General features: G+C 46.2%; 1 protein-coding gene across 2 annotated transcripts; it reads left to right on the forward strand.

The window, feature by feature from the left end:
- Positions 1 to 1,782: 1,782 nt before the first annotated feature.
- Col9a1 (collagen type IX alpha 1 chain) lies at positions 1,783 to 53,862 on the forward strand. Of its 2 annotated transcripts, XM_070010116.1 has the most exons (38): positions 1,783 to 1,796; positions 2,226 to 2,299; positions 3,326 to 3,403; positions 3,534 to 3,666; positions 6,741 to 7,137; positions 13,040 to 13,109; positions 14,613 to 14,647; positions 16,258 to 16,332; positions 16,699 to 16,734; positions 16,844 to 16,906; positions 20,144 to 20,197; positions 20,467 to 20,502; positions 22,646 to 22,669; positions 22,953 to 23,006; positions 24,590 to 24,643; positions 25,267 to 25,299; positions 26,242 to 26,298; positions 28,713 to 28,766; positions 30,261 to 30,314; positions 31,892 to 31,945; positions 33,504 to 33,557; positions 35,529 to 35,582; positions 35,677 to 35,730; positions 35,840 to 35,893; positions 36,404 to 36,457; positions 37,552 to 37,596; positions 38,899 to 38,952; positions 39,041 to 39,094; positions 40,719 to 40,772; positions 41,472 to 41,543; positions 42,153 to 42,188; positions 43,081 to 43,125; positions 44,356 to 44,388; positions 46,918 to 47,064; positions 47,239 to 47,293; positions 48,002 to 48,190; positions 50,692 to 50,769; positions 53,106 to 53,862. In XM_070010116.1, the coding sequence occupies exons 1-38, from the start codon at positions 1,783 to 1,785 to the stop codon at positions 53,285 to 53,287; spliced, it is 2,763 nt and encodes a 920-aa protein (XP_069866217.1). In that variant the 3' UTR covers positions 53,288 to 53,862. The 2 variants fall into 2 exon arrangements, with proteins under 2 accessions (XP_069866217.1, XP_069866219.1); XM_070010118.1 differs by lacking the exons at positions 1,783 to 1,796; positions 2,226 to 2,299; positions 3,326 to 3,403; ... (2 more) ...; positions 13,040 to 13,109; positions 14,613 to 14,647 and adding an exon at positions 13,690 to 13,785.
- The last annotated feature ends 543 nt before the right edge of the window (positions 53,863 to 54,405 follow it).

Here is a 54,405-nt window from a genome sequence, read left to right on the forward strand (position 1 = left end):
GTGTCTGTGGTAAGTGTATGTGCTGTGTGTGTGTGTGTGCGCGCTGGTACTAGGACTTGAATTAAGTGCACTGTCCCTTAGTTTTTTCCACTCAATGGCAGCAATCTAGCACTTGAGCTATAGCTCTATTTTAGACTTTTTGCTGGTTAACTGGAAGGAAGAGTCTTACAGACTTACTTGCTTGAGCTCCCCTAGAGCCTCAATCGTCAGAACTCAGACTCCAGAGTAGCTGCGATTACAGTCATGAGCCACCAAAATTATTATTTTTTAATTTTATTTTTATTTATTTTATTTTTATTTTTATTGTGAAAATACTGTACAGAGGGGTTACAATTACATGGGCAAGATAATGAGTACATTTCTTATCAAGCATTGTATCCTACTCCTTTGTTTCCTCTTCCCATCCCTTCCCATCCTCCCCCCCATCCCCCCACCCAATCCAAAATTATTGTTTTATGTCAGTACTTGCATCTCATTTATTTATTTTTTTAATTTTATTTTATTATAAAGAAGCTGTACAGAGGGGTTACAGCTACATGAGTAAGGTAATGAGTCCATTTCTTGTCAAACATTGTTACCCCCTCCTTTGTTTGTTTCCTACCATCCATTCCCTCCCCACCTCCCCACATCCCCTTATAGTTAGGGCAGTTGAGTAACAGTTTAGCTAACTTGTCTTAGGTCTATGGCTAGCAAAGTTGGAATAAATGGGGCTTTAGGCCTGGATGGAGGGCAGCGAAGCCCTTGTGGGTTCTTCCACTGCTGCCTTCTCTAGTAGCTCAGTGGGTGTCTCAGGCCTTTGAAAACAGCCACTGTCTTCCTATAGCAGATCTGAAGGCAGCCACTGTCTTCCTATAGCAGATCTGAAAACGTCCACTGTCTTCCTATAGCAGATCTGAAAGCAGCCACTGTCTTCCTATAGGAGATCTGAAAACGTCCACTGTCTTCCTATAGCAGATCTGAAGGCAGCCACTGTCTTCCCATAGCAGATCTGAAAGCAACCACAGTCTTCCTATAGCAGACCTGAAAGCAGCCACTGTCTTCCTATAGGAGATCTGAAAACGTCCACTGTCTTCCTATAGCAGATCTGAAGGCAGCCACTGTCTTCCCATAGCAGATCTGAAAGCAACCACAGTCTTCCTATAGCAGACCTGAAAGCAGCCACTGTCTTCCTATAGGAGATCTGAAAATGTCCACTGTCTCCTATAGCAGATCTGAAGGCAGCCACTGTCTTCCTATAGCAGATCTGAAAGCAACCACAGTTTTCCTATAGCAGATCTGAAGGCAGCCACTGTCTTCCTATAGCAGACCTGAAAGCAGCCACTGTCTTCCTATAGCAGATCTGAAGGCAACCACAGTCTTCCTATAGCAGACCTGAAAGCAGCCACTGTCTTCCTATAGCACATGTGAAAGCATCCACTGTTTTCCTATAGCAGCTTGCATGAATACTTCTAGTGAGTTTCCCCACATCCTGATTTTACTTTTTCTTTTTCAGCAAACCTCCCTGCTGTCAATCCCTCCCTGTGGCCTCCTCAGTTGGAGGCCCCGCCTGGGGCCAGGCCTGGGCACACCCGGCCTGTCCCACCCCTTCTCCACTCCACTGTGAGGTGTCTCTGAAGCCCCAGGTTTCTCCCTTTGCTTTTAGACCTCACAAGGAGGAGCAACGGAGGTCAGGGCCAGAACTCGGTGTCCAGAAGAGACGGCAAGAGGGACTTGGATGTGTACTGACTCCCCTCCAGCTCCTTCCTTGCAGGGACTGTGGGCCACCAAAGAAAACCCACGAAAATGAGGAGCTGCTGGTAAGACTGTGACTTGGGAGACTTGCTGGGGGGCTGAGTTAGGGTCTCTTAGAATCAAGGTCTGTTTCTGCAGAGCGGTTACAGTGAGAGGAGGAGAGAGGGAGAAATGAAGAAGGATGGGAGTAAGGCAGGAGAGCAAGCACGTTCCAGGTAGAAAATGAGAGTCAGAAAGGAGAGAGGAGAGGCCACCATGAGAGAGACAGAAAATCAAAGATAAAAGCCAACACAGAAACAGCCAGCGAGTGGGATACTGTAGCAACAGAGGCTACAGGAGCCACAGCCAGGTCTCATTCACCAATCTCTGAGTGCAAATGAAGAGCTCTGCCCTGGGCTCTCGTCACCGGCGTGAATGAGCTAACCAGGCACACACATGGGGAAGTGGTCCTCTCAAGGGATTTTGCTGCAATGATTTTTCTCCATCTTCTTCAGGAAAATTCCAGTTTTCTTCTTGGTATGCAGCTTCCTGGGACCTGGGGCCTCGGCAGCTTCCAAGCGCCGCCCAAGTAAGAGACACAGTTTCTGTGTTTTGAAAACTCACTTATCACCAGAAACAACTGGAGCTGTGGTGAAGCAGGGGTGCGGCGGGAAGGCTGCATGCCCCTGGTCCTTCCTACCTTTCCTCCACTCGCACTCATGCTTTGGGCTACAGAGACATGCTGGTGGCTGAGCGTGGAAAAGGAAGTCCTGACGGTGGTTACAGTTAGCAAGAAGGGCAACCAAGGCAGCACCTGGCCCAGCAGGGACTAGCAGGTGGAGGGGATGCATGCCTAGGTGGATGAGGAGGGGGAGGTAGACGGGTTGGGGAGAGTGGGGTGGGAAGAAGAGGTTTGGTGTACTCTGACTGCTAGGCCAAACTCTGCCTGGAAAGAGCATTTCTGGCGTCAGGTGGATCTCATTAAGGCTCCAGGTTGGATGTTACAAGCACTTTTTGATGTTGGTGAGAAAACAAAAATCTCTCTTACTCTGAAGCTCAAGACACAGAGCTGCCTTGCTGAGTTCTAGGCTTAGCCCACTCATGATTATTTCCTTCTTGCTACTGTTCTCACTTCCAGGGCATTAGCAATAATCCACTCGAAACAAATATACTGAATTAAATATACCTTGTGTATGATTATCCAACATCAGGACTCCACCACACCCTCAAGCTTCACTCGATTTGACATTTTCCAAAATCTCATTGAACTGGCCTGAAGCTAACAGCACTCTCGTTGAAATTCCAAACATGATATTTAAGGCATATTTTCCAACCCAAACCACCAGAAAATTTCCAAACAAGCCTGTGCTCCCAGGCCATTCAGGACATGGAGGCTGTGGCTCCAAAAGGAACAAATTTCCAACCCTGCCCCCAAAGGAACATCTCTCAGAACAGACTAATAAGCGACCTTGCTCTTGCATGCCCCAGTCCGCGTTGAAGATGGAGTTGTGATCTTGAGATGCAGAGTCAGAGCGCTTACAAGTAGCTGCTGTTGTTACTGTTCGCCTGCTCAACAGTAGTGGCTGAGAGAGGCTGATACACCATCTCTTTTCAGGATTCCCAATCAACTCAATCTCCAGCGGAGACAATGAACTCTGTCCCAAGATTAGGGTTGGCCAAGATGACTTGCCAGGCAAGTAGCAACCTATCTTTTTGGAAATGGGTTCCTTCCAGACTGGCTGTGTTCTTTGGTTTGGGAAAGTTGGGGCAAGGAATAAGGCCGGTATCGTTTCTGACTTTCGTTTTGTGTTCCCTTTCTGTAGGATTTGATCTGATTTCTCAGTTCCAGGTGGACAAAGCGGCTTCCAGAAGAGCTGTCCAGAGGGTGGTGGGGTCGACGGCCTTACAAGTGGCCTACAAGCTGGGAAATAATGTGGACTTTAGGGTCCCAACCAGGTATTATATAAAGGAATAGCTTGTCTAATTACCTTCCTCAAATGTGTTTTAAGTTTTGGGCAGTTAGGTAATGCTAGATTTACACTTCTTGGATCATGGCTCTGTGTAATGATGAAGGATTTTGCTCATTTATCAATGCGTAATGCTTGAATATTGCTCTTCATGTTCTCAGTGTAGACTTTTCATTCCAGGAAAAAAATAGCCCATCACCAAGACTGTTATTCATTGATTCAGGACATGTTCTTCTTTCCTTGCTTTCTGTTTCTTTTAAACATAATTTGTCTGGTTTGGGCTGAAAGGGCCCTGTGTGGAAAGTGCCACGTTGAGACGTGCTTTCCCCAGGAGCCACAGTGTGGTTAGGAAGCACACAAGGGCGCTGTTCAGTGCCCCAGTGCTGAAACAGAAGCGCGTGTCCAGGGCTCTGCTCCTGGCAGGCTCCAGACAAGAAGACTGAAATGATGTTAGTGTTAATACTAAGAGTGGGGGGGAATAAATCTTCCACTTCATTGGCATGCTTTTCTGAAACTAAGCTTCAAGCTCTTTAAATGATATTTAATTGAGGTCCATGAGTATCTGAGTAAATGTTGAATTGTACCATTGTTATAAAAGTATTTCAGTAATTTAATTTTCCTGTTATGAACATACTTTATTATACAGATGTGAATATTACAATTATACATTTAATTCATTTCAAAAAACGAATTAATCTTCCTTTAAAAGATGAATAAGGCTAGGCACCAGGGACTCAAGCCTGTAACCCTCGCTACCCAGTAAGTTGAGATCTGAAGATCAAGGTTCAAAGCCAGATGGGGTAGGAAAGTCTGTGAGACCCAGACAGTGAGTTCTAACCCCAGAACAGGCATAAAAAAGATAAATAAGAAAATTAGGTACTCTGTTAAAAATTGTAATATCATAGATAATTTATAGACTCAGCTCCTTTTAAATCATATATACTATTTGGCTTACTGGTAGATCTGAAGAACATATTTATAAGAATAGAATTGAAAAAGACAGTGGGTTAACATTTCTACAAATGAGATTTGTGAGACTTTTAAATAGTTTTAGGTCTATAGAAATGCACATCGATTTTATTAATATAAGCAAATAAAATGTATTTTCTTTTCTTACCATATTGATATTCTATACTAGTCTAGTTTGAAAGATGATTACCCTGATATATATATATATGTGTGTGTGTGTGTGTGTGTGTGTGTGTGTGTGTGTGTGTGTGTACTATTAACATCATATATATATATATAATTTTAATATGTGTGCAGCGGAAGATACACATAGATACCTTTAGTTTAACAATACATAATGAATTAACTAGTCCTTTAGAAACTCATTCCACTTTCCATTATTTTTAAGTTGGCATATACCAAGTCAAAGATAATTGGAAAGATGCCTTCCTTCCAACATCAACTCTTTGCTGGGAAGGAAAGCTTCAATGAACTTAACTTTAGGATGTCTTCGCTCAAGAGGCACTTGAGTATGTTACTATGATTTTCTGAGTCAAAACAAAAATATTGTTTTAATGAATGAATTTAATTCTAAAGCTTTTCTCACTATATCCATAGACAACTATGTAGGTAACATACATCAATGTTTTAAGACTATAAAATAATACTTGAGAAAGAGATGAAAAACGTTCATATTTATTTTTTATTTACAAAAACCTCATGCCTCAATAATAACTAACTTACTAGAGAGAGGGGGGGAGGGAGGGAGGGGGAGAGAGAGAGAGAGAGAGAGAGAGAGAGAGAGAGAGAGAGAGAGAGAGAGAGAGAGAGAGGGGAAGAGTGTGTAGTTGGATGCTATTGACTCATACCTGTGACCCTAGCTACTCAGGAGGCTGAGATCTGAAGATTGTGGCTTGAAGCCAGCCTGGGCAAGAAAGTCTAGAGACTCTTGTCTCCAATTAACCAGCAAGAAGTCAAAGTGGAGCTGTGGCTCATGTGGCAGTGCTCCAGGCTTGAACATGAAAGCTCAGGGACCACATCTATGCTTGAGTTCAAACCCCAAGACCAGCACCAATAATAAAATAAAATAAAAATCACCATTCACTGAGATAGTTATTCCTAGTTCTTCACAAGAAGGGAGCTATAGAAGAAGAGTTTGACTTGAAGGAAGGTTATTTGTAACGCTGAGTCCTAGCTCACTATTGTTTACAGATATGCTGAATTTTATTATCTAGCAAACAAAATTCATTGATACCTAGTTTACCAACCATATCTTCTTTGTTTAGGAATTTTTCTAAGCTTAGAGGAAGGAAGGTAAAAAGTTATCATTTCAGTCCTTGCATTTTTACATTTCTGAGTTTCACAGTTCAGTGTTCTTAAATAATAAATAAATAAATGTAATAAGCAGTCAAATTAAGGGAAGCAGCAATGACACAGTGTTGGTCAATGGCATAAAGTGTGCTGGAGCAGATAAGAACTTGCCATCTTCCACTTGTCAAATACCCGGTGACTAGTAGCCAGCGGCTAGGTAAAGCTCAGACTTCCCTGGGAAAGGTGAACATTCCCAGCCTTAAGAAGATTGTGAGTAAAGTCTGCACAGTTGTAAATGATAACTCAAATGCTTAGGTAGGATGAGAATATAATTGTGGGGGAGAATACCAGGTGAAAGGAAAATAATCTTAATATGTTATACACAATTAAAAACATTAAAAGCTACTTTAACTAAAAAGTTTCAACCAGTGGGGCTAATATGGACCCCAAGTGATTTCTTTGCTCATTGTGAAAGAAATACTGCCAAGAGCTTTGCAAGAATGTTGTTTTTGGCTGGGCGAAAATTGCTGAACAGTAGCTCTTTGGGTAGCATAAATAGTAATATTGTTTGGATTTTATGGCAGTTGGGAAAGAGAGTTTTAAAATGTGTATTTTAAGATAGAGCATTAAGGAACATTGAATGATTTAATTTCTGGGCAGGTCCTATGAACAGGCAAGCACAAATAATGCATAGTTTTCTATACTGTCCTTTCTCAGGTCTAGAATCTAAAAAAGCATAAAAGATGGTAAATATATATGAATACAGGACAAGACTCACATTGACTACTTTCACATTTTACGCAGGCATTTATATCCACATGGACTGCCTGAAGAATACTCCTTTTTAACAACATTCCGGATGAATGGGAGCACACTTGGAAAGAACTGGAATATCTGGCAGATCCAGGACCCTGAGGGGAGGGAGCAAGTTGGAGTGAAGATCAATGGTCAGACAAAATCTGTTGTGTTCTCATACAAGGGACTGGACGGAAGCCTCCAGACAGCAGGCTTTTCAGGCTTGCCTTCCTTGTTTGATGCCCAGTGGCACAAGGTCATGATTGGAGTGGAAAGGACCAGTGCCACTCTGTTTGTAGACTGTGTCAGGATCGAATCATTACCCATAAAACCAAGAGGCCAGGTGGATGTGGATGGCTTTGCTGTGCTGGGGAAACTCGCAGACCACCCCCAGGAATCTGTTCCAGTAAGTACAAGACCATGTGATGGTAGACAAATCCAGTGAGCACAGGTCCACATGATGGCAGACCAAATCCAGTGAGCACAGGTCCATGTGATGGTAGACAAATCCGGTGAGCACAGGTCCATGTGATGGTAGACAAATCCTGTGAGTACAAATCCATGTCATGGCAGACAAATCCAGTGAGTACAGATCCATGTGATGGTAGACAAATCCTGTGAGTACAGATTCATGTCATGGCAGACAAATCCAGTGAGTACAAATCCATGTGATGGTAGACAAATCCAGTGAGTAGAGATCCATGTCATGGCAGACAAATCCAGTGAGTACAGATCCATGTCATGGCAGACAAATCCAGTGAGTACAGATCCATGTCATGGCAGACAAATCCAGTGAGTACAGATCCATATGATGGCAGACAAATCCAGTGAGTACAGATCCATGTCATGGCAGACAAATCCAGTGAGTAGAGATCCATGTCATGGTAGACAAATCTAGTGAGCACAGGTCCATGTCATGGCAGACAAATCCAGTGAGTACAGATCCATGTCATGGTAGACAAATCCAGTGAGTACAGATCCATGTCATGGCAGACAAATCCAGTGAGCACAGGTCCATGTAATGACAGACCAAATCCAGTGAGTACAGATCCATATGATGGCAGACAAATCCAGTGAGTACAGATCCATGTGATGGCAGACAAATCCAGTGAGTCCAGATCCATGTGATGATAGATCAAATCCAGTGAGTACAGATCCATGTGATGACAGACCAAATCCAGTGAGTTCAGATCCATGTGATGAGAGACCAAATCCAGTGAGTACAGATCCATAAGATGGCAGACAAAATCCAGTGATTACAGATCCATGTGATGACAGACCAAATTTAGTGAGTACAAGTCCATGTGATGACAGATCAAATCCAGTGAGTACAGATCCATATGAGACAGATCAAATCCTGTGAGTACAGATCCATGTGATGTTAGACCAAATCCACTGAGTACAGATCCATGTGATGGTAGACATATCCAGTGAGTACAGGTCCATGTGATGGTAGACAAATCCAGTGAGTGCAGATCTATGTGATAGTAGACAAAATCCAGTGAGTACAAGTCCATGTGATAGTAGATCAAATCTAGTGAGTACAAGTGTACCTAAGGCCGAATCCAGTGAGTACAAGTCAATGCAGAACTAGTCATGTAAAAACAAAGTGTTGGTGATAAAGTTGTTTAAGTGTGCTGTCGGATGGGCACTACCCAGGTTGTTACTTCAGGAATTAAGTGTTGGTATCCTATAGGAAAGCTCAGATATGGACAGGCATCAGGTTTTTCATGCTTACTTGCTCAGTTTTCCTCCAGATATTGGAGAAACATCTTCGGTTGAGAAGGATGGATTTTGCTAGAATATATCATGCTTTTTTTAATAGTTTATAAAAGATTTTCTTTTTCCTATAATTGTTTACAAAGTTGTGAACTGATTGTGGAAGGGGAGTGTCTGATGTGTGTGTGTGTGTGTGTGTGTGTGTGTGTGTGTGTGTGTGTGTGTGTGTGTGTGTGTGTGTGTGTGTGTGTGTGCCAGTCTTGGGGCTTGAACTCAGGGCCGGGGTACTGTCCCTAGCCTTTTTGCTCAAGGCTAGCTCACTATTACGTGAGCCACAGCTCCACTTCCAGTAGTTAATTGGAGATAAGAGTCCCATGGTGTTTCTTACTTGGCATGGCTTTAAACCATGATCCTCAGATCTTAGCCTCCTAAGTAGCTAGGATTACAAGTGTGAGGCATCAGCACCCAGCAAGCAAGTATCTGTTTTCTGGAATGTTCCTTTAGTGCTTGGCTTGTATTGCAACTTCAGAAACATTGGCCAAATTAAATTATTTGTCACATTTTTTTGTCAGTGGTATTCAAGGAAAAAAAATGACTCCAGGGATGAAAATGAGAAATGCGTAAAGATTAGCATTTTAGCTGTGTAAGGAAAGGGACTTTAACCAAAGCACTCTGACACCCTTCCTTCAACATAATTAGCATGTAAATTGGAATTCATATTGCATGCCAAAAGGTCTTGTGCAATGGGTCATTAGCGCACCAGTGGTGTCTATGGGCCCAGGTGTGCTCCCGAGCCTTCGGTCTGGAGGTCTACCTGACTGCATCTCATTTCCCTTCATTTAGTGCCACAGGGGACATTTTATATATTTAAACAGGGGTGCCAATTTTTACAGAGAGGATCATATTTCTGGAAGAAAACAGCTTGATGAAGTACTTCACTTTTGCAAAATTAACTTCAGTAAACTATATCTAAATAAAAGATATGGTTTTCCGTGTAACTGTATAACTAATGCTTCTCAGAGCAATTCCGGTCTGAATCATTTTCAGAACGCTGAGCTCACCCACACACAATGCATGCCTGCTGAGAGATGTCAAGGACTTGGTGAATAAAACTGAGTGATTTTTTTTTACCTTGAGAGTAAATATGTCTCTCTCTTTTTAATGGTTATTTTTCCTTTTATTTTATTTTTGTTTATTTATTTTTCTGTTTATGTGGTGCTGAGGAATGGAACCCAGGGCCTCATGCATACTAGGCAAGCACTCTACCACTGAGCCACCTTCCCCTGAGCATCTCTACCTATCCTGACAAAATTCTATTCTAGTCATTGAGACAAGAGGAAAAAGAACTACAATTGTCTTTGCTATGTGTTACTTTTATATACTTGAATTATATACTTTTATATACTTGAATTTTTAGAGGAACACTAGTAACACTAGTAATTTTGCTTCTGGATATATTTCTACAACAAGCATAGAAAACAGGGGGAGATATGAAATCGTGCAGAAGTGTTTCAGTCTAGCTCTGAAGTTTTCTAGCAGGCAGTACAAACAAGCTTGCACATGTTAATTTCTATTTCTTGTTCTATATTCATATATATTTCATATTTTTATTGTACTAGATTTTGTACTCTGGGCCAATGATGCTTGCTAGGCTGGTGTTTTGATGTTGAGCCATGCTTCCAATGCAGATATTTTTGGTCAGCCATGGGGCTTAAACTCAGGGGGCCTGGGTGCTGTCCCAGAGCTTTTGTGCTCAAGGCTGGCACTCCATCACATTGAGCTAAAACCCCACTTCTAGTTTTCTGGTGGTTAGGTGGAGATAGGAGTCTCATGGCCTTTCCTGCCCGGGCTAGCTTCAAACTGCAATTCTCAGACCTCAGCCTCCTGAGTAGCTAGGATGACAGGCGTGAGCCACTGAAACCCGGCAGCTAGCACAGTTTCTTGCTGACTACTTTTAGGAAAATTTTTCTGCTTCCTGTTCAAGTATGTCTTTGGCATACCTGTCATTGCTGGGACCCTAGGCCCAGGCTCTTACATGCAACTATGGATTGAAAAGGGGCTTTTGAACTCTTCTGCTTAAACTGTGGCCCTCTCTGTCTCAGCCTCCCAAACAGGTAGGATTTACAGGCCTGATTCACTGATGCTAGGAGTTATTTTCTGTTCATCTTTCATCAAAGTACTCAATCACCAAATGCTTTGGTTGCCAGTTTGAAAGGAGGACTCACTGTGGAGACGTTGTGTATTCTTGGAGATCAGGCAGGGTTGTAGAAACATGTTCTGAGTTGTAGTGTCAGAAATTTTGGAAGCACAGCTCTACTATGAGATCTGTGGCCAGAGAGTTAATCTCTTGATCTCACTTTACCCATCTGTGAGCTTTGTCAGATGACATAGTTAATAGCCAGTAAGGAAAACATTATTCCATTCTATTTTTATCTTCCTTATAAATTGCTCTGCAATTTAAAACAAAATCTCAAATAAAATCCCCCTCAAGTAAACCAAATTACTCTCATAGAAAGTGTTTGGCTGAAGCCCCTTCCGGTTTTCTAGTGGTTTATTGGAGATAAGAGTCTCACGGACTTTCCTGCTTGGGCTGGCTTTGAACTGCGATCCTCAGATCTCAGGCTCTTGAGTAGCTAGGATTACAGGTGTGAGCCACTGGTTCCCAGCTTGGCGGAAGCTTCTTCTTATTGTAAGAAGCTGTGTAGTTTTTTTTTGTTTGTTTGTTTTTGGCCGTGAAGCTTGAACTCTGGGCCTGGGTACTGCCCCTCAGCTCTTCAGCTCAAGGCTAATGCTTTATTACTTGAGCCCCAGCACTACTTCTAAAAGCTTCTTCTTATTGTAAGAAGCTGTGCAGTTTTTTTTTGTTTGTTTTTGGCCGTGAAGCTTGAACTCTGGGCCTGGGTACTGCCCCTCAGCTCTTCAGCTCAAGGCCAATGCTTTATTACTTGAGCCCCAGCACTACTTCTGGTTTTCTGGTGGTTTATTGGTGATAAGAGTCTCATGGACTTTCCTGCTTGGGCTGGCTTTGAACTGTGATCCTCATATCTCAGCCTCCTGAGTAGCTAGGATTACAGGCATGAACTACTGATGCCCGGCAGCTGTGTAGCTTTTTGAGCAGCATATCTGAATCTCCTGACTCAGCCATCCCCACCATGGATGCCTGGAGCAGAGGATTTATAGATAAGTTCTATCTTAAAATTAGTGTCTCTTGACAGGCGCCAGTGGCTCATGCCTGTAGGTTCAGCTACCCTAGCTGTTCAAAGCACACAGATCCTCAGAACTCTCTCCAGTTAACCAAAGTGACAGGCTGGAGGTGTGACTCAAGCAGTAGAGCACTAGTCCTGAGCAAAAAAAACTGAGCCAAGGTTTGGTGGGGTTGGGAGAACCAAAGAATAATGGAGCAAGAGGAAAAGTCAAGGCCAGCCAGCACTGTGCAGGAAGGACTGGCAATGGAGGAGTGTGAGGGCACCGCCTCCTGTTCGCCTCATGGTGAAGAGAAACCTGTCCTGCCCTTACTGGTAGAACGGAAGACATCACCTTTGTTGTCTTCAATTGCAGTCATCCATCTTGTAGCTTAAACTGTGGATATTCTGTAGCAGTAGAAAAATTAATGAAAATCACTATTAGTTGAGAGAAGTCATGCTCCAATTGGAGATGGGATTTCCTAATCAGACATTTCATGATGACAGTAGATGTGCTGGCCAAGATCTGGGGGGCTGATGCGAATTGTCTTGGCAACAAAACTTCTCCACGAAGGGAGGCCACTGAGGCAGGGGTGCACCTCAGGGGAAGAGTCCTGAGTTCAAACCCCACACTGCTAAAAACAAACGCCTCATGTTTGTGTATGTCTCTAAGTTTTTTCCTTTTCTTCTTTCTCCTTGTCAATGAGGCTCTTACTTAGATGTAGACTCAGCAATTCTTCCCTTGCTCTGTTTCTTTCCTGTTGCACACGCACGCACGCACACACACACACACACACACACTGCTAAAACTGGAAGAAGGTATCAGGACACATTTAAAATGTGTGTCTAGCAATAATACAATCTGCAAAACCCAACCATTTTAACTCTTTCCTCCGCTGGGATGCCTCTTCCCTTTAGCCCCTTCAGGCCGCTTGGTAGACATGCTTGCTTGCTTGCTTGCTTTATTACATTTTTGGTGCCAATGTTGGGACTTAGGGCCTCCTGTGTGCATTTCCTTGGCTTTTTCTGCTCAAGCCTGGCACTCTGCCCGTTGAGCCACACTTCCCTTCTGGCTTTTTTCTGAATGGAGATCAGAGCTGGCTGCTTCAAACAGCCAGCCCAGACCCCAGCCTCTCCAGTAAGCTCGTTCACAGGTGGAGCCGCGGGGCTGGGGCGGAGCCGCGGGGTGGGCGGAGCCCCGGGGTGGGCGGAGCCGCGGGGTGGGCGGAGCCGCGGGGGTGGGCGGAGCCGCTGGGTGGGCGGAGCCTCACTTTGATGGCATTGCCCGCGGAACTCGGTCTATTCGCCCCGGTTTTCCGTCGGGGGAGCCCCACCTGATGTCTCCCTAGACGTCTTCAGTGGCCGCCGCCTTCTCACGGGGCCTAACAGACCGCTCCCTTCTTCCAGTTCGAGCTACAGTGGATGCTGATACACTGCGACCCCCGGCGCCCCCAGAGGGAGACCTGCCACGAGCTGCAGGACAGAACCGCGGTGAGTGCCTGGGTTGGAGAGTCCGCCCGGCCCCGCCCTGCCCCGCCCCGCCCTGCCCCGCCCCGCCCCGCCCCGCCCCGCCCCGCCCTGCCCCTCCGCTCCCCTGCCCTCCCCTCCCCTCCCTTGCCCTCCTCTCCGCTCCCCTCTGCAACCCCGCCTTTTCCTCCGCTCCCCTGCCCTCCCCTCCCCTCGGTTCTCCTCCCCTCGGCTCCCCTCCGCTTCCCACCCTCCCCTCCGTTTCCCTCCACTCCCCGCCTCCCCCTGCCCGTCCGGGCTCTCCGAAGCCCTTGCTCGGTTCGGATCCACACCCTGGCAGGTGGAGCACGGGTTGTGTCGGTGCTTGGTGGGGTCCCCATCCCCGCCCCCAGTCTCTCAGCGGGGTCGGGGTGGGTGGAGAGCCCGCCCGGGCGGGGAAGGGCTAAGGCGCCGTCCCTCCTTCCCCGTCCCCCGCCCCCCCCCCCCCCCCCCGCCCCTCCAATCCCAGGTCCTTCTTAGCCGGCGCCCGAGCCGGCGCTCAGACCCGGGCCAGCCTGCACAGACCGAGCCAGGCAGGGGGTTCAGGAGGGGTCCGGGCGGGCAGCGGGGGCGGCATGGCCCGGCCCGCGGGGGCGCGCGGGGCGCTGGGGCTGCTGCTGTCCGCGCTCTGCCTGTGTGGGGCGCAAGTAAGTTGGGTCCCCCTGTTCCCTGTCCCTCTGTCTCGTCCCCCTGTCCCCCTGTCCCTCTGTCCCCATCCCCCTGTCCCCCACCCCCTGTCTCTCTATCCCCCTGTCCCTCTGTCTCCCATCCCCCTGTCCTTCTGTCCCCCATCCCCTCTGTTTCTCTGTCCTCCTGTCCTCCTGTCCCCCTGTCCCCCTGTCCTTCTGTCCCCCTGTCCTTCTCCCCCATCCTCCTGTCCCTCTGTCCCTTCTGTCCCTCTGTCCCCTGTCCCCCGTTCTTCTGTGCCCCTCTCCCCCTGTCCTTGTGTCCCCTTGTCCTGTCCAACTGTCCGCTGTCCCCCTGTCACCTCTGTCCCCCTGTCATCTCTGTCCCCCATTCCCCTGTCCCCTTTGTCTCCTGTCCCTCTGTCCCTGTTCCTCTGTCCCCCCTGTCCCCCATCTCTCTGTCCCCCTGTCCCTCTGCCCCTTTTCCCCCTGTTCCTCTGTCCCTTTGTCCTCTGTCCCCCTGTCGCTCTGTCCCCATCCCTCTGTTCCCCTGTCTCTCTGTCCCTCTGTCCCCCATCCCCCTGTCCCCTGTCCCTCTGTCCCTTTGTCCCCTGTTCCTCTGTCCCTCTGTCCTCTGTTCCTCTGTCCCCCTGTCACTCTGTCCCCCATCCCTCTGTCACCTTGTTGCCCTGTCCCTCTGCCCCCATCCCTCTATCCCCCATCCCTCTGTCCCTTTATCCCCCTGTTCCTCTGTCCCTCTATCCTCTGTCCCTCTGTCCTCTGTCCCTCTGTCCCCCATCCATCTGTCACCCTGTGGCTCTTTCCCCCATCCCTCTGTACCCCTGTCTCCCGGTCCCTCTGTCCGAGTCAGACTACGAACAAGGTGAGCAGGATGAAGGTGTACAGATGCCTCTGCAGAGAGCAGGCAGCACCGGGGCATGGACCAGCCATGCCCTCGCCCTCTTCTGGCCTTCGGGCCCGGGCACTGAGGTGACTCTTCACCTGCCCCTGGTCAGTGCGGTTGGGCTGGAGTTCGGTGCCTCTCTTCCTGAGCCCTGCAGCCCCATCCCAACCATCCCTTTGGAATCCCAGCAGCTTCCCTAAGGGCGAGGGGGTAGGCAGGGGGGAGGACAGGAGTGGGGAGCAGGCAGGGGAGTAGGCAGGGGTGGGGGGACAGGCTGGCAGGTGGGCTGGGTGGGCAGAGGTAGCAGGGGGTGGGCAGGGGGTGGGTGAGGTGGGGAGCAGGTGGGTGGGATGGGGAGCAGGTAGAGGTGGGCAGAAGTGGGTGGGGGTGGGCAGGGGTTAGGGGCAGGTAGGGGTTGGGCAGGGGGGTGGGCGGGGGTGGGGAGCAGGCAGCCAGGGGTGGGCAGAGGTGTCGGGTGGGGAGCAGGCAGGGGAGTGGCAGGAGTGGGGGCCCTGCAGGGGGGTGGGCAGAGAGTGGGCAGGGGGTGGGTGAGGTGAGGAATAGGCAGGGGGTGGGGGGCAGGTAGGGGGTAGGCAGGGGTGGGGACAGGCGGGCAGGTAGACAGGAGTGGCAGGAGGGTGGGGTGGGGAGCAGGTAGGGGTTGGGCAGGGGGTTGGGCAGGGGTGGGGGGCAGGCCAGGGGAGTGGGCAGGAGGGTGGGCAGGCAGGGGCTAGGCAGGGGTGGGGGGGCAGGCAGGGGCTAGGCAGGGGTGGGGGGGCAGGCAGGGGCTGGGCAGGGGTGGGGGGCAGGTGAGGGTGTTGGGCAGACCCAGCAGAGAGGACTCCAGCTCCCTTACAAAGATCCCATTGTAATCGGCCTGGCCTTGGGAGTTTAGAAAAACAAAGTTTTCCTCATGAAAGAAGCTTTCTTTTTCTTTCCCCCTCCGTTCACTCAAATTCAGAAGCAGAAAAAACCCTGCTCATTCCCTAAGCAGGGCTGCTTTTCAGACGCCAGGCCAGGCTCGGGTGCCTTCAAAGGCAGGGCCTGCCTGGGCTGGGGCCAGGCGCCTGAAGCTGGTGCAGTCTGCACCCCCCTTCCCTCCCCCCACCCATGGCTCCCTGGCAGGTAGACCTGAAGAGAGGCTGGCCCTGGGCCAGGAGCCCCTGCCCCCACCCCTTCCAGCCTTTGCCTGGAGAGTCACCGACCCCATTCTACAGGACCAAAGATTTACGTTCAGCTCCTGTCAAGTCCTGCCAAATCTCTGCCCTGCAGTTTCTAATTAAAATCAAGGTGCTGGTGCTGCCCACTCCCTTCTGGGGACACCAGGCATCAGACCCTCCCTTCCTCACCCCTCCTTCTTCTCCCTGGGCCCTGAGGAGGTAAGGCCGGTGAGGCCTCCTCCACCCTCCTGGGTGTCCCGGGCAGTGCTGACCCACCCCATTCAGAATGTGGCAGCGCCCAACCCCTGTGACCCTGAAAGTGCATGTGTTGGGCTGGCTTTCAAACATCCAGGGTGCCCAGAGCGTGGGGCCTGGGCCCTGCTCGGGGCCTCGCTGACTCTGTGTGCTGTTTTGTTTTGTTTTTGCAAGAGAGGTCCTCCCGGAGAGCAAGGCCCCCCTGGGCCCCCGGGGCCACCTGGAGTGCCTGGCATCGATGGCGTGGATGTAAGTTTCCTTGTCCAGGTTCTGTGTGTTTCCCCTGGGCGCCCCAGTCCTCTGCTGTCCTGCTCTTATTTCACTTGTTTGGGTTGGATGGGCTTTTAGAGGGAGCCAGGTGTCCCCTTCCTAACTCCCCACTAGGATAGGGGTGGAAGGGGCTGGAAGGTTCATGGTTGGATCCTGTAGCCTGTGGATTTGCAGGGGGAAGACGGACCCTCACCCCTGTCCTGCCATCCCAAGGTCATGTCCCTCCGTCTTCTGCCCCACACCCAATCCTGGTCTCGTCTCTGAAGTGAGGTAGCAAGGTGAGTTAGCAAAACGTCTGGCCTGTCACACTCACAAATGTCCTTGCTTTTCCCCTTCTGCCTCCAGGGTGACCGAGGGCCAAAGGGCCCCCCCGGCCTTCCGGTGAGTTGATGGCACACAGCGACCCATCGCCTTCGCATAGATGTGTTTGCAGACACACAGGACCAGTCTCAACTGTGCCTCGTTTTCTGTCCCTGCTCTCCTTGTGCAGGGTCCTGCTGGAGAACCTGGGAAGCCAGGAGCACCGGGCAAGCCTGGCACGCCAGGGGCAGATGTGAGTAGGAGTATTGACGAGCAGCTCGCCTAGCCAGAGTGTGTGTGTGTGTGTGTGTGTGAGAGAGAGAGAGAGAGAGAGAGAGAGAGAGAGAGAGAGAGAGAGAGAGAGAGAGAGAGAGAGAGAGAGAGAGAGAGAGAGAGAGAGAGAGAGAGAGAGAGAGAGTCAGACACAGGCAGACAGACAGAGACAGCTATGAGCGTGGACGAGTCACAGCTGACAATACCCCAGCAAACACTGACCTGACTGAGCGCCTGCACCTGCGCCCCCACCCCTCGCCTAGCTCACCTGGGTGCAGCTCACCTGTGCGCCCTGCCCAGCTCACCTGCGCAGAGCCCAGCCCCTTGTTCAGCTCACCTGTGTGCCCTGCACAGCTCACCTGCATGCCCCGCTCCTCCTAGCCTTGCCCAGGGTGGTGGAGTGGAGTCGGGGGTGGACGGAGGTTACAGGGGCTTCAATCAAATCAGACCACACCAACTGAGAATATCAATGAGAGTGCGGTCAGGCTTTGTGGAATGAAATTACTTGAAGCTGTCAGAGGATGATCAAATTGTCTGATAAATACAGGTCACCGAGAAAGCTAATAGCTTAACGCCAGTTGAATTTATTTTACTTCTGTTTTGAAACTTCAACTTTGGTGTCGGGTGAGAATATAAGTTCCGATCACCTTAAAAACTGTTCAGGAGTGGAAGCACAAACCAGGGTTTCTGCTTAGATTCAGTGTAATTTCAGATAGAGTGTTAGACTTACCTGTCCACCAGTTAGTGAGTTCCTGTTTGTGTGTGCGTGTGTGTATGTAATTTATGAGGAGTCTTTCTGTGTAGTTGGGGCTGTCTGGAACATTCTTCCTGAACCCTCGAGCGTGCTTCGATGGCAGGGCTGTGCGGGCCAGGTCCTCAGGCTCACAGTGCCTGGTTAGCTTGCTGCTTCAGAGCTTGCTTCACACATGCTTGGCCTTGCTCATCTCAGAACATCAAAAGGCTGGCCCTGATTTTGCGTTATACTGCTTCACTTCCACAGAAATTTTGGACACACAAAAGTGCTTTTAAATTTATAAAAGTACAATTTAAAAGCAATGATAAATATTTTTCCTTGTCTATATTTATAGCTCCACAAGGCAAAGCAAACCACATTTCAAATATTAAAAGTTGTGAAGAGTATGGTTTCTCAGATCAGTGGTCTGACATTGATTGGTTCTCTGGGAGAAACAGGGCAGGGCAGTGACACAGTCTCTGGGTACAGAGGAGGGAGGAAAAAGCAAAGAAAGGAGGGAGGAGGGAGATAAAAGGAGAAAATCCAGACAGGTCCTAGGGTGTCAGCCAAGCCATACATCTAAGAGAGAAATTAACTGTTGGAAGTGGTTTAGTGATTTTTTTGTAAGTCTTTTTACAATATTATTTCCTTTAGACTTAAATAACCTGCAAAGGCTATTGGTCTAATGTTGTTTCCCACACATAAGGAAACTGAATAATAATATAGAACAGTGGTTTACTCAGGAAAATAAGCAAAATAAGACCTATTCTGTAATTTTTTTTTGTTCAGTCTCTTCAGGTCTGCCTCATGCAGATAAAGTTGAGGTTCTTAATAGGTGAACAATTGGAGAAAACAGGAAGGACAGTGATGACAATGATTTTTACATTAATAATGATATTGATAATTCAGTGTCTATTAATCTTTTATAAATGATTTTATTTTATCATTGTAATTATTAGTATGTTTTATAGACGGCAACCTTTGGGTTGAAACAACTCAGGACTTCTGGAACTTACACTTTTCTTCTTCTACTCTTTGGTTGATTTAACATTTAAAACTTTTTTTTAACTGTAATTAAGAATGGACATTTTGAGAATAATGAAATAGAAACTAGACCATAGGTTCTTGGGTTTATGTCTGGCTATAAGGAAACCAAGCAAGCTGACAAGATTCCAAATTGCTTCCTTAGTGGTGAACTCAAAGACCTTAAACCTCCACTTTGTCTTCTGTTATTTGGCTGATTGTGAAGCTTGTGCTTTGGTAATGTTATGGAGGACAGTGCTGAGGTTTCATGTGCGAATGGGAACGCTCAAGCTCAGGGTCACACATCCTGCCCAGAGCTGCACAGCCGCCCCATAGCAGTCAGGATCTGAGCCTAAAATACAGGTGCTGAGGAAGGACAGAGTGACACCCTGACTTCTCGAACACCTCAAAGACCAGCTATGCTCATTCTATTCAGTGTCTGGTTTTGCGCGTGCTGTGTGCTGGCTAGACCGGATGCAGACATGGAGTCTACCGTGTCCCGAGGGGCTACCTTTCCCATGGGGTTGGTGCCACTGTGCTGCCAATACCACAGTCCATCCTCAGCTTAATTCAAAGAAGTTCCAGTGACAGGCTTAACTCACCACACCCTACGGATGATTTATTGCTGGAGGTGGTCTCTGGGTGGTCCAGCCATTATTGGAGTAGCTATTGCCCGTTATCATTATTGGTCAACCCAGTCACCGTGGAAGAAGATGAGCTACTTGCATGCAGAACATGGGCAGGGATGGGCGCTGGAGGGAAAGCAGGTGGAGTTAGAGGGCCGAGGGTTCTGATTTTTGGGCCCTGCACAAGGGGTGAGGCGTGCTCCCATTGTGCGTTCTCTTTGCGGAAACGTGGAGATGACCTTCACCTCCCCAGAGCTCAACACCTGTGTCCGGGCTTGTGCCCAGATTTCAGAGCTGTAGTTAGGCAAAAGACAAAATCAAAGACAGTTTGTTGAAATTTCCTTTGCATGCGGTTTAATAATTTTTGTCTTCAGCAAATTTCCAGCACCTATCATTTAAAAATACTTTTCTGATTTCTTTGATCCACTCTGTGGAGTCGTCAGAAAAATTGATGTAGAGAAATGCAAAACTGATGGACCATAAATAATAGATTTAGGGGTTAGAACATCATAATTATAGAATTAGGGATTAGGACAATGTAATTGCTTTGTCTCCAAACAGACACAGAAGGCAATATGGGATTATTGAACCTCCTGACAAAGGACAGTTACCAGAAATTTAGGAATATGTTATAATTTTTAAATAGAAAATAAGTAGCATGCAGATCTCATGGTAAATGTTACTTTTGAGTAAGAGCATGGGGAAGTATTACTTTATAAATATTTGCATTATACATAATGCAACCATCCTGTAGATAACCAACAAAATGAAGCTCTGCCTGGCAGTCTGTCTACGAGTGCGATGGTGGTTCTAACATCAGATCTTGCTTTGTCAGGGACTAACAGGACCTGATGGATCTCCTGGCTCTGTTGGACCTAGAGGCCAAAAAGTAAGTGAGCCACAGTCTAATTGTGAGTTGGGATGAAATGCTGAAGTATCCTCTTACTGTAGTGTTTTCAAATAAGCTAAAATATTTTAAAATAAACAATACAAGTCAGCTAAACTACTACAAGTCAGATAAAACACTTTTTCCAGCAAACTTTGGGTCTAAAAATACCAAGATAGAGAGTTTTAATGGTTTCAATATCTGTGCAGTTTGCCTGTTGATATATTTGTGTTATGAAAGCCAAGTGCAACGAATCTCCCTTTATTTTTTAGGGAGAGCCTGGAATTCCTGGATCTCGAGGATTTCCTGTAAGTAGCTACAAAACCACACAAAAGTGGAAGCCTCCTATTCTTAGGTAAAATTCTGACATATGCTGTCAGCAACAGTTAATGCAGAGTTCTACTTAAAACATAAGGAAGTGGTCAATGTTCCTATTATGAGTGGAAAAATCTTAGAGATATTTGAATGTATGGTATGAAGTGCATATTTCTATTTGCTGGTAGTATTTCTCTGTAAACGACATCCTCTCTACCTCATTTCTAGAAAACATTCCTTGCATAAAATCAGCAGGCCTAACTACGAATGGTCAGACCATGCTTCACAGCAGTCTTCACAAGTGGGTTTATCACGAGTGTAATTTCAACCAGTGAGAGACTGTCACTGCTCTAATTCATAGGCTAGTCTTCCACCACCACCCAGTCCTACATTGTGCATGTCAGTGGGACTTTTCCTTTCTGCTTTTCCTCTTTATTTCTCTTTTGCTCTTGTCATCCATCTGTATGTTTTTGCTCCTTTTCCCCAATGTGTACTATTTCATTGCACCTGTGAGTTTCTGCACTGGCTGCCTGTTTTCCAGCAGCAAAATATTCTGTTTAATTCAGATATCAACATTATAGAAAGATCTGTCCAACATCCAACTCTAGTAATGAAATACATGATTAATTGTTATATTCAGTCATAACACTTGCTTCTCAAACTGATCTATGTTTACACATGAGGAATGTTTCAAAGAATACTTTGAGAAGCCTAGCATACTATGAAGAACTCCTGCTTGGGTGACTTCTTGTTTTGGTTGTCTCAATAACTAGAAAGAACAGTGTCACTACCACAGGCCCTGTGTGGATTCTGGGTGATTCTTTACTATGGAGATTGCAGGAAAGCAAGACTGGAATGAAAGCTAGCAGGAAGATGATATCAAATAGCTGTGAATAAATGCTATTGTAGCCAATGTGGGCAGGAGAAAGAATAACAAGAAATCCCAAAGGGGAATTAAAACTAGAACTCGAAAGTAGAAAACCCAGCGAGGGTTCACATTCTCAGAGTGGGTAACAGACTAGCTCTGTGTTTGGAAATGAACAGAATGTGGCTTCAGTCCCTGATTGCCGGTAGCCTGGTGTTGATAAGGGTTAGGAAATGTAAAGGAGAGGGGGAAGAATGACTAACTTTAAAATCAAATTTAACTTGGGGCAGATTGAGAGTGGAGAACGTGGACAGGGTAACATTGATCAAGGTGCAATGATTGCACTCAAAAACTGACATGTGGAATTGAAACCTCTTGGTACAACTACTTAAAGATAACAAAAAATAACAAAACAAAACAAAAACAGGCTGGGTGCTGGCCACTCACACCTGGAATCCTAGCTACTCAGGAGGCCTAGATCTGAGTTTGTGGTTCAAAACTATCTCAGGCAGAAAAGTCTGTGAGACTCTTCAGTTAATCAGCAAGAAGCCAAATGTAGAGCTGTGGCTCAGGTGGTAGAGTGCCAGCCTTGAGTGAAAAAGCTAAAGGATGGCATCTGGTCCCTGAGTTCAAGCCCCAGTACTGGCACTAAATAAATAAAAAAAATATATTTAACATAGTCAAATTAGGATCTCATTGTAGGTAACTTCAGGATTGCAGCACTTTATTTTTTAATGTCTACTAGATTTTTTAAATAATATTTCTAGATTTTGTGTCTAGAAATATAGCTCCACCTGTCAAATAGAAATGTATTTTTTAAATCTTTTTTTTGTTTTTCTATGACGATAGCATGTTTAGGGAGATTTCTAAACCTCCTTTATTACAACCTGTAAAACTACATTGTCTCAGGTGTAGTTAATAATATAATCAATAAAACACTGTAAACTAACAAAGATTTAAATGGTCTGGTTGTGATCTGCCTAGAATGGCATAAACCCTCTGATGATCAGCACCAAAGCCTCCTTCACTTTGATTCTCTTTGCAAGCATGAAGTCTTTAGCATAGCTTAGGAGCAAGGCAAGTTGCTCCTTTTCATTTCTTAGGATGAGTATGGCATGTTTAGTGTTAGGGCCCTCTGGTTTTCCATGACTCACATCCGTGTGCATCCGTACTTGGGTCTGATATGCTCGCCATGAACGTTTTATGTAACTGTGTGCATCTGTACTTGGGTCTGATATACTCGCCATGAACATTTTATCTTACTCTTTCAGGGCCGTGGCATTCCTGGACCCCCTGTACGTATCACATCATCGTTCTGGAAATACCATGTGTTAAAAAAAATGATCTACTTCTTAAATCTGGTCTGGCTTTGCTATTTCCACTCCCACCAGTGAAGTGTATAGGGTTTTCTAAGTGACCTTAGGTAGCTGCTCACAATCATCCCCTATTCTTCTGCTAAAGAAAATATTTACAAATGTAGGAGATTTCTGCTCTATGTTAGTGCTTCATTGGGAGCCAGCTCTGGCACAGATTCTCAGTTCTGCCAGTGCTAGGAGTCACCTGTTGCTTTGCCCATAGGGCCCTCCTGGGACATCGGGCCTCCCCGGAGAACTCGGCCGTGCCGGACCCAGTGTGAGTACCTGCTGCCCTGTGCTAGGTCTTTGCTGACTTGCTAACAATATTACCACAGAGGGTCAATCATCCTCACTCCACGCTTCTGCCTGAAGCTCCAAAGATGACAGGTGAATTTTATTCCAGCTCAGCATATTGATAGGATGAAAATGCTACCAAGTGAATTTAATGTGTGGTTTGTTTTTTGTTTCTTTTGTTTGTGCAAGTTTTCAGATAGACTATTTTCCCCAAGTAAGGGGTGAACCCTTTTACTAGACTCTCAGCTAGGATTGGGGTCCAGAGGCTTTATGTGAGATTTCCCACATGATATAAAAAGTAGCCTATTCATTTTCATGTGTAGATTATTAAAGTTTAACTTAAACACTTAAACACGAATGAGGTAAACTTCACAGAGCTCTTTCTGGCAAAAGGGCTTCATGGAGATATTCTGCACACACATCCTAAAAGTTGAAGTACTGATGTTATGAGAAGATAGATCATTGAAAATTCATTTAGGGAAAGAGTGCCATATTATATACCCTATTTTTGTTGTTGTTTTGACCACATTGGGATTGAACTCAGGGCATTGTACTTGTTAGGTAGGTGCTCTACCACTTGAACCACCCACTGAACCCAGCACCTTTCTTGTTTTTCTACATGAGCTTTTTATTTGCAAATTCACTTACAGGAGCAAAAAATATGAAATGATTGTATATTTAAAGTACTTATAAGATTTTTCTTGCTTTTTATTGGCATAACATCAAGAAAGAAAACATGTAGACAAGAGTAATATTACTAATGAGCATGAACATTAAATGTTTAGAGTAAACCCACTTCTTTTTTTGTACCAGTACTAAGGCCTGAACTCAAGGCCTGGATGCTGTGTTTTAGCTTTTTTATTCAGGGCTGGTGCTTGGCCATTTGAACCACAGCTCCATTCCTACCTTTTTGGGGCTTTCACAGGCTTCTGTGGCCAGACTGGCTTTGAATCATGATCCTCAGATCTCAGCCTCCTGAGTAGCTGGGGTTACAGTTGAGAGTCTGCCAAACTGGCTTGGCATCCATTGTTATCTGAACAGCTTATTTGAATTTAGCCTTCTTTGCATTTATTTCCATGGCAAGAATCCAGTGACAGATGAAGTGAGGGACTAGATGGGCACCAGCTACAAGACTCAGAGCAAGACTCAGGCCCTGCTGAGGCCTGCAGCCCCACCCCTGTCCCAGCTTCAGCCTGGCTGAGCACTCCTCTCTGCTCCAGTCATCTGATGGCATTAGCAGTATGGACTGCTCTAGTTCCTTGTCAGTCAACTAGGGAAACACAAAGGAATTCCAGTTTGTTTTCAGAGCAGATTAATCGTCATATAGAAAACAAAAGTGGTTTTACTTTTTTCCCTGAATCTCCCATAGTTTTATTTTATGCTTTGATGATCTTAGGCCTCTATTATTTGGTTTTATGGAACTAAATTGGACCTTGGTGGCAGGTTTTATGCATGACTGAGCTCTGTAGGGGTTTTGAGTAATACATTTTCACATGCCTCTGTGGTTTACTGTTTTGTGTTTGATCTTTGTGAAACCACTGTATCTCAATCTTCTGATGATTTTAGGGTGACCCTGGGAAGAGAGGACCCCCGGGGCCCCCCGGCCCTCCAGGGCCCAGCGTAAGTTATTGCAGCTTGATTTTCTCTTTGCTCCGAGTGTGGGGATTGAAGAACTATAAGAACCAAAAATGGAAGTGCATATTCACTGGGCCATTGTTCCACACTTCTGAAATGGCTACCAAGTTTTTCATGCCATCAGAGCACAGTTCTTCCTCTTAGGGGCAGAAAAGCAGAGGGAACACAATCAAGGGAAAAGTGATTTTCACAGAGCAAGTCTTACTCACTACCTTTGAAGTCTTTGACCCATGAGATTTCCCAAATGCTCATATAAAAGAAGAAGTTTTGAAAGAACTAGTTTTTACTAAGACTTCATACTAACAAATTTAAAATATAGGAATTAAAATATGGAGATAATCTGTGTTTTAATTTGGACCTGAGCGATCTCTCTGTTTTTCTGCTCTGCCTCTCATCTTATCTCCCTGAAGAAATCATTACTGTAGTTTAGGAGTTTGCAGTAGGGATCCTGAGTCCAGTCCTCAGCATATAGGCATATTGTATGCTGCTAGTTCTCCCTTGCATTTTATGAAACAGATATATTTATTACAGTATTACTTAGGGGATTTATAGTAATAGGATTGAGTTAATTATTTATAGTCCTAACTTTCCTATTTTATTTGCTTTAGGGAACAATTGGATTTCATGATGGAGATCCACTGGTAAGATATTTTTCTTTAAAGAAAATATAGTGTTAATTCAGAGGCCATTAGTTGTCAGATGAACTGTCATTGAAATGTTTTGTGCTTCTGCATTTTACTTTTCCTGAAATGTCAGAACAGTAAACAAGAGGATACTGTGGCTTATTCCCAGTCAGGCTATAGCAGATTTTCATTATTGCAGTGTTTTGTTCTTCTGTAGACTTCATGCCTAAGATGTGATTATCATTAAAGCACCCAGTTTTAGGCATTGATTTATATACAGACCACTTGTGCAATGATGATGGCTGCCGTAATATGTGCCATTTTGGCCATTTGGTAAGGGGAGTGGAGGGAGATGGACTAGGCCCATGGTATTATGGCTGTGGCACACTCATGTGTGTGTGTGTGTGTGTGTGTGTGTGTGTGTTAGTACTGGGGTTTGAACGCAGGGCCTTGGGGCCTTAGGGCCTTAGTGCTGTCCCATAGCTTTTTGTGTTAAAGGCTGGTCCTCAACCACCGGAGCCACAGCTTTGCTTCTGGGATTTTGATGGTTAATTGGAAATAAGAGTATCATGGACTTTCCTGCCTGGGCTGGCTTTGAACCTCGATGTCTCAGATCTCAGCCTCCTGAGTAACTGTGATTACAGGAGAGAGATACCTGAATCCAGCTAACATTTCATATCCTTAATCATTGGATTTAAGAACAATGTGGCAAAATGTTAATAGTTATTAAATATAGATGGTTGACATGGAATGTGTTTGCTGTGTTGTCAACATTTTTCCTGTAACTATAATATTTGAGCATAAAAGTAAAATTTTATAAAGGAAAAGGACATTTTCAGTTATTCAATGTCAATAGTACTTGTGGTTCAATATGTTGAATCTTTTAGAAAAATCCACCTTGTTGTTAAGTATGAATCTAGATTATCCCCTCCCCCTTCTCTTTCTCTCTCTCTGCGGCAGTGTCCCAATTCCTGCCCACCAGCTCGCTCCGGATATCCAGGCCTACCAGGCATGAGGGTAAGAGAACATTCTCATTATTTTATTTTCCAAAGTGTGGAAACAGAGCCTTTACTTCAAACACTGGCCTACTTGTTGTACAGACCCCCACCAGGGTAAAGTCCGAGTTTACTTAGTCTGTAGTGGGGATTCAACATGGAAATGCAGGCTGCTCTTCCTGACAGGTGCTCTAGAGACCCAGGTGCTTAATTATAGTTGTGTCTTTAGATCAGGGAAGAGATGCCAAAAATAGACTGGATTTGCTGGTACTGGTGGTTCAGGTCTGTAATCCTAGCTACTCAGGAGGCTGCGATGTGAGGATCATAGTTCAGAGCCAGTCCTGGCAGGAAAGTCTGAGACTCTTACCTACAATTAACCGTAAAAAAAATCTAGAAGTAGGGCTGTAGTTCAAGCGGTAGAGTACCAGTCTTGAGCGAAAAATCTGAGACACGGTGCCCAACCTTGAGTTTAATCCCAGTGTTGGTATTTGTGCACATGTATGTACATGAGTGTGCAAGCAAACACACACAACGATTGAGACTCAATACAAAATCAAGGGTCAGAAGTGGACCTCATAGGGAGGAAGAGCCATGGGAGTAGGGAACAATTTGTATATCATCTATTTGAGACTCATTAAGATTTAAAAAGTAGAAAAACTATATAATATAAGCAGAAAGATTTGACTTTCCTATATTTTTCTCTCACTCTGCCATCGTAATTACTTCAAAATATTTCATAAAGTCAAAAGAATAAATGCTAAACCTTGGAGATCAATGTTTTTCATTCTGTTATCTCTGATGGAACCCACCCTTAAAATAGTGGTGCTTAGGCCAAACAACTACTTTGATAGGAAAGATGAACCCCTAAGTTCAACATTGGGCACAAAAAGAGGCCTAAAGCTGTGCATCTGAGAGTCCCACTTAGACCCCAGCTTTTCCTTCACCTTCAGAAAGGAGCAGGATAAGGAGGAGGGTTCAGAGCAGCTCCAGAGAGTAGGAGCCAGTGAGATCGGGACTGTGGCTTCCAGAAAGCTCTGGGTGCAGAAGATTCTGTGCTCTTAGCCAGCTTTGGAGGGAGCTAGATGGGGAAAGAGGGATCTCAGGAGGAGGAGGCAGACCTACAGATCATGCTGCTGAAGTGGTTGATGGAGTGAGAGCAGTCTAGAACAGGGTTTTCAAATAACTAAAGCTGGTATCTATTATATACAACATCTGTGTAATACACATGATGCTCATAAGGACATTTAAGGCAGCAGAGTGGCATACTGTTTGCGCATGCGCACGTGCACACGCTGACAGTCTGTCATTTGAGCCATGGCTCTATTTCTGGCCTTTTTTTGTTTGTTTGTTTGTTTCTGGTCTTGGGGCTTGAACTCAAGGCCTGGGCACTATCCCTGAGCTTCTTTTACTCAAGGCAAGCGCTCTATGACTTGAGCCACAGCTCCACTTCCAGCTTTTTCTGAGTAGTTTATTGGAGTTAAGAGTCTCACGACCTTTAAACCGCTGCCCTTAAATCTTTGCCTCCTGAGGAACTAGGACTACAGGCATGAGCCACCAGTGTCCAGCTGGCTTATTTTTTTCTTTTTTAAATATTTAATAATCTCTATTATGGGATGATTAGAGGGGTTACAGTTTCATAAGTCAAGCAAGTACTACATTTCTTTTTGGACAATGCCACCCTTTCCCTCACTCTCTCCCCGTTTTTCCCTCCCACCCCACCCACAAGTTGTATAGTCATTTTTCCACATAGTGTCTAGTGAGTGCTTCAGGTACATCTGTTTACCCTTTATCCTCCATTTCTGTGCCCTCCTTACCCTCCCAAAGACAGAGAAATGAACAAACGACCAAAAGAAAAGAAAAACAAGAAAGAAAAAAATTCTTCTTGTTTCCATTTCCTGGAGTTCATTTCAATACATATTATTATATATGACCAGATGGTCACAGGCATTGCGCCTTTGTGTTCCTCCCCTAAGAGCATCCTCCTTTGGTCTCACTTTGTGTCAATGGCTAGAGTCCTGAATAATTTACACGTCTGGGTGTATTTTAGATCTAGCCTCCACATGAGAGAAAACAGTCATTTGTGTCTCTGAGCTTGGCTTACCTCAGTAACATGATTTTTTTCCAGGTTCATCCATTTCCCTGCAAATGATGTAATGTTATTCTTTATATAGTGGTCCTGTAAAATTCCATTGTGTATAGGCACCACATTTTTGGGGGGATCCACTCATCTATTGTGGGGCATCCGGGCTGCACTTCTGGATTTTTTTGCTGGTTAATTGTGGATAAGAGTCTTGGATTTGAGTGCCCGGGCTGGCTCTAAACCAAGATCCTCAGATCTGAGCCTCCTGAGTAGGTAGGATGACAGGCTATGAACCTTCTGACTACTTTGGGTGCCAAGCCTCATATGATTTTACCTATTGATTTTTGCATTTTCAGGGTCATAAAGGGGCCAAAGGGGAAATTGGAGAACCGGGAAGACAAGGACACAAGGTAAGGAAAGTAACTGTTAAATTGTGATTGGGAAGTGGTAGTCACTGGAATTATAACTATAAGGAATTATTATAGGGAGTAATGAAGTATGATCTTTTATATTTTATTCTTCTCTTTCAAGAAATGCTTGCTGTGAGGTCTTTTTCTTGAGAAGTGAAGAGTTGGTTAGGCAGTTCATGAATGTCATCAATCATTAGTATCCTTTTAACTCCTTGCTTAAAATTAATCTGTTGAATAACATAATCAGGATAAATAGTCCAATTTTCTGTACAGTATTACAGTTTGGACATTATTTTTTTAAGTCTTTTGTTACTTAGTCTGTGAATAATTGAAGCGTTTTACTTATCTAGAAGGCAACACTGGGTTTCTGATGTTAAATTGGAGTAAGACAGGAAAAATACTGTGTACTTTGGAAATGTCTCCACCTATTCCCCAATTGAATCTTAAAATTTGTAATTTTGAAGATACGACAAATATTTTACTAGGTTTATGTGTGCCATGGTTTATGCGAAGTGCTGGGAACACAGGTGTGAAGAATGCATGTCCAACCCCAGGGGACTGGGCACATTAAATATGACATATATAAATATATATTATATATTATATATAAAGATAAGCATGGAATGAACCTAAGTTACATGTGCTGGTGAGGAGCTCTGCAGAGCCAGCCCAGCTCACAGTGGTCTTCGGTCCTTTCCTGGCCTCGGCATCTGTTTTGCTTCTTTTGGGCACCAAGCACGCTCCGTCCTGCCCTGAACCTGCGCATTCCCTGACAGTACAAGCAGTCATCTGTCGTCCAAAACCGGGATTGTCTTCAGTGGGGAACTGATTTTGAAAGTGTTGTGAAATGGCCATATTTTTTTTCATCTAATGTAACAATCTGACATTCCTTCAGATTGTCTCACAGTTTGTGCCATTTCAAGCTTTAAATGGTATCTTTGAGAAGGGAGGGAAGAGGATGGCCGGAGCAGGTCATTGAGGAATGAGCGGGGCAGCTCACAGGTGGACTGACCCCAAGCTGGAGGCCGATGATGGAGCAAAGCCTGGAGGTGGGAAGGTTGCATTCAGTCTCTAATTTTGCCCTGAATTTATTCTGTAAATCGATTAGGAACATTTTAAACTTGCTTATGGATGGAGAAATAGACACTGAAACTTTGATAAATAAGATACAGGGCTGGCAACATTATAGACCAGCATTTATTCATTCAAACAGCTGTTGCTAAAAATGATCATGAATTGCTCCTTCCATGTCTATTGTTTTAAAGTTACGATTATTGAGCAGTTTTGTGCTTTTCACCTATGGGAGAATGGTGGGATTTGAGTGGCTTTTAATTGTTAGTATTCTCAGGGTATCTGAGATTCTGTGATGAATATGGATTACCCACAAAACTGATGTAAGAGAATGTAGTAGAATAATCCTGGGATGTCAAGTGGATGTACATGGTTAGTAGAGAGACCAGGCCTCTTTCTGTACTCACTGGTGGTGTTTTTCAGGGTGAAGAAGGCGACCAGGGAGAACTGGGAGAAGTTGGCGCTCAAGGCCCTCCAGTAATGTGCTTTTAAAACTACTATTCCACAATATACAAATGTGCCAGAAACGACGCCGAGTAACTTCAAGATAGCATTTGAAATAATAGTCTGAATGTGATATTCTCTGTTTTCTCACCAACATGTCTTTGGGAGATAATTGGTTTTTTTGAAATAAGAAAAAGGTCCCCATTATACATAAAAGCATCTTTTTAGCAAAAGAAAAACCTTCTCCATATAGCTGATATAGAGCCAGGCGAGTAGAAAGCAAATGGTGAGCACAGGAGGGTGTATTTATTCAATACCATAGTGCTGTTACATGGGATGATGGAAGCGGAGTGCACCGTGCCTGGCGTGGGCGTATGAGCACTGGGTTAATGCAACTTGGTCCAGTGTGTGAACATTACACCTACCACAGTATCACTTGATCCTAACCATGTCTTCTTGTGTTTGTGTGTGTCAGTCCTGAGGCTTGAACTCAGAGCTTTTCTCTCTTGCCTAGCTTTTTGCTCAGGGCTGGTGCTCTACCACTTTGAACCAGGCCTCTACATCCAGCTTTTTGCTGGTTAATTAGAGATAAGTCTCATGAACCTCTGCCCAGGCTGGCTTCAAACTGCAGTCCTTAGATCTCAGCGTCTTGAGTAGCTAGGATTACAGCGTGAGCTCTGGTCCCAACGAGCCATGTCTTCCCATGAAGAGTGGGTCTCTTAGGCTGCAGTGTGGTGCTGCTTACACTGCACATCCTCAGTGGACAAGCTTTTAACAGGGTTCAGAGAGGTGTGCAGATTGGCACTTTGCTAAGAGTTGGATGCTTATTTCACACATGGGAGAGAGGGGTGGCTAATGTAAAAGATGCATGATTTTTTAAGGGGATTGCAGTGTGAACTCAGGGTGTGAAGTTTGCTTGCGTGGCTGGTGCTCTCCCACTTGAGCCATACCTCCAGCCCAGCTTTTTGCTGGCTAGTCTGTGAATGGAGTCTCACAGACTTTTCAACCCTGGTTGGCTTCAAACCACAGTCCTCCAGGTCTCAGCCTCCTGAGTTGCTAGGATCACAGATATGAACCACCAGTGTCTAGCTCTGAACCATCTTTTTTTTAATTTTATAGGCTCTGACATTGGTAATTGTGCCAAGTCAATTGGCATAAGGTTTGGGTAAGCCTACCAAATTTTATAAAAGTATAATTCACCACTAGAATTCTTGGATTTTTTTCTTTACTAACCAGAAAAAATTGGCTAAAGAATGACTATTTCTTAGTGTTATCATTTTCTAATTTTTATTTTTTGCTGGTATTTGTGGTTGGAACTCAGGATCCCATGCTAAAACACTAGCTCCTAACTCACACCCCAGCCATTCTAGCTTCAGTTTGCTTTTCAAACAGTTGTGCTTTTTGCCTGGAGCAAGCTCCCGAGGCAGGCAGGCTTCCAGCGCTGCCTGCTGAGTAGCTGGGAGGGCAGACATGAGCCACCAGGCCCAGTCATAGTCTTACTCTTGGTGATTAAAAATCAAAACGAATGCCCAGATTAGCTTCTGTGATAGAATGTAAACTTTCAGAAGTGGACACTAAATGAAATAACAGACTCTTCATTTACATTTCAGGGAATGCAAGGCTTGAGAGGCATCACTGGCATTGTTGGTGACAAAGGAGAAAAGGTAAGATGGTGATGATAATGCTGTCATAGCACGAGGTATTAAGAATTTTAAGATTAAGATTAGGCCACTTGAAATAACCAACCTTCTTTCCTTCCTTCCTTCCTTCCTTCCTTCCTTCCTTCCTTCCTTCCTTCCCTTCCTTCCCTTCCTTCCCTCCCTCCCTTCCTTCCTCCCTCCCTCTCTTCCTTCCTTCCTTCCTTCCTTCCTTCCTTCCTTCCTTCCTTCCTTCCTTCCTTCCTTTCTTCCTTCCTTCCCTTCCTTCCCTTCCTTCCCTCCCTCCCTTCCTTCCTCCCTCCCTCTCTTCCTTCCTTCCTTCCTTCCTTTCTCTTTCTCTCTTTTTTCTGTTTTTCTCCCTCCCTCTGTCCCTCCCTCCCTCCTTTCCTTCCTTCCCTCCCTCCCTCCCTCCCGCTCGACCGCCCCCTTGTCCGCCCGCCTTTTGTTCATTCACTCCTTCACTGTGTGCTGAGATGGCAGGCGGGCAGAGGTGGCTGTCTGAGACCATTAAAGCCATTTCCATCATGCACAAGTTGGGCTCACTCCTCTAATTCAAGGCGAATGACGAATGCAAGTTCTTTGTTGGATCTTACAACCCTCTCCTCTGGTGACTGGAATGCCTGCTCAGCTCTAATGCTCAGGGCTGAACACTTCCAAGGCTCTGTGGTCCTTTTGCTCCTCTCATGATTCGCCTGTAGTTCTGTCTGAACTTGCTATCCAGAGCTTTCTGTGTTTTAATTCTTGTGACAGACGGCGTTCTCCCAGGTCTCCCACGGGATGGTGATCGAATGCGCCGACTGCTTCACAGTTCCCAGCCTCGCTCTCTCCCATTGTCATATGTGATTCACTCACTTTGCTGATATTTTATTCACTTTCAAGATGAGGTTACATTTTGTCAAAGAACATTTTGAGAAAATACTCAACACAGTGTTTTGCTTTGAAATCACATTTGATTGTTATAGTGAAAATAAGATAGACCGACAGAGGCCATTTTCATGTCAGCAGCTGATTGAAGCTCAGGAGAAGTCTTGTCATCACTGCACATGCACACACGTAGCCTGAGCCAGGAGGAGGAGAGGGGGCTCCTAAGAGTTTGCTTTTCTGGATTACACGGGTTAACTTTTCACGGAGATCTGGATAGGCCCCGAGTCCTGGGATTCCCTCCCACGGCACTGTCTGGGCACCCGTGGGGTAGGATGAGGCTTCACCACTGGTGAAGCCCCACAGCCATCTGAAGACCCAGAAGGTGACTGTCAGGCCCCAGTAAGCACCAGCTTACTTAGATCTTGTGGTTGAGATGCAGTGTTAACTTAAAATACCCAGCATGGTGTGAGAGAAGTCATTGAGGTACTGTGGGTGAGATGAGCAGGTGTCAACTAGGTTTCACACCTGATTAGATAGTCAAGGGGCTCACTGATGCACTCTGTATTAAAACACACACTCTCTTGTTATCTGGCTGTCTCATTTCTTTAAGAAAATGGTTCTGTTATTTAGCATATGTGACATATCTCATTAAACAAACGTGACCAATGTCAGTTTGACTTCTTTGTCTTGTTTTCTGCAGGGTGCTCGGGGCTTGGATGGGGAGCCTGGGCCACAGGGTATCCCTGGGGCACCGGTAAGTGGGGGTCTGTATTCACATGCTTACAGCAATAGTAGATGATTGTAATACATATATTTGTGTGTATGCACAAATAGCATGTACATGTGAATAACTAAGAATGGGAACACAGTCAAAAGTTATTGTATTTATTTAAAACTTATGATCTTCCTTTGAGCACAGAGATATAGTCCTCCAATGTGATTTTGTAAGTGTGTGTGCCTGTCTTGGGGCGAACTCGGGGCACTATCCCTGAGCTGTGTTTGCTGGTGCTTTACCTCTTGAGCCATGGCTCCACTTGCAACTTTTCAGTGGTTAGTTAGAGATAAGAGCCTCATGGATTTTCCTGCCCAGGCTGGCTTGGGACTGCAGTCTTCAGCTCTCAACCTCCAAAGTAACTGGGATTACTGGAGTGAGCTACTGGTGCCAGTGTCAATTTGATATTTTTATAGAGTAAGCATCATTTAAATCTTCATCTTAGGTATTTAGGTATTTCACTGAAATATTTCTGTTTCCTATGCTGTCCTTTTTGCTCGGACATCAGGCAGCCTGATTCATAGTCTGGGTTGTTCTAACTTTCTGCTATTAGGGTTTTTGAGCTAATTCTCCCATACTTTGATGATCATATGTATGGATGCCTCAAACCTCTTTCAGAAGTAAATAGATAAGACCCTGATCCATTAGTAATCACACAGAAAACAGTAGGAAAGATATAAACAGAATTTCTCACTATCAAGGTCCTGTAGCCCAGTGTAAATGATAAACTACAAAAATCTAGTACTTAGATCTGGACACTGGTGGCTCATGCCTATAATCCTGGCCACTCAGGAGCTTGAGAGCTGAAGATGATAATTCAGAGCCAGCTGCAGCAGATGAACACTCAACTCGTAGCTCCAACTAACCCACAAAAAACTGGAACGGGAGGCATGGCTCAAGTATTAGAGTGCTAACTATGAGTGGGAAATATAAAGCAATAGCATGAAGCCCAGAGGTCAGAATCAGCGTGCGTGCGCGCGCGCGCACGCGCGCACACACACACACACACACACACAAAATCAATCAATCAAGGGCTAGAGCATATGAACCACCTGTCCATGCAAGAGGACTTAAGAGAAGGTTGGTTTGGAGAGCCATTCTGGGTTGGAAGGCAGGAGGGGATGGACTGAACACGCTTCATAAAGTATCATACACATGCCACTGCTTCCTAGAGCCAGGGACTTCCTAGAGCTGAGACTGAGGAGACAGGGAGAACCATGTTCTAGAGAAGAATGTGCAATGCCAAGCTGAGCACTTTGATCTGAATCAGCCAAGGATAGGGGTGGTCAGGCCATTCAGAAAAGCTGTGTCACAGGTACTCCTCTGTGAGGCTGCTTGAATCAGATGTAACAGGAACCGGGTAGCTGGGACAGAAATCATTATTACTGATGGGAATTAAATAACTGGTGACAAATTAGAACCTAGGTCACAGTCACAGTGCACAGGATTAGCTTGTATGCAGATGCGTACTGATTGCTTATATGCAGGGTACTAATTGCTGGCTGTAGTGTGGAACTTCCTTCATCCATTGTGCATTTCAAATGAAAACACAGTCCTGATGGCAATACCAACTCTTTTGTGTTTTGGTCCTGGGCTTGAACTCAGGGCCTGGCGCTGTCCCTGAGTGTTTTCACTGAAGGCTGGCGCTCTACCTCTGGAGCCACAGCTCCACTTCCAGCTTTTTGGTGGTTAATTGGAGGTAAGTGATTCATGGTCTTTCTTGTCTAGAACAACTGTGATCCCAGATGTCAGCCTCCTGAGGAGCTAGGATTACAGGCGTGAGCCACTGGCCCTTGGCTGGCAATGTCAGTTTTCAAGGCTTTATTATAAACAGTGTTCTTGAACTTAGGCATCTACAGTAGATTGAAGTCAACAACAGAGCAATAACATGAGTGATGTTTTCTAATTTTGAAAAGACAAGAGTAAATAACGTTTGCCCATGTTTTCACACAGGGAGACCAAGGACAGCGAGGACCTCTGGGTGAAGCCGGACCCAAGGGAGACAGGGTGAGCTCAGTTGACCCAAGCAGGGTGCTGGCATTCTCCTCCCAGGACATGGCCTGCACTGCACAGTCTTGTCTGTTCTCTCCTCTGCTCACAGGGAGGACAAGGCCCTCGGGGACTGCACGGACTCCCGGGACCCAAAGGGGATGCGGTAGGTCCTGACCGGGTGATTGGCTCAGAATAAACCTTTAGCCTATGCAGTAGGGAAGAAGAGTAAGGCTTGTATTTCTAAGACCGTGTACCTCTTCGTGTGTCTTTAGGGCTTGCCGGGTGTGGATGGCCGAGATGGGATCCCTGGAATGCCAGGAACAAAGGTGGGTGTCCATATCACTTTGGGTGTCTGTCTGACTTTGGGTGTCCGAGTCACTTCGAGTAGCTGTGTGACTTCGGGTGACTGTGTCTCTTTGGGTATCCGTGTGACTATGGGGAGGAATGGGTCTATCTGTGTCCCGGCCAGCTGAACACAGCATTTCCATTACAGCATTCCAGAAGGTTTGTCTAAGCCCTTTAATTTTCAAATCAAGTGTCAGACATGGATTTTTCATCTGGTTGCTTTTAGGAACTCAGTGAAGTGGCCCATTGACTAAAGTGGGCGGAGGGAGATGGTGTGTTTGGCTAAATTGATGCCCTGTGTCCTAGCCCACGCACCCCTTAAATTAAGTAACACTTTACAAGCACATATAAGGTCAGCTGTTGGAAAAATCTTTTTACTTAGAAGTGTTGTACTCCTAAAAGGAAGGCAGAGGTTTATGTAGGTTCACTGCTGTGATGAAGACTGTTTCTCAGAAGCGTACATGAGCTGAGGCTATGATGCTGTCTCCTAGGGTGAGCCCGGGAAGCCTGGGCCTCCGGGGGACGTGGGTCTCCAGGGACTACCGGTGAGTGCCTGCCTGTGTATCTGCTCACCGCAGTGTCACGCTGAATTCAGAGGGAGACACGTGACCGTGTGTGGTGACTTTTGAGACAGCGTGATGCTTTACTTTTAGTTTAGTGTATACTTTTGTATTATTATTTCTCCAAAGAGTTTTCAATTTCTCTAACCATTCTAAACAAAAGCATTATTTGTATTTGGGGTCTCCTAATACTGTTTGGCCTTTCATGAGAGAATATGGGTTCTCTGAAGTATAGCACACTCAAAGTGATGTTTTTAGCATGCATGTGACTAAAACCTCAAATGGGTTTCACGGCATGTATTCTTGACTCTTTGGAGGCAAAAGTGTCCAATTAACAAGTTTGGTAATAACAAGGACTGGCCCTTGCTTGACACATGCACTTACTTTTGGGGGTTGGGGCACTGGGACCTGAACTCAGGGTCTCACACTCTTGGTCCACTTTTTGCTCATGGTTGGCACTCTACCAGTTGAGCCTCCCGTGCTGGCTTTTTGCTAGTTAGTGGAAGATAAGAGTCTTGAGGCTTTGTCTGCATGTGCTGGCTTCCAACTAAGATCTTCAGATCTCAGCCTCTAGGAGACAGGATTACAGGCATGAGCCACTGGCGCCTGGCTGGCACCTGTACTTCTTATGGCATCAGAGGCAGTGTGGAGTGCTATGCCAGATCCGGAGCCTGGCATCCTTCTGCCATTCTCTCTTCCACTTCAAAGCCCACCACATTCATCGCTCCTCCTTTTGTACTCTGTTTCCAAGCCATGTGCTGTCTGTATAATGTTCTTCTGCCTGAGAAGGCCACTGCTGACCCGAGTGGTGATAGACCATAGCATGGAAGCGCATCTTTCACAGGTGACTTTAGCTCACACGTAGGATTCTCTTCAGGGTTTGTTATCTGACCAAGCCAGATAACAGATGCGCAATGCCCTGTGTGCGGTGGGCACAGGACACCCGACTGAGCTGAGGAATGAGGGCTGCTCCCTGACGTGAGCATTTGAGCGTGCCGCTGCTGTCTGAGCTCTGGAGGCAGTGGGCTGCGCATCTCGGGGAGGTGACTGAGAGCAGATTCTGTGTGCACTTTTTTCAGGGTGTACCTGGAATTCCTGGTGCAAAGGGTGTTGCTGGTGAAAAGGTAAATTTAACTAATATGTTTCCTTTGAGAACACAGTTGATGCTTTTTAATATCTCCATTCTACCTTTTACTTTATATTTAACCCCCAGGAGAAATACCGAAAGTAAACAACTTCAAATGCTAATCCTTTCCTACTTGAAAATTAGAGTTCCTATGTGAGAATGTTATCTGTTGCCAGAATAAAACATAGTCTTACTATTTCTTACTATTTAAAGTGAGGGAGATATGATGCCATTGAGTCTTATGACGTTATTCAGATAATTTAGCTTTAGCTGAAGAGATGGCATTTTGTCTATATCAGCCACTACTTTATTTTACATACATCAAAAGGTAAGCTAGTAAAAACAACAGATGAAAAAAATGAAAGAAAAAGCAACTTTGCTTTAGAATAGAATAGGTAACATATACTTGTGCAAAGCTAGCACTAGTGGTGTGTGTGGACTGGCCCACGGGTACACGCCTGAGCACGCTGGGCCCCACTAAGGCCTGTGAGGTGGACGGCATCGGCTTCTCCCAGAGCACGCTGTTTCTGAAGCAGGGTGGTGAGGTGTTCTCCATAGCAATCCCTTTGTTTCCTCGTGTCCACTCCATTTTTTAAAAAATTAACAGTATCAATAAGAGTAAAAGGGCTCCAAGGAAGTATGCTGGAAATGGTAAACATCCATATAACCAATACTGTGAAGAAAGAAAAATCTTCAAGTTAAAAGGGATTCCTGTGTGTGTGCATGCGTGAGTGTGTGTGTGTGTGTGTGTGTGTGTGTGTGTGTGTGTGTGTGTGTGTGTGTGTGTGTGTTTCAACTTAGGACCTCGGTGCTATCTCTGAGCTTTTGTTGCTCAAGTCTATCATTCTACCCTTGAGCCACAGCTCTACTTTCGGCATTTTGGTGGTTAATTTGGTGGATAATTGGACTTTCTTGCCTGGGCTGGCTTTGAACTGTGATCCTCAGATCTCAGCCTCCTGAGAAGCTAGGATTACAGGTATGAGCCACCTCTGCCCAGCTAGGGATCCTTTTAAATAAAGAAATTTTAACCTAACACCTTTAATATACTTCTTAGACAATACCTACAGGATGTGGAGGCATTCATTAAAAAATTCTACCAAAAAAAAAAAAAAGAGAAAGACAAATAAAAAAAATGAAAAGAAAGAAAGCACACACTCACACACAAAACAGAAGGAAGAGAGTTACATTCTCCCAGCTTGCCATGGGGTAGATGATTAAGGCTACTCAAATATACCAGGCATCAGTGGTGTGGGCCAGGCCGGGTGGCTAGGGCTGCTCTGAGTGCTCGCTTCACCCGCAGGGAAGCCCCGGAGCTCCAGGGAAGGCCGGCCTGTTGGGGAATTCTGGAAAACCGGTAAGCTGCCCTCATCCCTTCTCATCAGGGGATGTCACCAAGTGACGCTGGCTGACTGACGCTCCCTCTGTTCTTGTTCTTGGACCAGGGCCAGCAGGGGCCTGCAGGAGAGGAGGGGCCCAGAGGACCCCGGGGGCTTCCTGTGAGTATTTCGTTCCCCAAACTCTGCTCACTGCCCATCCTCCCCTGTGGTCCTCCCCAAGCCTGTGCATGCCACCCATCCATCATGGATGGTGAAGACCTGCTGGTGTTGGTGCTGATCAACACCATGCAGGACTGCTATTTAGGTATATAGAATTCCTCTTTACAGTGAAAGGAGACAGAATCAAGGTGTTTAAGAGGCACAATGACTTTCTGCTCTTATTTCCGGTTGAAAAAAGTACTTTCATGTGATTACAGTTTGTTTGTGCCAGTACTAGGGCTTGATCCAGCCTTACATTCTCACTTGGCTTTTATGCTCAGGGTTGGAACTCTACCACTGGAATCACAAACTTTTTACTGGTTAATTGGAGATAAGAGTCTCATGGATTCTTTTCCCTGCTCAAGTTGGCTTTGAACTCCTATCCTCAGATCTCAGCCTCCTGAGTAGCTAGGATTACAGGCTTGAGGCACCCGGCTGATCTTATGGGTTTGATAGCAGATGTTTGTCTTTACTCTGGCTCCTTTTGATTCTATTGCTGTCAATCAGAAAGGGATTTGCAGATATCAATCACTGTGAAGAATTATCTTTCTGTCCCAGTTGAGGGTAAGTTTAGCATCACAGCTGCTGGACTGTGCAAGTTGATCAGTCACTTAACAAGTTTGCTGTGGCCGCTGCCATTGAGATATTCCCAGGAAATGTGACTATTAGCTAATAATCTCAGTGTTCAGTTGAGCTGAACATGTTGGAAATAAAATGAGTATTTATCAGACTGCATAAGACTCTATGCAATTCTCAAAAGCCAAAGCTGATGAATGCATGTGTCTTTCTCAAAAAATTTTTTTTAATTTAATTTTATTTTATTTGAGAACATACTGTACAGAGGGGCTACAATTACATGGGCAGGATAATGCATACATTTCTTACCAAGCATTGCAGCCTCCTCCTTTGTTTACCCTTCACCTCCCTTCCCAGCCTCCCCCTCCCCCCACCCAATTATACCCCCCTCCCCCCCACACTCAAAATTTTTTTTAAAACCAGTTTAGGATGTCAAACACTTTCAAACTCAGATCTCAAGTAAAAAAGTAAAATAAATGTTGCTCTTGATGTGTCTTCATAATGAGTTGCATGTCTCATTCCAACTTAATTCTTTAAGACCTATTTAGAGTGAGAATGAGTGAAAGGAAGTCTAATTTCTTCATCAGTTTCTAAGATCTGTGTCTTTTTGGAGTTGCAGAAGTGGCTCTCAGGCAAACATCTCTGTCTGTGCTTCTTTCTTGCTCTTCTGGGGTAGAAGGTCATTTGCCAGGCATTGCTTTAGCATGTTCTGCAGGGCTGAAAGTTGAGTCTGTGCTCCAGACCCCGCACACAATCTGAATCCTGTCTCGACACTGCAGGAATGCAGAGTCCAGCGTGGAGCTGCATTCTGTACATAAGACACCAGAAGGGTCAGGAAGTGACTCCCTGCCGTGTCAGACGCCTCTGCCCTCAGTTGAAGGGAGAATATCTTGATGACTTTTATATCTAAGTAAATAAAAATACAGGTTGAATGTTATTTATTCACATAGTGCTTAAGCATTTGATTTGGGCAGCTAGCTAATAGACAGTAATGTGTGTGGCTTCACAGGGCAGCAGAGGAGAGACAGGACCGGCGGGGTCCCCAGGCCTGCCTGGCAAACTGGTAAGTAAGGCTCCAATCTGCTTTCAGGAAGACATTTTTTAACAGTTTTTTAAGAGTACCTTTTTAAGAACAAGTATGAACCAGGTACCAGTGCTTGATACCTATAATCCCTGCTATTCAGGAGGCTGAGATATGAGGACCGAGATGCAAAGCCAGCTTGGGCAGAGAAATCTGTGAGATTCTTATCTCCAATTACTACCAAAGAGCTAGAAGCAGCGCTGTGGCTCAAGTGGTAGAGTGCCAGCCTTGAGTAAAAAAGCTCAGGGACAGCACCCAGGCCCAGAGTTCAAGCCCCAATACTAGCACTAAATAAATAAACAAAGAAAAGCACGAGAGAAAACTAATTAACAAAAGGCTGTTTAGTCAGTGGCCTTTTATTTTGGTCGCTTGATCCATGTGTGAAAATGTAAATGTGGAATTTCAAAACTGTATCTTGGGTACCATGGAGGATGTGTTAACCATGTGACTCATGGTACATGTGTGAAGTTCAGCTGTGCGGTGCACGTGTGAAAGTCGTGTGATACATGGTGCACATGTGACAGCCACGTGATATGTGGTGTACCCCCAAAGTTGTGCAATGCTAACCATGGATGTGCAGTGTGCATGTGGAGGTGAGTCGTGTGACATGCAGTACACATGTTTGGCTGTGGTCTCTCTGTGTTGTGGAGACTCTGACTTGGGGCTCTGTTTGTTTTCCAGGGCCCCCAGGGCCGCCCGGGCCTCCCCGGTTTGCCTGGGCCCCCAGGCCTCCCGGGAATGAAAGGTGACCGGGTAAGCTACCAGCACCTATAGGCCTTATTGACGAGAGGGTTGGTGCCTGTCCAGACCCAGCTTGCTCTGGGCCCAGTGAAGATGCTTTCTAGGGTGTGTCAGAGAGAAGTCCACCCTGAAAGGTTTGTGCAAGCTCCGAGGCTTGGTCAAGAAGCCGGTGGCTCACCCCTATGATCCCCATTACTCCCCAGGCTCAGATCTGAGGATCTCAGTCTGAAGCCAGCCTGGGCAGACACATTCAAGACCCTCATCTCTAACCACCAAAAAGCTAGAAGTAGAGCTGTGGCCCAGTGTAGAGTACCAGCCTTGAGCAGGAAATGCCAGGGACAGCACCCAGGCCCTGAGTTTGAGCCCCAGAACTGGCACACAAAAAAGAAGTAACATCTGTTGACTTAGCAGAAGAACAGAAGTCTACGTAAGAATTGCAGCTGCAGAGTACTTAGTTCTAAATTGTGCCAGGGGCCCCTGTGGCGTCAGGGACCCCGTTCTTGTGAGACATGGGGAGGGGCGTTTCTCATGCCATGCCTGCCAGCCCAGTGAGGGGGGCTGGGTAGACAGCAAGCACCTCAGAATACCAAAGCCGTGTTGTTTCTGTTCTGTCCACAACAGGGTGTGACCGGCGAGCCCGGCCCAAAGGGAGAACAGGTGAGCGCAGAGCGTGACGGGAGCCGAACAGCAGCTACCCGCCAGCTTAGGGGTGTGAAATGATGTCCTTCCTTCCTTCCTTCCTTCCTTCCTTCCTTCCTTCCTTCCTTCCTTCCTTCCTTCCTTCCTTCCTTCCTTCCCACCTCTCCTCCCCTCCTTCCCTTCTGCCTCCCCCCTTCCTTCCCTCTTCCCCTCTTTCCCTCCCTCCTCCCCAGCTGCCATCCCTCTCTCCCTCCCAGCCTCCCTCCCTCTTTCTCTCTCTTTCCTTCTCTATTATCTTTTAAGTAGCTGTACAAAGAGGTTGTTGCCATTCAAAACCCCAGCTTGTGAGTGCAGTGCATTTGGATCAATGTCACCTCTCCTCTTGTTCTCGCCCCCTGTCCCCCAGCCCCACCCCCCCTCAACTTATCAGCTCCATTTTGTCATACATACACTGGATACCACGGCTGCATCCTCCCTCCCTTCTCTCCTGCCCCTCCCCTGCGCCCCCCCTCCCCCACGATCTGCTCTCCCTGGTGCTCATTTTGTTATTGCTGTGAGTGAAACTCACACTTGCCTTCCACAGAAGCCATGGCAGCATACTGCTCTTTTTTTTTTTTTTTATTTCTGGGCTCCCTTTCCTGCGGTCAGAGGCCTCTTTCAGGCTTGCCAGGTTACAAGATTGCGGGCTGCGCTCATTACTGTAAACACCTGGGTTCAGCACCACTTTGGTAAGAGCTGTCAGCCTCACCTGTGGCCCCTTCTGGCCTCTGCCCTTGGTTTGGCCTGGCCTCCAGCACTGAGACGTCACCAAGGGCATTTTCTTTCTATACACCTTTGGGGCTAGTGACTGGGTAAAGTTGACCCGGGGGACAAAGACGGAAAAGTGTGACCTTTTGCCGTGATTTTTCAGGGAGCCTCTGGTGAGGAGGGGGAAGCGGGACAAAGAGGCGACCTGGTGAGTTTATTTGTTTGTTTTTTCTTTCTTATAACTGCTTATCAATTTTGAATTCTGTTAGAAACACACTCACATATGAACATGTGCGTGCATATTTTATCATACGGTCATACTCACTTCATCACCTTCTTTAAAGTCCACCCTTGAAGACTCCCAAGATGACAGGCAAGATACAGGAAAGTGGAGAGGAGTCCTATCCCCAGGCCTTGGCTGGAGGGTCCCCCATCCCTAGCTCTCTTGACACTTGGGTGACGGAGACACCTCTGGCCTCGACCTGGGCACCTTGGCGACTGTGCTGTCAGCCTCTGCAGGAAAAGCCAGGCAGAGCTCCAGGGGCAGTGAGTCAGCTCTAAGGCTTTGGTTTGCCTCAAACCCACCCAAGAGGTCCCCTCCATCTGCACAGGACGACACTGTCAAGAGTTCCAGCTATGGAGGGGGAACGCATATTCTTGTCCACCGCGTGTCTGGGTCTGCGGGCACATGCAAGGGTTCACATACAACCTAGCATGGCCTCACTTGGAAACCCAGATCTTGCTCCTGGGGGCTCAGGGTGAGCAGCTGTTCATGAAATCGCTTTGGGAATCTTAGTGCTGTACAAAATTCTGGTAATGTGTAATTCAGGCATTCAAGATTTAGAATACAAGTAGATAGAACATCTGAACTGGGCAGATGATTACTTTAAGAATGAAGAAAATTAACGAAGATTATTATTCATTGTTTGAGCTCAGAAAATGTTTGAAATCATTGTGTTTTATATTAGAGATTACCTGATATATCAGCACTTGAGCTAAATTCATTTAGAATGAATGATGGGAAGATTTTGATTTTTTTTTCAAAGCTTAAGAGCATGTACATTTTGTTTAGGCTTTGGGGGAATGAATTTAAAATTATTAGTGTTGAAAGCTAAGTTTTCATAATAGGTTCAGATGCCTGTTACATGTTGAGACAGGATGTTACTTACCATCTTTCACCTGAATGTTTCGAGTCCTAGACAGATCTGTGGGCAGGTCTGACCCAGCCCTGCCTGTGTCGCTGGAGGCCGGGCCAGCCCCATTCACACTGGCCACAGCGTCAAGTAGCAGAATCGGAACTAGAATCCAGCTGTTGAGCTAGAGTTTATGGTGCTTGTGTTCCAATAGTTCAGTAGCTTTTTCTTTTTTAAATGTTTTGGGTGGGAAGCTATCGAATATGAATATATTGCTCTAATGTAATCTTGTTTTACAAATTTAGGGAGATATGGGATTGCCTGGCTCAAAGGGATCTGTAAGTATAATCCACAATTTTTCATGAAAAATTTTAAATTAAAATTTAATTTAAAAAGTAAGGAAAACTGGATTGGGAAGTTGGCTCAGTGGTAGAGTGCTTGCCTTGCATGCATGAGGCCCTGGGTTTGATTCCTCAGCACCACATAAGTAGAAAAAGCTGGAAGTGGCACTGTGGCTCAAGTGGTAGAGTGCTAGCCTTGAGCTGAAGAGCTGAGGGACAGCGCCCAGGCCCAGAGTTTGAGTCCCATGACCGACAATAAATAAATAAATAAATAAATAAATAAATAAATAAATAAATAAATAAATAAATAAATTTAAGGATATGAGCCAAAGCAGTGGCTCCAGCTTGCAAGCCTGGCTCCTTGTAGACAGAGATCAAGGGACTGGGGTTCAAGGCCAGCCCAGGCAAAAAGGAAGTTGGAGAAACTCGGTCTATCTCCAGGCCTGTGCAGGGTGGCACCTGCCAATCATATGGCTGCAGGTGGCCTGTGTGTTGGGGGGAAGGTTGGTGCCCTGTGCACCTGTTATGTCCAGTGATGTAGAGATGAGACACGCATCGCAGCCGGCCTGGGTCTAAAGTGAACCCTGCCTTGAAAACATGGGAAAAGGCATTGTGGGGCTGTGGCTCACGGAGTAGAGTACCTGCTGAGCAAGCATGAAGCCCTGAGTTCAATCCCCGTTGCTGCCAGTAACAACAACAGTACCCCTTGTCATAATCAATAAAACTGCATCACGGGAAAGGCTCTGGCTTTAATTTAATTCTTAGAAGGCTTTAATTCTTAAGTTTAATTCTTAGAGGGCTTAGCTTCAAGGAACTAAATGCCCAAACTTAGTAAGTAATTAGTTAACCCAGTACAATCCACAGCAATGGAAATAGATCTACCTGCCCTGTTCCCAGGGTTTCACTACACTGCATGGTCTAGACTGGAACTCACTATGTAGCCCAGGCTGGCCACAAACTCTTCCTGCTTTAGTCTCCCCAGTGCTGGAATTACAGGCATGCACCACCATGCTTTGGTTTTAAATTAGTCACTCCAAATGGAATGTTTTTAATACTGTAAATGGGTTTATGAATGTTACAAGGTAGGCTCTATTCTGCTCACCGAATAGGTCATTTTTAAAGAACTGGCTTGGGTTTTGCTTTGATCATACAAGTGGATTTTATCGGCAGCTACAGGATTGTAAAATATTCCAGTATCTTTCTTAGTCTCATATGTGTCCCAGTCAAGGAAGCAAGCTGGTGACATAGGCAGAAGACGATGCAGAACTAGAAAGGAACATGATCAGCATGTTTTATTTTGTCATTTTGTGGAAACTAAGCAGTGCCCTTACAAGTTGGATCAGAAACAATTCATAGGAACCCTGAAGTAGGCATTCATGTGAAAGGAATGCACACAAACACTGTGAGACACCAAGAAACGTGCAAACAGGCCATGCCACTGCCCCCAGCTCCCAGCGAGCCCAGGCCTCTTATTTCTGGTGTGGTCTCCATTTCCCAGAGTATACCCAACCAGCTGATAGCATGGCGGCCACTGTCCCCTGAGTAAATAGCACACCCTCAAAATGCTTCAAGAGAAACAAGAAGCACAATGAAATCAGGCTCAGAAAGGCAGACAAAGCCCGTTTTTGTGTGTATGTCAGTACTGGGGTTTGAACTTTGGCTTTGTTGCTAGGCCCTTGGCTTCTTCACTCAAGAGTAGCACTGTACCACTTGAGCCACAGCTGCACTTCTGGCTTTGTGGTAGTTAATTGGAGATAAGAGTCTCATGGACTTTTCTGCCTGTGCTGGCTTTGAACTGCAATCCTCAGATCTCGGCCTCCTAATTCGCTGGGATGACAGGCGTGAGCCACCAGTGCCCGGCTTGGCAAAGTGTTTTAATGCCACATTTTAGACGCGGTAAATGCATTGGTTTAGTTTATGTTCATGTTTGGTATCTTCAAATTAACCCAGAAGTTATGAAAGCTAAACAAGTTACACTTTTGAGGTAGGTTTGTTTTATGTGTGTTGCAGGAGTGATGTTGAAATAGAGGAACTCATGGTATTGTTTATTTTTTGTGAACATAAACTTCTAAGAAGCCTTATGAAAGTCAGGAGCGTGGCACTGAGGCCGGGCTCAGGGGCGGAGCGTGTGCCTGGCATGTGCGAGGCTCTGGGCTCGGCCCCAGCACCAAAAGCAACAAAAAGAAAGCCAAAACAACCCCACCCACAGAGCAGATCCTAGAGAGAGTAGTTTGAGTTGGGAAAACGCGATCTGAAACAGTGTTATTCCAGTGAAGATTTGGAAATGGCAATAATTGTACACACTTGTATGGCTTTGCTATAACTGGAGCTCTCAGGAGACTGGCTGGTTGTTGGGGTACTCCTCCAGGGTGCGTGGTGCTCCCCTGGGGTGGATGGTGCTCCCCTGGGCTGCCTCCTCACCAGGCAGAGCGTAGAGCGTGGGCTCCAGGAATGCCTGGTGTTGGTGCTGGCAGCAGGACATACCTTCAGGTGTCTGGCCCGCTGTGCCCGCTCTCTCTCTTTTAGGCTGGGAGCCCTGGGGAGCCAGGCCTGCGGGGGCCAGAAGGAAGTCGGGGGCTTCCAGGAGTTGAAGGACCACGTGGACCGCCGGGGCCCCGGGGTGTGCAGGGGGAGCAGGGTGTCACTGGCCTGCCTGGCATCCAGGGCCCTCCGGTGAGTGGATGGTCCTGGGGTTCCGGGAGACGCCCCGCTGCAGGGGGTTCTGGGAAATGCCCGGCCGCAGGGGGCCTCTGCCCGGTGGGCTAGATTGAAATCCTGTCCCCTGGGTCTTTCCTGGGTTACATCGCCTGCACTTCCCCAGTGAACCACCTTTCCATTCCTGCCCAGGGGAGAGCTCCGACAGACCAGCACATCAAGCAGGTCTGCATGAGAGTCATGCAGGGTGAGTAGCCACAGCCTCTGAGCCAAGCCTACGCTAACAACACTAACAACACTAACTCCTGCATGGTGAGCAAGTCAGCCACAGCCCAAGCCCGTGAACTCCTGCTGCCTGACTTAATCCTTGCAGTTTGTATGGCAAATAAAAGGGACGCTGTCTGCTGTCAGAGTGAGAGGATTTGAGTCATACTTGCATGCGCAAATGTGCTCATGTGGGCACATGTGTGGGTGTGTACGTGCCAGTACTAGGGCTTGAACTCCAGGCCCCAGCATGATCCAAAAGCTTGTCTACTCAAGCCTGGTGCTTTGCACTGAAGCATACCTCCACGTCCAGCTTTTTGGTGGTTCATTGGAGATAAGAGTCTCACACATTCCTGCCCAGGCTGTGTTTGAACCCTGATCCTCAGATCTCGGCCTCCTGAGTGGCTAGGATTACCAGGCCTAAACCACTGACCACCTAGCAGGTTTTAAATAATATTAAAGCCAATGTTGTTTTACCAATTATTTACAGTCGCTCATAGCTTCATAATAAAATAGTGCTTTTCTGAGTTAGCCTTTCTTTATCTTTTTATTTTTATTTTTTGCCAAGTTGGGGACACATATGCACGTGCGTGTACACACACACACACACACACACACGCACGCACGCACGCACGCACGCACGTGTGCACACTTGATCTGAATTACTCCTGGGTCATTTGCTGTCTTTCAGAACACTTTGCTGAGATGGCTGCCAGTCTGAAGCGCCCTGATGTGGGCATCTCAGGACTCCCTGGGCGCCCGGGCCCCCCTGGACCTCCTGGCCCTCCTGGAGAGAATGGCTTCCCTGGTCAGATGGGGATCAGGGGCCTCCCAGGGATCAAAGGTCCCCCTGGAGCTCTTGGTCTGAGAGGACCTAAAGGTAAGAATTTGCCCAGGTGGGAATGGGGGGGCAGGGCATACCCAGATTTTTCCCTTGAAGGTCATGGTGCTCCAGTGAAGGTCGGAGGGCAAGCAGGCCGCCAGTTTGGCCGTGAAGGGGTAAAGGGGCCACCTGGCCAGCTCCAGCCAGGACCATTCATTCAATCACTTGTTCAGCATGTGCACAACTGCATGTTAAAGAATGAATTTTGCCGGGCACTGGTGGCTCACGCCTGTAATCCTAGCTACTCAGGAGGCTGAGATCTGAGAATCGAGGTTCAAAGCCAGCTGGGCAGGAAAGTCCGTGAGACTCTTATGTCCAATAAACCACTAGAAAACCGAAGTGGCGCTGTGGCTCAAGTGGTAGAATACTAGCCTTGAGCTGAAGAGCTGAGGGACAGCACCCAGGCCCAGAGTTCAAGCCCCACGACCGACAAAACAACAACAACAAAAAAAGAATGAGCTTTAACTGGGGCTTCTTGTAAGTCTGGCAATGTTTCAAAGCTTCAGAGATTGAACCAATTGGAGAGAGAGAGAGAGAGAGAGAGAGAGAGAGAGAGAGAGAGAGAGAGAGAGAGAGAGAGAGAGAGAGAGAGAGAGAGAGAGAGAGAGCCTGCAGGGCTTCGGTGCAGGGCTGTGGTGTAGTGCCGTACAGTGCGGTGTGTGCTGGGGTAGGGTGCGGTGAGGTGTGGGGCTACAGTGTGGGGCTCTCTCTGGGGCCTCACCCCAGGGTGGCCAGAGGGTGGCCGCGCTGTACTGGCCACGGTAATGGCCAGGCCACCCCAGGCTGAGCGCTGGCCTAGAAAAAGCACTTGTCCATGTTCTTGCTGCCCATCACCTTGTGGGGGGGGGGGAATCTGCTTTTGTGTTTCATGTACCAGTTCTGGGCTGAATCCAGGGCCTGGGCATTGCCCTGAGCCTCTGTACTCAGGCCTGGTACTCGGCCATGCAAACCACAGCTCCCCTCCCAGCCTTTGTACTCAGGACTGGTGCTCTACCATGTGAGCCACAGCTCCCCTTCCAGCCTTTTGGTGGTTCACTGGACATGGGTGTCTCAGGACTTTTCTGTGAGGCTGGCTTTGAACGCTCATCCTGTCTCAGCCTCCTGGGTAGCTGGGGTTACGGGCATGAGCCACAGCACCCAGCCGTTCTTCACATTTGGAATGATAAATCAAGGCCAACTAAAGTTACAGGAGGATTTCCACAGTTCCTTCTGCTTGTCATTCCTCCTTGATGGTGGAGGACCAGGGGACCGGCCCTGACTTCCCTTCCAGCTGACCTCCACTGTCCCCTCCCTCATCGAACGCAGACCCCCCCCTTCCTCACAGACCAGCAACTGTGTTCATAGCTGGTAGGACTCAGGACTTCTCCCTTTGAAGGAGGGGACCCACATTGTTCTGACTGAAATGCTTTTCTAAGCAAACTTCACCATCCCCTCCACTGGGGGCTTTTGGGGGTGGGGTTTTGATGGACATTTAACTTAGGAAAAATGGACAAAAGATGTCATTCCATTTAAAAGTATTTACAATCTTCTTTTTTTGGTATTGATTAGAAACATTGTTTCGTTCTTGTTACACTTGTACATTTCCAATCAAGCTTGTTTCTAGCTATTTAATATTTTAATTTCTATTATTTGTGGTATGTTTTACATTGTCTTATAACTGCCATTTGTACCTAAATATTGATCTTCAGATATTAATTTTAATTTTGAACCCGATACTTTACTCAGATTTTTGTTTGTAGCAGCTTTGAAATTGATTTTCTAATTTTAAAATATATACTCATATCACCTGAAAGTAAGAGCAGTTCTCTGTGTGTGTGTGTGTGTGTGTGTGTGTGTGTGTGTGTGTGAGCACAAGTATTAGGCTTGAAATTAAAGCCTCCAGCTCTCACTTGGCTTCTCTGCTCAAGGCTGGCACTCTACCATGTGAGCCACACATTCATTCTGGCTTTTTACTTGTTAATTGGACATAAAAGTCTTAAAGATTTATCTGCCCTGGCTGGCTTTAAACCTCGATCCTCAGATCTCAGCTTCCTGAGTGGCTAGGATGACAGCGTGAGCCACCGGCGCCCACCTGGCTACCCTCAGGATGGTTTTACCTCCTCACACCCCTGAGTGGCAGCGCAGCCCCAGGGGCAGTGGCCATCCTGTTCCTCTGAACACCCTGCCTGCCCTGTGTGACCTGTAAAGCTTTAGGTTGAGATGAATATGTTTTGTCATAAGAAGAAAGTAGCCTTCCATTCTTATATTACTGAATACCAAGAATGCATATTCAGTTTTGTGAAATGCTGCATCCATGTCTATGCCCACAATCCTTCTGGGTGTTTCTGCTTTAGCTGTGGTAAGATGAGGAACTGAAGTTTTACTTTGCTTCATGTTGATGGCAATCTAGTTTGCTGCAATCTCCTTCCCTTCGGAATTTTGGCTTGGCTTAAAGTTTAAAATGCAGAAGTGTGATTTAAAAACATATGCAAAAATAACCTTTCTTTTATGAAATGCAGGTGACTTGGGAGAAAAAGGGGAGCGTGGTCCTCCTGGGCGAGGTCCCAAAGGACTTCCAGGAGCTACTGGCCTCCCAGGTGAGTGGTTGTGTGTGTGTGTGTGTGTGTGTGTGTGTGTGTGTGTGTGTGTGTGTGTGTGTGTGTGTGTGTGTGTGTGTGTGTGTGTGTGTGTGTGTGTGCTGCTGATCTCTAGGTGAGTGGTTGGGTAGCACATGGGGAGAGGACACCAATGTAGAATTAAATGATCTGTGAGTCATGGGTGGACCTTTTGTGTGAAAATAGGTGTCAAGACTTGAAATATTAATTCTTAAACAGATGCTTTCAGAAGCATAGTGTCAGCTGAGAACCAGTGGCTTAATCCTAGCTGCTCAGCAAGCTAAGATCACAGTTTGAAGTCAGCTTGAGTAGAAAAGCGTCTCTTATCTCCAATAACCATGAACCAGTAGTGGAGCTGTGGCTCAAGTGGCAGAACTTTTGAGCCATGATCCTCCAGATCTCAGCCTCCTGAGTACTTAGGATCGCCGGCAGTCTGTGGCTCTGAACCACTCGTATTTTAGTTTCCTAGCAGAACTTGAGGTGTGGCTGGAAATGCATTGTGGGGCCTCCTGGCACAGCTGAAGCAAGCCCCAGAGGCACTTTTGTGAGCAGTCTGCTGTGGCTCTGGCTAACTTCCCATCTTACCTGAGGAAAGACCCCTCAGTGTCTCTCCCAAGATGTGTGGATGATGCCCAGAGCCTCCAGTGCTTCCTCTGGCCTGCCCCAGCTGGCTTGCCTCAGCTCCTTGCCAGGGTCCACTTAGTATTAGTGCTTGGCTGGGTTTGTCTCATTAAGATGTCTGCTGCTAGCCAGGCACCAGTGGTTCACACCTGCATTTCTAGCTACTCAGGAGGCTGAGATCTGGGGATCCTGGTTTAAAACCAGCCTAGGCAGGAAAGTCCATGAGACTCATCTCCAATTAACCAGCATGAAAGCCAGATGCTATGGCTCGAATGATAGAACACCAACCCTGAGCAAAAAAGCTCAAGGTCAGAGCCCAGGCCCTGAGTTCAAGCCCCTGGACAGGCATAAAACATAGTGGAACAGAACAGAGCGAAACAAAATATACTGGCTCTACCAAACATCACAAAAGTTAGCTCAGCGGAAGAAATGAAGCATTTTGTACACACAGCTTATAAAACAATTGTATGATTCATCAGCCTATGTAACCCTGAGAATTAATTGTTGGCAAGCAAACAAGGGCCCCCATTTGTGTTTGAGATCAGTCTCTCTTCATTACCACTCAAGTGTGCAGACATGCCTGACCTCTTTCTGTGTTACATGGCTGCCCCCTGGTGTTCATCCAGAGAGTGACATGGATGTTCATGTTTTAGAATCTCAAATGTCTTTATGGATCCTTGAAATGTAAACACCAAAAACAAAACCCAAACTGTATAATCATTAGGCAGATAGCACAGCTAATGTATATTCATGTGTCATATAGTGATATGTACAGAAAGACAGGCCTCTACGATTAGACATATGTAATGTGACCACTGAAATGGGGAGAAAATGGACACCTCTGAGAAAAGAAAGAAAACTAAGTCTAAACAAGATCTAATTGAGCATGTAGGTTTGGTTTCAGCTGCTGTGATGCAGGGCAGAGCTCCATCATAATTTATAATCTCAGCATAAAGAACTTGTCAGTGGAAAACAGACCTTTGCAGAAGTAGTCTAAAACATAATGCAGCTCCCAGCTGTAGTCCTAGCAACCCAGGAGGCTGAGATCTGAAGAGGAGATCTGAGGATGGAGGTTCAAAGACAACTAGGCAGAAGAGTCTGAGACTCTAATCTCCAATTAACCAGCAAAAGGCTGCCAGCCTGGAAATGGTGCTGTGCTGAGTGCTGAGAGGAAATGGTGCTGTGAGGGAAGGGAAATGGTGTGTGTGGAATGCTGAGGTGCTGAGCTCTAGTTTTGGTGTATCACGTGCATGTTTTCATGTAACTGTGCTTTTAATGTGTCCATTGTATGCTGAGAAGTAGTTTGCTCACCTCAAAGATGCTTTTGCCATGTACTGAAGCAAAGCATATTGAGACAATACTTTTGAGTCGGGCAGTATTGTACACCTGCAGCCCATGGCTGGCCACAGCTCGGTTCTCAGTAGACGTGTCTGTTCTTCAGTGGAAGGTTTCCTGTTGCACAGCACGGCTCTATTGGTGGAAATGAGGGGTGTGAACACCCAGCTCTCGTCCAGCCCTAAATTTCTCTCAAACCCAAATCCAGTAAGGGATTTCTCCCCGTTTTCATCATCATCCACCATTTCTGAAAGCATGGATGAAGTCCCTGATCTGCAGCGGCGGCATAAGGGCTGGGTGTGCTGTGCTGGTTTGCAGCTGGGAGCTTGCTCTGTTCACATGGACAACCTTCTGTGTTTCAGGTGACCCAGGCCCTGCCAGCTATGGGAGAAATGGCCGGGACGGGGAGCCAGGGCCCCCTGGTGTGGCAGGGATTCCAGGGGTGCCTGGGCCCCCAGGACCTCCTGGACCTGCAGGTTTTTGTGAGCCAGCCTCCTGCACCCTGCAGGCTGGCCAGCGAGCATTTAGCAAAGGGCCTGAGTAGTGAGAGGCCTGTGCAGCATGTGTAAACACAGCTGGTGGAGAAGGACGCCCAGAAGCTGGGCAGGACCACCACCCGTCACCTCCTTCAGGAGGACCTGGGTCCCTCTTGACATCGCAGATTTGGTACGATGGTGCTATTCATCCCTTGCCTCTGGAGAGAACACAGCTGTTGCCAACAAAACCAATACCTGTAAATGAACGTATACCCCTCTTCTCGAGCCCTTGGACCTGACTGTGTTCTCTACATGTGATGTATCCGGGCCACTGTCAATAAACAAAAACAACGGGTTTACCTCAGTGCCTGTAGTTGTGTGTGTCTTTACTTCAGAGCTTGACCAAGGCACACAGAGTACTGCCAGGCCAGTCTGAGTAATCCACTATGGTCAGTGGACTCGGTGCTTTACCTTCCATCCATATGCTCAGTAGCCAAGAACAGACTCTAGAATTGCTTTTACTTATGTCCTCTCCTGTTTTCCATTTTCAGAAGGAATTTTGGTTGATTTGTATGTATTGTGTACCAAACCCACCAATATTTTGTGCTCCTCTATATTAAAGACAGAAGTATAACACCCTGGACCTGAGATTATTTGAACAATTCAAGGTAACATCGCTGGTTGTACCAAAAAAGCAGTAAATACAATTTCTTAATCTCTTGCTTTTTAAAAATAATCATGTTCAATGTATTAATGTTTAATGCATTTATATATATTAAAAATTTAATTATTGGTTTTTTATAGGTATATATTTGTAATATTAGTGACATTCTAAGAAATTCTATAGAGGGAATTACTTGTGATGGATTGTGTGTGCATGCGTGTGCATGTGACAGATTGTGTGTACATGAGTACATGCATGTATAGGGCTGTATAGATTTTTGAACCCACTCCCCAGAAAAATCATAGCTGTATGTGCACATTTCTGCATATTTCAGATTTCATGGCTTTAAGTGTAGTTTCAATTAATCTGTAGGCTAAGAATCACTGATCTTATTTCAATGGTTTGTTACCTCCTACCTAGAGATTCACTGTTGCAAAGACTGATGTATGTTTTATGATTTCTTATACATTTTACAGAGCAGCTTAGCTGCAGCACTGTATTTTTTCTTTTCTTTTGCCAGTC

The sequence above is a fragment of the Dipodomys merriami genome, unplaced genomic scaffold (genome assembly GCF_024711535.1).
Source record: "Dipodomys merriami isolate MVZ:Mamm:240054 unplaced genomic scaffold, mDipMer1.0.p SCAF_8, whole genome shotgun sequence".
Classification (NCBI taxonomy): Eukaryota; Metazoa; Chordata; class Mammalia; order Rodentia; family Heteromyidae; genus Dipodomys; species Dipodomys merriami.

What these genes read in the sequence shown, in the direction of transcription:
- Col9a1 (XM_070010116.1), top strand. An exon ending in CTGGCATCGATGGCGTGGAT is followed by an intron (nt 16,333 to 16,698) that starts GTAAGTTTCCTT and finishes TTCTGCCTCCAG; the next exon opens with GGTGACCGAGGGCCAAAGGG. An exon ending in GAGGACCCCGGGGGCTTCCT is followed by an intron (nt 39,095 to 40,718) that starts GTGAGTATTTCG and finishes GTGGCTTCACAG; the next exon opens with GGCAGCAGAGGAGAGACAGG.